Below are 72,089 nucleotides of genomic sequence, written 5' to 3' on the forward strand. Positions count from 1 at the left end.
ATACAAGAGAACCATGATCAGTTCAAAGAAGCTTGCTCACTTGGCCAAGAAGTGACAGAGGATGGTGGCTGCTGGTGACCGACAAACTTGAGGCACTAACGGGTGCTGCAGGACGGCTTCCATGGCAGATAAGGGCCACTGTGTGATCTATAGCGCCGATGGAACACGGTTCGAGGTCCCATTGGTGTATCTTCGCACGAGGGTATTCGTCGAGCTCCTAAGGATGTCTCAAGAGGAATTTGGCTTTACAAGCTATGGCAAAATCACATTGCCTTGTGATGCTTCTGCGATGGAGTATTTGATTTATCTGCTTAGAAGAGAGGCCTCGAAAGAGGTTGAGAGGGCATTCTTGAGCTCCATAGTGAGCCCTTGCCACAAAACATCAATGGGATTAAATCAGCAATTTTCTGTTTGTATCTAGAGGTGTATATTTTGGCCATTTAGATGTAAATTATCAGGATTACAGGAATCTAAACAAACATAGTAGTTTTCTGATCTTATTTAATCAGTTATCGACATTTTTCCCACGGGAAAGTCAACCTTTTGATTCTTCGCATCAGCATGTTTTGCTTGTCAGGCCTTGCGAAGGTTAATTGAACTGAATTCACATTTTCAAACATGTTTGCAAATGTTAAAAATAGACAACTATGGTTTTAAGCTAGAGCCATGTATGGGCATCATAAACACTAGTGAAAGATGAAAAATCTAAATGGGTGTAGAGCTCAGTCATATCATTTGCACAACTAAAGTTTGCATTGGTGTTTCTTTGTCCAGTTTGAGCTAAGAATATGGTCCAGTAGAACTGCTCTCTTTTCATGTAATATTATTGATTGATTATTAGCTAGTTAAAGTTGTATTGGTCCATATGGGTCACATACCCACATGAGATTGTACTAATCAAACATACCGTCTACTGAACACTTGACATGAACTTGTCAACCAAGTTGATTGGACCACTCAGGAAATTTAATCTGGTAATTCATCAACAATGTAGTATGAACAACCGTCCTATTATATATCTATATCTCAAGGCACAACTTGCATGTAGTCATCATGTGACATATGCCTCTAAGCTTAGACATGGAAACGGGTCAGTATGGCATCACATTGCAATATGCAGGCACCAAAATATTGCTATATTATGTCAAATAATTTCACTAAACTTGCATTCAGTCCTCATGAGTCATATGCCTCTTAGCTTAGGTACTAGAACAAGCAAGTATGGAGCACACTGTGATGTCCAAGCACCAACAATACTTCTACTATTGGATGGCCCCACGGAAATGAGAAATGTAATGAATGTCACATTGCTTGTCCTTGCAGCATTGCATGTTCCAAGCTCATGGCCATGTCCCTTGCTAGCTGCATTCTTCTTTTCCCCCTCACCTATAAATCCATAATAGTATCACATCAACTTCATCAGTTCATCACCTTCTCACAGCCCACTACAGAGAGCTGCCCACTAAGCGATACGAAGTTCTCTTTTCAGCGAAGAAGGAAGAAACAACCATGCTCAGTACCAAGAAATTTGCTCAAATGGCAAAGAAGTGGGAGAAAATGGCTCACCTCGGAAGGAAGAGGCTTGCCTTGATGGCAGCAAAACAAGACGATGAGTGCTGCCCGTCTGTGGCACCGGAGGGCCACTGCGTCATATACTCTGCAGATAGGAGGCGCTTCAAGGTTCCATTGGCGTACCTGGGCACGACCATTTTTGTCGAGCTCCTGAGGATGTCTCAGGAGGAGTTAGGCTTCGGAAGCGATGGAAGGATCACATTGCTTTGTGATGCTGCAGAGATGGAGTATGTCATGTGCTTGCTTAGAAGAAATGCATCGAAAGAGGTCGAGTGGGCTTTCCTGAGCTCTGTAGTGAGTCCTTGCCACCAAGGAAATGGCTTGGCTCGACCCATGGAACTTAGGCAGCAAGTTGCTGTTTCTAGCTTCTGAAGGTAGACATTGCCTTTTTGTCTACTTAGACATGATGTAAGTAATTTCATGTTGCAGATAGTAAATGGAACAAACATGTTTCGGTTTTTTGAATTGGTCTAGAGCGATCAAATTGAAACTGAACGGCTTGCTGGTCCAGTGCTTTATGAACTTTTGCAGATGAGGCCCTACTGTTATCTTATATGATGCATGTCCACCAGGAGTGAGGAGAGTAACACAGTATCATATCAAATCAGTCCTAGTGTTTTTGCAACATGGCATTCGGGTAACCCTGCATTACCGCTTAGCTCATGGTGGTGCAGTCAAATTGCTTGCTCCGCCTGAAAGATGGCCGCCGGCGCTTATGAGTCTCCGTTTCTCATGTGATGGATCTGTGAGTTGGTCGCGTCTCTCGGGTTGTCTGCTAGCTGGTGGTTGCCGATAGGATCGTGTGCGGCTTCCGTGTGGCAGCGCATTGCCCTTGAACACCTCCTCCACACACCACACTCAGGTGAAGAATCCCAGATCGAGAAGGCCCTATAATTGGTCATTGGTAGTAGCACGAGAAGGTTTAAAATTGACTTCCGGTGTCCAGAACTGCAGAGCACATACATGGATTTTAGGTTGAGGAAACTGCTTCTAGTATTATGCAGGGTTCAAATTTATTTGGTAATTGGTACCAGGCCAGACTTTTACCCTAGATGGAATTCTTATATTTTATGGATTTTTCGTGTTACATCAATTAAAATTGAGCACTTCTTTCTGAAATTACAATGCAGGTTCATTTCTCCTTAGTCAAATTGGAGAGAGGAGGCTGGAAGTTGCCCTACAATGCATGTAAGTTTTACCTATGAAAGCTATAATACCTTACAGTGTATGCTAGATTGGCACATATGCTTAATGGCCTGACTGCATACAACATTCTAAAGAGGTAAAGAAGGATATGTTGTGAACTGTGACTGCATTTTAATATGGGTTCCTTCTAGTCAGTGTTCTCTTAGGGCATCTGGCCTCCACACTGAACTGAAGGCTTTACACTAATCTAAACTCTTTGATATGCCGAATAGGTCAGAAACAGTGATTTATCCTTCTAAAATCTTGATTTATGTTTTCTTGTAAGAAAGAATCCTAATAGTATATAGCCAATATAGATCCTATAATTTGAATCTGTTTCGAAGTATCCCATCATATATTGATGACATCACTATCTCGACTTAGAGTTGGAACCTGTCAAGCCCACAGCAAAATGGTAGGTCAGGAAATATGGATTGAACAAAAGAATCACATGTCATGCCAGAAATTAAACTGGCTACAAAAAAAGATATTGCAGCAAGTTGCCTGAATTTAAAACTGATATGATTAGGAAGGAGTCAAGGAAGGGGAAATTCACACAGGCCACGGGCTCTGGTTCTTGGATGCCACGGCACATAGGGGACATGGCCAAATGGAGGGTTTGTGCTTGTGCAGGTGCATGATGCTAATACTCAAACCACTCCATGAGTAGGGACTACAGTACATCAGCAATCTTGCAAGAGTTGCATCGGCTCCGTCACATGCCGAACAGTCAGTCCCATCAAAATTTGTTCAAAATTAAAACAGTTGCCAACTTGCAAGAGTGGCATGCATGACAACACTCATGGCCTTGTCTCCTGGACATCACCCACATTGGCAGCTACACTTACCCCTTGCACTAGCTCTCTTCCTTTATCTATAAATCGCTAATCTTCCAAGCACACTGACATATGCAAAAACATAGCAATCTAAGCATCAGCATCACACCTTTGGTTGAAGTGCATTTTAGCCAAGAATACAAGAGAACCATGATCAGTTCGAAGAAGCTTGCTCACTTGGCCAAGAAGTGCCAGAGGATGGTGGCCGTTGGTGGCCGGCAAACTTCAGGCACTAACGGGTGCTGCAGCACGGCTTCTATGGCAGATAAGGGCCACTGTGTGATCTATAGCGCCAATGGAACACGGTTCGAGGTCCCATTGGTGTATCTCCACACGAGGGTATTCGTCGAGCTCCTAAGGATGTCTCAGGAGGAATTCGGCTTGCCTTGTGATGCTTCTGCGATGGAGTATTTGATTTATTTGCTTAGAAGAGAGGCCTGGGAAGAGGTTGAGAGGGCATTCTTGAGCTCCATAGTGAGCCCTTGCCACAAAACGTCAATGGGACTAAATCAGAAATTTGCTGTTTGTATTTAGAGGTGTATATCTTGGTCCATTTAGATGTAAATTATCATGATTAGAGGAATAAAAGCAAATGTAGTAGTTTTCTGATCTTATTTATTCAGTTATCGACATTTCCCCCATGGAAAAGTCAATCTTTCGTATCTTCATATCAGCATATTTTGCTTGTCGGGCTTTGCGAAGCTTCAGATGTCTACTTAACTGAACTGAATTCACATTTTCAAAAATGTTAGCGAATTTTAAAAACAGATGATTATGGTTTTAAGCTAGAGCCATGCATGGGAATAATGACAAACACTAGTGAAAGATGAAAAACCTAGATGGGCGTGGAGCTCAATCAGATCGTAATCGGCACAGCTAAAGTTTGCATTTGAAGTACCCATGCATAACTGGTATTGCTTTCTCCAGTTTGAGCTAATAATATGGTCGAATAGAACTGCTCTCTTTTCATTTAACACTGTTCATCATGAGCTAGTTACAGTCTTGTTGGTCCATATGGGTAACATACCCACATGAGATTGTCCTAATCAAACATACCGCCCACTGAAGACATGACATGAACCTGTCAAGCAAGTTGATTGGACCACTCAAGAAATTTAATCTGGTAGTTCATCAACAATGTATTATGGGTATGAAGTATGAACAACTCTTCGATTATATATCTATATATCAAGGCAAAGTCGTCATGTGACATGTGCCTCTCAGCTTAGACACGGAAACAGGTCAGTATGGCATTACATTGCGATATACAGGCATCAAAATATTGCTATATATCTATCAATTTCACTACACAACCTGCATTCAGTCCTCATGAGTCATATGCCTCTTAGCTTAGATACTAGAACAGGCAAGTATGGCAGCATGTTATGATGTCCAAGCATATACTGTTACTATTGGATGGCCCCAAAGAAACTTTATTAATATCGCATTTCTTGTCCATGCAGCATTCCATGTTCTGAGCTCATGGCATTGTCCCTTGCTAGCTGCATTCTTCTCTTTCCGCTCACCTATAAATCCATAATCCTAACACATGTGCTTCATCAGTTCATCGCCTCCTCACAACCTAAACACCACAGCTAGCTGCACACTACCTGATACAAAATTCTTTAACCTTTGAGCAAAGAAGGAAGAAGCAACCATGATCAGTACCAAGAAATTTGCTCAGATGGCAAGGAAGTGGGAGAGGATGGCTGACCTCAGGAGGAAGAGGCTTAATTTGGTGGCAGCAGATGAGTGCTGCACATCTGTGGCACCGAAGGGCCACTGCGTCATGTACTCTGCAGATGGAAGGCGGTTCAAGGTCCCATTGGCATACCTTCGCACGACCATCTTTGCCGAGCTCCTGAGGATGTCTCAGGAGGAGTTTGGCTTTGGAAGCGATGGAAGGATCACTTTGCCTTGTGATGCTGCAGAGATGGAGTATGTCATGTGCTTGCTCAGAAGAAATGCATCAGAAGAGGTCGAGAGGGCCTTCCTGAGCTCTGTAGTGAGTTCTTGCCACCAAGGAAATGGCTTGGCTCCACCCATGGAACTTAGTCAGCAAGTTGCTGTTTATAGCTTCTGAAGATAGGCTGGCTGCTTAGCCTTTTTGTTTACTTAGGCACGATGTAAATATTTTCATGTGGCAGATAGTAAATGGAACAAATATGTTTCAGTCTTTTCCATTGGTTTCTGATCTCAGCTTTCCCTGGATTAAGCGGTGGAGCTACTGAGCTCAACTTTTCATTACATGTCTCTCCTGGCTACCTTGTCAGATGTCTCTGAATTCTCGTCTTAAGGTGCTGTAAAATGCTGACATTTGAGCTGCCTGAGTATGTTGCTCTTATATCTGAGAAAATCTTGTGATGCTGAGTATCATACTGTGATGTGCTTCTACACGGGAATACAAGTAACACATGAAAAAATGACTTGTCCATTTCCTCTTTTGAAGCAGCTCCAGGGCTTTGGAATTGCGAGTCAGAGGAGGTAATTCTGTACAATTGGAGCTTTGCCACACCGCACCCTTAGCATCAGACGAGAACGCGGCAACATATTTGCATCTCAGGAACATGGGGCTTACAGGGCCGTTTCCCGCAACGTCTTGAGCTTTTTACTAGCCTAGATTTACTATTGCTCTGCAGGTTTGTTTAGGTTGTAAAAACAAATTATGTACTGTCATAAATGTTAATTTCATGAGAAGGTTTTCCAAATTATCCCCTCCTATAATAACTAAAAAGAAAAACGGTTCGTTCTCTGGCGACAGCCAAGGCGACCTGGCGGCGGCGGTGAGGACCTGAGGGGATGGGGGCGTCTCCGGCCACCGGGGGGCATCTTGCCTCTCGGATGGTGCGGATCGAGGGAGGCGATCTCGGCCCTGTCGAGTGGAGTTCTTTCCGTCAGTGTCGAGGGATATTCTTTGACTATCGGGAAATACAAGTAAGTGTATGGATTTGATGCGTGCGAAGGCAAGGGCATTCATGAGCAAGGATTCAATCCTTTTTTATGGAGATCGAGAGGTGAAGAGGGGCAGTGATGTGCCAGCGAAGCCGGAGATCTCGCCTCCCCGTTGTATTCTGGCGAGGAAGGATAACGGGAGGTAAGACCAGAGGAGTGATTTTTCCGTTACTGTTCTTCAAATTGGGGATGAATGTGCTGACTCAGAGCCAATTAAGGTAGATTTGAGGGCGAAATTTCAGGCGAAGGGCCATGAGCGTGAGTATTTCTACAGCCTGGGAGGAAGTGTATTCAATATCCATCTCTACTCAGCTGCTCGTTGATACGTCTCCGACGTATCGATAATTTCTTATGTTCCATGCCATATTATTGATGATACCTACATGTTTTATGCACACTTTATGTCATATTCGTGCATTTTATGGAACTAACCTATTAACAAGATGCCGAAGTGCCAGTTCCTGTTTTCTGCTGTTTTTGGTTTCAGAAATCCTAGTAACGAAATATTCTCGGAATTGGACGAAACGAAGACCCATGTTCCTATTTTCACCGGAAGCATCCAGAACACCCGGGAAGGACCAGAGGGGGGGCACTGGGCCCCCAGACCATAGGCCGGCGCGGCCCAGGCCCTGGTCGCGCCGCCATATGGTGTGGCCACCCCTTCGACCCTCCTGCGCCACCTCTTCGCCTATATAAAGCCTCCGTCGCGAAAACCCTGATGCGAAGAACCACGATAAGAAAAACCTTCCAGAGCCGCCGCCATCGCGAAGCCAAGATCCGGGGACAGGAGTCTCGTTCCGGCACCCTGCCGGAGCGGGGAAGTGCCCCGGAAGGCTTCTCCATCTCCACCGCTGCCATCTCCACCGCCATCTTCATCACCGCTGCTTGCTCCCATGAGGAGGGAGTAGTTCTCCATCGAGGCTCGGGGCTGTACCGGTAGCTATGTGGTTCATCTCTCTCCTATGTGCTTCAATACAATAATCACATGAGCTGCTTTGCATGATTGAGATTCATATGAGTTTTGTATCACCACTATTCTATGTGCTACTCTAGCAAAGTTATTAAAGTAGTTCTATTCCTCCTGCACGTGTGCAAAGGTGACAGTGTGTGCACCGTGTTAGTACTTGGTTTATGCTATGATCATGATCTCTTGTAGATTGCGAAGTTAACTATTGCTATGATAATATTGATGTGATCTATTCCTCCTACATATGCATGAAGGTGACGAGTGTGCATGCTATGTTAGTACTTGGTTTAGTCTTTTGATCTATCTTACACTAAAGGTTACTAAAATATGAGCATTATTGTGGAGCTTGTTAACTCCGGCATTGAGGGTTCTTGTAATCCTACGCAATGTGTTCATCATCCAACAAAAGTGTAGAGTATGCATTTATCTATTACGTTATGTGATCAATGTTGAGAGTGTCCACTAGTGAAAGTGTAATCCCTAGGCCTTGTTCCTAAATACTGCTATCGCTGCTTGTTTACTTGTTTTCTTGCGTTACTACTGCTGCGTTACTACTGCTTGTTTACTTGTCCTGGGCAAAGCACCGTTACGGTGCCGTTGCTACTACTTATTCATACCACCTGTATTTCACTATCTCTTCGCCGAACTAGTGCACCTATTAGGTGTGTTGGGGACACAAGAGACTTCTTGCTTTGTGGTTGCGGGGTTGCATGAGAGGGATATCTTTGACCTCTTCCTCCCCGAGATCGATAAACCTTGGGTGATCCACTTAAGGGAAACTTGCTGCTGTTCTACAAACCTCTCGCTCTTGGAGGCCCAACACTTGTCTACAAGAATAGAAGCTCCCGTAGACATCAAGCACTTTTCCGGCGCCGTTGCCGGGGAGGAAAGGTAAAAGGCTCTCATACACCGGTCCCGGGTAAAGTATTTTTCACGGCGCCGTTGTGTGTGTGCTCGAAGCTATTTCCTTTAGATCCTGCAATTGCATATTTTTGTTTCTTGTTTACACTAGTTTGGCATAATGGACAACAATGAGCTTCTTATTCTATTTCCTGATTTAAAACATGGATTGTTTGATGCGAAAATTAAAAAACCTATGAAATCTTATTTGCATGCTGGGTAGTAATATTAGTATGAACGCTTTGAACACCATTGTTGATAATAATATAGAAAGTTCTAAGCTTGGGGAAGCTGGTTTTCATGATCTTTTTAGTCCCCCAAGCATTGAGGAGAAAATTTTCTTTGATGATACTTTGCCTCCTATTTATGATGATTATAATGATAGTGGTCTTTTGGTGCCACTTACTGTGGAGAGTAAATTTTGTTGTGATTATACTATGCCTCCTACACTTTATGAGAATAATAATGATAGCTACTTTGTTGAATTTTCTCCCACTACAACTAATAAAATTGATTATGCCTATGTGGAGAGTAATAATTGTATGCATGAGACTCATGATAAGAATGCTTTATGTGATAGTTATATTGTTGAGTTTGCTCATGATGCTACTGAAAGTTATTATGAGAGAGGAAAATATGGTTGTAGAAATTTTCATGTTACTAAAACACCTCTCTATGTACTGAAATTTTTGAAGCTACACTTGTTTTATCTTCCTATGCTTGTTACTTTGCTCTTCATGAACTTGTTTATTTACAAGATTCCTATGCATAGGAAGCATGTTAGACTTAAATGTGTTTTGAATTTGCCTCTTGATTCTCTCTTTTGCTTCAAATACTATTTCTTGCGAGTGCATCATTAAAACTGCTGAGCCCATCTTAAAGGCTATAAAGAAAAGAACTTCTTGGGAGATAACCCATGTGTTATTTTGCTACAGTACTTTGTTTTATATTTGTGTCTTGGAAGTTGTTTACTACTGTAGCAACCTCTCCTTATCTTAGTTTTATGTTTTGTTGTGCCAAGTAAAGTCTTTGATAGTAAAGTGAATACTAGATTTGGATTACTGCGCAGTTCCAGATTTCTTTGCTGTCACGAATCTGGGTCTAATTCTCTGTAGGTAACTCAGAAAATTATGCCAATTTACGTGAGTGATCCTCAGATATGTACGCAACTTTCATTCAATTTGGGAATTTTCATTTGAGCAAGTCTGGTGCCCTTTTAAAATTCGTCTTTACGGACTGTTCTGTTTTGACAGATTCTGCCTTTTATTTCGCATTGCTTCTTTCGCTTTGTTGGGTGGATTTCTTTGTTCCATTACCTTCCAGTAGCTTTGAGCAATGTCCAGAAGTGTTAAGAATGATTGTGTCACCTCTGAACATGTGAGTTTTTGATTATGCACTAACCCTCTAATGAGTTTGTTTTGAGTTTGGTGTGGAGGAAGTTTTCAAGGGTCAAGAGAGGAGGATGATATACTATGATCAAGGAGAGTGAAAACTCTAAGCTTGGGGATGCCCGGTGGTTCACCCCTGCATATTCTAAGAAGACTCAAGCGTCTAAGCTTGGGGATGCCCAAGGCATCCCCTTCTTCATCGACAAATTATCGGGTTCCTTCTCTTGAAACTATATTTTTATTCGGCCACATCTTATGTACTTTACTTGGAGCGTCTGTGTGCTTTTGTTTTTGTTTTTGTTTGAATAAATGCTTGTGTGGGAGAGAGACACGCTCCGCTGGTTCATATGAACACATGTGTTCTTAGCTTTTAATTTTCATGGCGAAGTTTCTTCTTCGTTAATTTGTTATATGGTTGGAATTGGAAAATGATACATGTAGTAAATTACTATAATGTCTTGGATAATGTGATACTTGGCAATTGTTGTGCTCATGTTTAAGCTCTTGCATCATATGCTTTGCACCTATTAATGAAGAAATACATAGAGCTTGCTAAAATTTGGTTTGCATAATTGGTCTCTCTAAAGTCTAGATAATTTCTAGTATTGAGTTTTGAACAACAAGGAAGACGGTGTAGAGTCTTATAATGTTTACAATATGTCTTTTATGTGAGTTTTGCTGCACCGGTTCATCCTTGTGTTTGTTTCAAATAACCTTGCTAGCCTAAACCTTGTATCGAGAGGGAATACTTCTCCTGCATCCAAAATCCTTTAGCCAACTACTATGCCATTTGTGTCCACCATACCTACCTACTACATGGTATTTCTCCGCCATTCCAAAGTAAATTTCTTGAGTGCTACCTTTAAATAATTCAAAATTTATCACCTCTGATTTGTGTCAATGTTTTATAGCTCATGAGGAAGTATGTGGTGTTTTATCTTTCAATCTTGTCATTTACTTCTGACAGACTTTCACAATGGACTAGTGGCTTCATCCGCTTATCCAATAATTTTGCAAAAAGAGCTGGCAATGGGGTTCCCAGCCCGATTAATTAACTTGCATTAATAATTCTCTTCACATGTTTTGCTCCGATTCATCGGTAAGCAACTTAATTTTGCAAATAGACACTCCTTCATGGTATGTGATTGTTGGAAGGCACCCGAGGATTCGGTTAGCCATGGCTTGTGTAAGCAAAAGGTTGGGAGGAGTGTCATCCATAATTAAAGAAAAACTAAACTAAAGTACATGTGTAAACAAAAGAGAAGAGGGATGATCTACCTTGCTGGTAGAGATAACGTCCTTCATGGGAGCCGCTCTTGAAAGTCTGGTTGATGAGGTAGTTAGAGTGCCCACTACCATTCGTTGACAACAACAAACACCTCTCAAAACTTTACTTTTATGCTCTCTTTATGTTTTCAAAAACCAAAGCTCTAGCACAAATATAGCAATCGATGCTTTTCCTCTTTGAAGGACCTTTCTTTTACTTTTTATGTTGAGTCAGTTCACCTATCTCTCTCCACCTCAAGAAGCAAACACTTGTGTGAACTGTGCATTGATTCCTACATACTTGCATATTGCACTTGTTATATTACTCTATGTTGACAAACTATCATTGAGATATACATGTTACAAGTTGAAAGCAATTGCTGAAACTTTATCTTCCATTGTGTTGCTTCAATATCTTTACTTTAAATTATTGCTTTATGAGTTAACTCTTATGCAAGACTTATTGATGCCTGTCTTGAAAGTGCTATTCATGAAAAGTCATTGCTTTATGATTCAGTTGTTTACTCATGTCATTACCATTGTTTTGATCGTTGCATTCATTACATATGTTTACAATATGATCAAGTTTATGATGGCATGTCACTTCAGAAATTATCTTTGTTATCGTTTTACCTGCTCGGGACGAGCAGAACTAAGCTTGGGGATGCTTGATACGTCTCCGACGTATCGATAATTTCTTATGTTCCATGCCATATTATTGATGATACCTACATGTTTTATGCACACTTTATGTCATATTCGTGCATTTTACGGAACTAACCTATTAACAAGATGCCGAAGTGCCGGTTCCGTTTTCTGCTGTTTTTGGTTTCAGAAATCCTAGTAACGAAATATTCTCGGAATTGGACGAAACGAAGACCCGGGTTCCTATTTTCACCGGAAGCATCCAGAACACCGGGAAGGACCAGAGGGGGGGCACTGGGCCCCCAGACCATAGGCCGGCGCGGCCCAGGCCCTGGCCGCGCCGCCATATGGTGTGGCCACCCCTTCGACCCTCCTGCGCCACCTCTTCGCCTATATAAAGCCTCCGTCGCGAAAACCACGATGCGAAGAACCACGATACGGAAAACCTTCCGGAGCCGCCGCCATCGCGAAGCCAAGATCCGGGGGACAGGAGTCTCGTTCCGGCACCCTGCCGGAGCGGGGAAGTGCCCCGGAAGGCTTCTCCATCGACACCGCTGCCATCTCCACCGCCATCTTCATCACCGCTGCTGCTCCCATGAGGAGGGAGTAGTTCTCCATCGAGGCTCGGGGCTGTACCGGTAGCTATGTGGTTCATCTCTCTCCTATGTGCTTCAATACAATAATCACATGAGCTGCTTTGCATGATTGAGATTCATATGAGTTTTGTATCACCACTATTCTATGTGCTACTCTAGCAAAGTTATTAAAGTAGTTCTATTCCTCCTGCACGTGTGCAAAGGTGACGAGTGTGTGCACCGTGTTAGTACTTGGTTTATGCTATGATCATGATCTCTTGTAGATTGCGAAGTTAACTATTGCTATGATAATATTGATGTGATCTATTCCTCCTACATATGCATGAAGGTGACAGTGTGCATGCTATGTTAGTACTTGGTTTAGTCTTTTGATCTATCTTACACTAAAGGTTACTAAAATATGAGCATTATTGTGGAGCTTGTTAACTCCGGCATTGAGGGTTCTTGTAATCCTACGCAATGTGTTCATCATCCAACAAAAGTGTAGAGTATGCATTTATCTATTACGTTATGTGATCAATGTTGAGAGTGTCCACTAGTGAAAGTGTAATCCCTAGGCCTTGTTCCTAAATACTGCTATCGCTGCTTGTTTACTTGTTTTACTGCGTTACTACTGCTACCATATTACCACCATCAACTACACGCCTGACAAGCTATTTTCACGCACTGTTACTACTGCTCGCATTTATTCATACCACCCGTATTTCACTATCTCTTCGCCGAACTAGTGCACCTATTAGGTGTGTTGGGGACACAAGAGACTTCTTGCTTTGTGGTTGCAGGGTTGCATGAGAGGGATATCTTTGACCTCTTCCTCCCTGAGATCGATAAACCTTGGGTGATCCACTTAAGGGAAACTTGCTGCTGTTCTACAAACCTCTGCTCTTGGAGGCCCAACACTGTCTACAAGAATAGAAGCTCCCGTAGACATCACTCGTCTCTGCTTTGTTTCTTCTTTGCACAGTCCTATGGCTACCTCCAGCAAGGTGAACTTGGGAGAGAAGGGTGGAGCTGCGAGGGCGCTTGTGATTGCAGGTGCCCCGGCGACCACGGTGGAGCAGCAGTCCACAAGGAGAGAGGGCAAGGCAATCATGCCGGCTCCCTCTGAAGTGGAGACGGCTGTCATCGTCAACATGGAGGCAGCTTTCCGAGCTGTTGAGGGGTGGCTAGTGGTGGGCAGGCTGATTTCAGCTTACCGTGCCAACCCAAAGGTCATCATCGACGGGCTCAAGCCGGTGTGGCGTCTGCATGGTGAGGCTGAGGTGCAGCGCACCGCGAGCCACGACGACCAGTTCATCATCAAATTTCAAGCTGATGGTGATCGCCAATTCGTTTTGCGTGGCGGACCCTGGACGCACAAGGGTGACACTGTCCTATTCGTCGAGTTCGACGGGAAGGGCAAGGCTGCTGATGTGAAGCTGGATGCCATGCGTATCTGGGTTCAGATACGGGATCTCCCATACCCACTCATGAAGGTGGATATGGGTTGGCTGATAGGGGCAAACCTTGGCAAGGTACTCGCGGTGTCCAACCAAGATGGGGTCATCGTCGACGAGCATCTCCGTGTCTGGGTAGAGCACCCGGTGGATAAACCCATGATGAGATGGGTCAAAGTGCAACTAGAAGGAAGTGTTGAAGATATACGTTATTTTGTCAAATATGAGAAATTACCTTTCTTTTGCTTGTGTTGTGGAATCATAGGCCATACTTCGGAGAGGTTCTGCAGCTTGCCGAAAGAGATTCGTGTCGTGTCCTATTCGACCGACATCAGAGCTCCGCGCTACAAGCAAGAGAAAAGATATGGCAGCCCCTCATCATCGAGTTTGGGGCGGCCAAGTGGCTTCATCAAGCCCCAAGATGTACCAACGATCCAAGGTGATGTGGAGGATGATGCCGTGGAGGACGGCGCCCTCAAGGCTCCCGTGGAGGTGATTGAGGCCGTCTCCTCTGCGGTTATCAAGCTGGCGGTGTCGGGGGAGGCTCCTCCGACGATGGAGACGGCCCCTAGGGGGGCATCCCAACCCCTCGTGCTGGTGGCGCCAACGGGTTTGGATGGGGACCGCTCTCCCTCGACCAATCCAGCCAAGCTGGTACTTCATCATCAGCCGATCAACAATCAGAAGGAGACTGCAGACTTCACCAAGCCGCTGGTCAAGACGGAGCAGAGAGCTGCAGTAGATACACCTGAAGAAAAGCTGGCCATGAAGCGTTGGAGGAGGCTGTTCAGAGAGCAAGCTGCCGAACTCGACGATGTTCGGTACGGACGCGTCAAGCACTTCATTGCTGGAATCCCTGAACCACCGGCAACGGATGAGTCCGACGACAACAGTGACTTACCTGTGGCTGCTGATGTTGATGGGTCTGTGACCCAAGTGATGGGTACAGATAAATTAACTAACTTATCTTCAGGTGCAGATGCTAAGCTTGTGATCCAGTTTGAAGAAGTCACTGCTGCCAGTATGGGGAAAAGGAAAGCTGAGGATGTGAGTGAATCATGTAAACGTGTGTGTGCTGGTAGTGGGGGTGATGTGGGTGTGTGTGAGGGTTCTATTGTACATGTAATAGAGGAGGTGGGGGATGGAGTGGGTGAGCTTCAAGAGAGGGTGGACGAGTCTGGTGGAGTGGAAAAGGCTCAGGTGGAGGAAGAAAAGGAAGCAACCGGCCTTGGGGCTGCCGGGAAACTGACGGGCGCGGCTGTGGTCGCCCGTCAGGAGCCATGAAAATTCTCAGCTAGAACTGTCGGGGCTTAGGCCGGCCCGAGACAGTTCAAGAACTTATGAGGCTTATGCAGATCCACCGGCCGAAGATTTTATTTCTTTCTGAAACTAGGAAAAATAAAGTGTTTGTGGAGGGGCTTAGATGGAGGCTAGGACTTAAGCATGTGGTCACCTTTACTGAAAAAGGGAAAGGGGGTGGCTTAGCTTTGTTTTGGCATGAGAGTGTTGATGTCCAGCTGTTCAAGTTGGATCGTCGTCTGATTGATGTAATAGTGCATGATTTGCCAGTTGGAATAAATCGGCGATGTACCTTTGTGTATGGAGAACCTCGCACTCATGAGAGATATAATATGTGGAATTTGCTACGTATTAAACCTTTGCTACCTGGTCCTTGGTTGATGTTAGGGGACTTCAACGAGTGTATGTGGCAGCAGGAACATTTCTCGGCATCTCGCAGAGGTGATAAGCAAATGTCAGATTTTAGAAAGACTCTCTCTTTTTTGTGACTTATTTGATCTTGGCTTTAAAGGAAGGCCATGGCCCTTTGATAATAAACAAGAGGGTAGAAGAAATGTTAGAGTCCGGCTTGACCGGGCTGTGGCAAGCACTGACTGGTCCAATTTATTCCCTAATAATCAGGTAATGCACCTCACTTCATATCGCTGTGATCACTGTCCTATATTACTGTCTTTGGATAACTATGGTGCTGTGACCAGATCTAAACCTATGCGCAGGTATGAGGTGTTTTGGGAGCGAGAAGCGAGTCTGGGTCAGGAAATTGAGCAGGCACGGTCTATGCATAAGAAACCAAATTGTCTTGGTGAAGTTGCTAATAATCTGAGAGGTGTTATGGACTCTCTTCATGCGTGGAGTGGCAAAACTATTGGTTGCATTCCTAAGCAAATAGAAAGGAAAAGAGCTCTGCTTGAGAAGATTAGCATGAAAAATGATGACAGAAGTAGGAAACAAATTAAACAGATAAGCACTGAGATTGATGAACTTCTTGAAAAAGAGGAGATCCGCTGGAGACAATGGTCACATATTAATTGGTTGAGAGCTGGAGACAGAAATACTCAGTTTTTTCACAGGAAAGCTACTTGGAGCACACTTAGAGAGGATATCATTGCTGCAGTAAAGAATTTTTTTAAAGATGGAATTATGCCTGAGGGTATCAATGATACATCTATTGTTTTAATCCCAAAGATTAAGAACCCAGCCTCTTTGAAGGATTATAGACCAATAAGTCTATGTAATGTTTTATACAAAGTTGTTGCCAAATGTCTTGTGAACCGTATGAGACCTCTTCTACAGGATTTGATTTCCGAGACTCAGAGTGCGTTTATACCTGGACGTATGATAACTGATAATGCTATCATTGCTTTTGAATGTATTCATGCACTTCAAAAAGGATCAAACATTGCTGGTAAGTTTTGTGCTTACAAGCTTGATCTCATGAAAGCTTATGACCGTGTTGATTGGATCTTTCTAGAGAATGCGTTAAGGAAAATTGGTTTTGCTGATCAGTGGATACATTGGATTATGACATGTGTCAGGACTGTCAAGTTCTCAGTCAGGTTTAATGGGAAACTTCTGAAGAGCTTTATTCCATCTCGGGGTCTTCGCCAAGGAGATCCTTTATCGCCATATTTGTTTCTTTTTGTTGCGGAAGGTTTGGCATCTCTCTTGAAACAACAAATAAGCATTGGAAATATTCAGGAGTTACATACTTGCGGAAGAAGTCCGGGTATCTCTCATCTTCTTTTTGCCGATGATAGCCTCTTGTTTTTTAATGCTAATTTAGACCAAACTTTTAAAATTAATGAGGTGCTTCGTAATTATGAAAAAGGAACAGGCCAGCTACTTAGCCCAGCTAAGTGCTCTCTCATGTTAGGCCAGAAATGCTCAGATGAGGATGGTAAGGATGTGGCCTCTGTCTTGAATGTTCAAAATACGTCCTTTGAGGATAAATATCTTGGGCTTCCTGTCCCTGAGGGTAGAATGAAAGATGATAAGTTTCAACCTACAAAAGAGAAGCTAGGGAAAAAATGTTCTGATTGGTGTGAGAAGTATATGTCTGATGCGGCGAAAGAAGTCTTGATTAAATCGGTTGCTCAAGCCATTTCGACTTACGCCATGAGTGTTTTTAAGTTTTCCGCAGGTTTATGTGATGACTTATCCCAAATTATCAGAAACTTTTGGTGGGGAGATGAAGATGACAAAAAGAAGACTCACTGGACAAGTTGGGATAAAATGACCCAGCCAAAGTCTCATGGTGGCATGGGATTCAGAGATCTCCGATTATTTAATCAAGCTCTTTTGGCGAAGCAGGCCTGGCGTCTTATTGAAAAACCCCAGAGTCTGTGCGCGAGGTTATTAAAAGCCAAATATTTTCCTGCTGGTAATCTTATTGACACAGCTTTTATTCAAAATTCTTCTCCTTATTGGCAAGGAATCATACATGGGCTTGAGCTTTTAAAAAAAGGTGTTATATGGAGGGTTGTCTCGGGTTCAAAAATAAGGATTTGGCGTGACAATTGGCTGCCGAGAGGTAATATGAAAATATTTGGAAATGCCTCTGGTTCTAGGATGCGCTGGGTATCAGACCTTATTGATCCAGCTACTAGAACATGGAAGGAAGATATAGTGAGATCGATCTTTTATCAGCCTGACGCGGATGAGGTACTTCAAATCAGAATTCCTTCCCTGAATGGTGATGATTTCATTGCTTGGCATTATGAGAAAAATGGGATTTTTTCAGTTAAAAGTGCTTATAGACTCGCCCTTGAGCTTAAGGAAAAAAGGTGATGTACCTGGTATTAGCTCCAAACCGGCGGGGGAGAGAGCTATGTGGGATCTTATTTGGAAAGCGAATGTTCCACCGAAGGTGAGAATTTTTGGATGGAAGCTTGTAAATGATTCTCTTGGTGTTCAAGATCTAGGTGTCAGCGGCACATGGATAGTATTTCCACATGTCATATATGTGGAATGGAGCCTGAAACTAATCACCATGCTATGATTAACTGCTCTAAGGCGATTGCTTTAAGACACATGCTCTGTGAAGAGTGGAATCTTCCTGATGATTCATTCTTCAGGTCCTGATTGGGCTTTAATCCTCTTGAGTCAGGTCAGTGATCAGATGAGGTCAAAGTTGCTTTTCATGTGGTGGAGAACCTGGCATCTCAGAAATAACATGATTTTTGGGCGGTAAATGTAGCATTGAACAATCAGCTATTTTTCTTCAATCTTACCTCCATACTATGCAGGGTAGTAGGGAGATTGAGGTAACTGCAGATCCAAAAGGAAAGCAACCGATGTTGGTTCAGTTGAATGTGAATAGTGAGAAGCAAAGTAAGGCCCAAAACAATTGGCAAAACCTCCTGAAGGATGGGCTAAACTTAATTTTGACGCAGGTTTTAATGAACAGTCAAACTCTGGTTCTTGGGTGCAGTTCTTCGAAACAATAAGGGAGATGTTATCCTTTCTGCATGGGGAAAAATCAACCATTGTAAAAATGCTGAAATTGCTGAAGCTACTGCTGGTCTTCTTGCTCTTCAGTCTGTCCTTCCTAACTACTAACTACAGTGGCCCAATTCTTGTTGAAAACGATTGTGCTACTCTGGTGTGTCTGAAGTGAAGATGGTGGAGAAGAGCAAGTCTGCTATTGCTAATACTGTGGATGAGATCAAAAATCTTCTACGGTTGTTCCCAGATTTTGCTTTCTCAAAAGTTCACAGATCCTGCAATGAAGGTGCACATGTTCTGGCTAGAATTGGTCGTAGTGAGCTGGGTGGGCAAGTACTGATTGGATCGGTTCCTTCGTGTGTGATGGAATTTTCCGAGCGTGATTGTATTCATAACAATGTTATTTAATTAATATAAGCACAAGTTCAAAAATTTTTTTTGTCCTTTGCCTCTTGTGAAGCAGCTCCAACCAGGACTTTGGAATCGGCAATTCAGAGGTAATCTGGGAAGAGTACATAATCTGTTCCGTGCACTGCTGAGTTCTGCCATGCTACCTGATGATACAAAGTTCCTCTGGTTGGCACAAGCACCTTATCGGCGTCTTTTGGTTCGAACAATGACGTCCAATGCTTGATGGCCTTACAAGAGTTCCTGAATGATCATCCACAAGGTCAATCTCAATCTTGTATTGAATTCTGGGGATCTGGCGTGTTTACGCTTTGCATCTCGACAACCAGGGACTCCAGGGCCAGTTTCCCAAGGTCTTTTTTTTTGACGTGGAGTTTCCCAAGGTCTTGAGTTGTGCAACAGTCTGGCAGTCTGACCGGTAGTTTCGGGCTGATAGCTTCACCGTTTACCAAGGGCTCTGCGGTGCACCGCTACGGTATCGTGAGAAGAAACGAGGGCTCGGGCTTCACAAGATCAGCGATGCCATTGCCATGGGTGTCGCTGTCGGGTTCATGGTGGCCTTGTACTTCCTGCAGTTGTTGGTCCTCTGCGGTAGACTGCAACCTTACATGTTCCGGATATAATCCACTTATTTCCGCATTTTATGTCTCTAGTTCTCCAGACGGATGCCCAACGAGTCAACTGATCTAGATGAAGAACAGAAAAGTAAATGTTAGCTTAGAAAGAAAAGAAAGTGTCATGGCATTTCTCTAGTCTGGTACGCTACTTCTTGTACTGGTAATAATATCTATTCTATTCTATTATATACTAAAAGCAAAATAAGGATGTATAACAGAAGCGCCACGTTAATCCACATCATCTAAATTACTGTGACAGTTAGATCTAAAATTTACGATTAGGATTTAATAAGAAATTATTAGTTACGTAACATATGTAACGTGCCAGATTAGTCACGTGGCATAGACCATGTCTGGCACGATTCATGCGGAGAGGAGATATAACGTGCTTAACAGGTGGACTCTTATGCCCTTCCCTGAAAACGTGGAAGTAGGTGTGCACCAAAAATAATAAACGCCTATATATGCTATCTAACATGTATCGTACCTTTACAAACAAAACGTACCAGGCTTGAACATGGTGGTGGCAAGGTGAAAAGGTGATAGGATACAAACAATACGATTAGGATTTAATAAGAAATTATTAGTTACGTAACATATGTAACGTGCCAGATTAGTCACGTGGCATAGACCATGTCTGGCACGATTCATGCGGAGAGGAGATATAACGTGCTTAACAGGTGGACTCTTATGCCCTTCCCTGAAAACGTGGAAGTAGGTGTGCACCAAAAATAATAACCGCCTATATATGCTATCTAACATGTATCGTACCTTTACAAACAAAACGTACCAGGCTTGAACATGGTGGTGGCAAGGTGAAAAGGTGATAGGATACAAACAATTTGGCAAAAAAATAAGTTGAATCGCTTGCCTACAGATGAAACAAATTATATTAGCCATTAAATATGTTACCAAAGCAAAGATTTATTTAGGATATTAGTAGAACACAATTTTAACATGGCATGAGTCCTCTAATTTTTTTTTTGTAAAACACAGTACAAATACAAGCGCTCGCAAATACGCACATACACTTACCCTATGAACGCACTCACAATCTACCCCTATGAGCATTTCGGAGAGACTAGGTCTAAGAAACTTGATCATGCGGGTCTCAAGATTGAGATAGTCACCACATGCATCTCGCTATCGACAGAAACGTCGCCTCCCAGTGAAGATAATTCTACCTCTATACATCCAAGAAACTCTCATGTATTGGGTAGAACGTAGGAGGAGCAAACTCTATAACATAATTCCACCTCTATACACCCAAAAAACCCTCATGTATTGGGTAGAATGTAGGAGGAGCAAACTCTATAACTGATCGGTCATTAGAAGAACTCTAACATTTATTGACACGTACTGAAGCCACGTCTAAAATTAATAGGCGATGGAAAAAAATTCTAAAGAAAATATGTACGATCTGATTTTCTCTTAGACGCATGCCTGTCACGATATAGGCGTATTTATGTATGACATGATGGCGGTCTCACGGGAAAAAACATATGAGATGTTGTAATGTTCGATAAACATAAAGATATCACCGAATAGATTCCCTAAAAAATCACCGTATAATACAAAAATAAGTTTAGAAACTAGGAATAATCCAAAACTTGAAAACCAAATTTGTAGATGTTAAATTAACCTCACGTGTTTTGAAAATGCATATGAGACCTAAGTCATGAACGCTCAATGATGCTACGGACACCCTCCTGTTGCCTAAGCCCTCAGAATGTACAATCATGTATAAAAAATAGCGATTGATTAAGAAGTAAAGCCGTCCATGATATTGTAATCATGTTTCATCAAACGACAGATATAGCAATCATGCAAAATGAATGGATTGAGGAATAGGGTTAGCTTAGCATAGTTAAAGAAAGGTAAGCCTAATATTACATCTATTGTAAACAATTGGTATGCTATTGTTATTGATAAGTAAATATATTACTAAAACATGAAACTAACACTGATAAATTAGTGATAAAATGTATTACAGAATTTATTTAATAACCTAAATAATGGCCAAAGTTGTATATTGTAGATTATGCATGTCTAAAACATTATGTATTTCACAACATGAGAGGGTGTATTTTGACAAAAAAAATCAAGGAAACAAGAGGTATAAATGCAAACCTGTCAAATATGTAAAGCCGTGTCTTAATGTTGTGGCATTTCCCACAAGAGTATAAATTTTAAGTGCCGTCGTGTCCTTGAGAGTCACTTGAGGCTGGAATTTTTCTAACCTCCTTCTCCCCATTAGGCCTTATTTGGTACTAGAGTTCTTAAGGAGGTTTGAGGGGATTATCTCAACCAAACACCAAATCCCCAAATATCCCGAAAAACATGTTTGATACTGGAGTATTTGGTCGGTTTCATCTCCAAATTTCCCTTGAATTTTCTCCTTTAAACCCAACCTATGACCTCTCTTTCGTATTTTCTCTCGATCGTGGCACAATGAGAGGGGGCGAGTCCTTCCATCATAATGGCGGAGCCCATATCCTCCTAGCCTACAAAGTCCATACTCCTTCCAGGCTTCCATCCCTAAAGCGACTTATTACACCCTGTCAGCAAAACTCGGCCTCTCTCCATATCATTGTTCTCTCGTGAACCTATAATACTCTTTGTTATGGGATCTTCTGCTTCATCTCATCCTCTATCTACCCATCCATCCCAATCTTTCTAGGTTTTTTCTCTCTTGCTTTGGTTCATGATGCTGAGAGAAATATCCTATGTACCTCATATCTATGCTCTCCTTATAGCTCAAGTCAACATTTGATCTTGGTTTTCTATCGTGGAAATTATTTGGGTATGGATTAACCAAGACTACACCTCAATTAAGTCCATGTGGTGTAGGTTTAAAAAATTCTCTTTACGATCAAGGTCGTTCCAAGTAATTTTGGACCCTTAATCTAGATATAATTATACTAAACTCGTATACTTGTTTCGATCTTATATTTTATAATGCTACAATGTTAATGGGTATATATATAAATATTTTTTTTATTGCTTAATTAGCATTGTAACCACACAATACTTGGTAAACATTAATTATTATGGTCTTTGTTATACAGTGCGATGCATATAAACTGAATAATATACAAGTATTGTGTTAAATTGTATGGAAGATTTCATTTGACGCTAACATTCAAATAAATGTTACATTGTTTTTTTTTAATATTTGTGGCACAATGCACTTAAAAAGAACTTACAACATAATAGTGCAAAAAAAAGTAAAAAAGGAGATCCCACACCTCCCTGAATTACTTTTTTGGCAATGGATTGAATTATACAACATATATTTAGATCTGTGTGTGTGCATGTGTCTATGTGTTTGTGTGTTTTCTCAGGTTTATCAGTCTTTATATATTCTTCAAGTTTTCCAAAACATGTGGCCTAAGAAATATCTTTATAATGCTTTGTATTAGGATAAGGTAAATAAACTTATAGAAACTTCTGGAGTGTAAATTGAAAATATAGCATGATTTATTTTGGTCAATTGTGTTTTGCAAGTTATAGTGTGCTCATTAGTAAATTGGAAAGTGTTGGCATTCCGTAATTTTCATTGAAATAACATGGATACTACTTGTTACTAAAATATCATGGATTCTAATACCTTTGCATGCATAAATGATGTCTACGCACGCTTCTATTCTTGTAGATAGTGTTGTGCCTCCAAGTGCAGAGGTTTGTAGAACAGCAGCAAGTTTCCCTTAAGTGGATCACCCAAGGTTTATCGAACTCAGGGAGGTAGAGGTCAAAGTTATCCCACTCAAGTAACCTTGCAATTACGATACAAGAAGTCTCTTGTGTCCCCAACACACCCAATACACATGTCAGGTGTATAGGTGCACTAGTTCGGCTAAGAGATAGTGAAATACAAGTAATATGGATGATTGTAAGTGGTAATTGTAATCTGAAATAAAAATGGCAGCAAGTAAACATGTAGCAGAACTAGTTATAAATGGTGTTTCAATGATTAGAAACAAAGCCCAGGGCTCATACTTTCACTAGTGAATACTCTCAACAATGATATCATAATTGAATACATAAATATTATCTCTTCACTATATGCCACTCTGAACCACTCTCCGGTTGGATAACGAACACAAATTCACCGTGTATGGCTGCATAAGCACTCCTTAAAGTTCGCGTTTCCAATCTATGGATGCCCCACACTATCACTTTGAGCATACAAAGATAGTACTAACAAGACACCACAATTCATAAGTACTTATGTAAATTAAGCTTAAGAGACACACACGGTATGCACACTATCACCTTCACACCGTGGGACAAGATATCTCCGGAGATCACATAATAAAACCACTTGAGTAGCATAATAGTTGAAAAATAACATCTACTTATTTAACTAGATTACAAAGCTCATGATCACATAAAGATCACATCATGGGAGAGAGATATATACCACATAGCTACCGGTAAAGCCCTCAGCCCCGAGGGAGAACTACTCCCTCCTCATCATGGGAGTCAGCAATAGCGATGAAGATGGTGGTGGAGTCGATGGTGATGGATCTGTGGGCAATTCCCCGTCTCGACAAGGTGCCAGAACAGAGACTTCTTTCCCCCGAAACTTGTCTTCTGCGGCGGCGGAGCTACGAAACTTTTTTGGGAATATGACTCTGGTGTTTAGGGTTTTCGTGACGAAGACAATATATAGGCGGAAGGGCGAGTTCGGTGGGCGCCCGGGGGGCCACACCATACCTAGGTGCGGCCAGGGGTTGGGCCGCTCCTAGGGGTGGTGTGGCCACCTCCTGGCTCGGCTCCGTCTCTCCTGTGGACACTACTAGGAAAAGGCCTATTCGTAAGAAGGTTGTCAGTGGCACACCCCTTTTTTTGGTGCGCCACTGCTAGTTAGCAGTGGAGCACCAAAAGGTGGTGCTCCACTGGTTGGCAACTTAGCAGTGGCGCACCTGGTGAGCAGTGCGGCACCACTAAGTTTGACCATGGGTTTGACCCAGCCTTATACATAGCAATGGCGCCACTACTATTTGAGGTAGCAGTGGCACACTGATGACGCGTAAAGCACACGCCCGTTGGGAACCCCAAGAGGAAGGTGTGATGCGTACAGTAGCAAGTTTTCCCTCAGAAAGAAACCAAGGTTTATCGAACCAGTAGGAGCCAAGAAGCACGTTGAAGGTTGATGGTGGCGGAGTGTAGTGCGGCGCAACACCGGGGATTCCGGCGCCAACGTGGAACCCGCACAACACAATCACAGAACTTTGCCCCAAAGTAACGAGTGAGGTTGTCAATCTCACCGGCTTGCTCGTAAACAAAGGATTAGATGTATAGTGTGGATGATGATGATTGTTTGCGAAGAACGAGTAAAGAACAATTGCGATAGATTGTATTTCAGATGTAAAGAATAGGACCGGGGTCCACAGTTCACTAGTGGTGTCTCTCCCATAAGATAAACATACGTTGGGTGAACAAATTACAGTTGGGCAATTGACAAATAAAGAAGGCATAACAATGCACATACATATATCATGATGAGTACTATGAGATCTAATCAGGGCATTACGACAAAGTACATAGACCGCTATCCAGCATGCATCTATGCCTAAAAAGTCCACTTTCAGGTTATCATCCGAACCCCCTCCGGTATTAAGTTGTAAACAACAGACAATTGCATTAAGTATGGTGCGTAATGTAATCAACACAAATATCCTTAGACAAAGCATCGATGTTTTATCCCTAGTGGCAACAGCACATCCACAACCTTAGAACTTTCTGTCATCGTCCCGGATTTAATGGAGGCATGAACCCACTATCGAGCATAAATACTCCCTCTTGGAGTCACAAGTATCAACTTGGCCAGAGCCTCTACTAGCAACGGAGAGCATGCAAGAACATAAATAACATATATAATAGATTGATAATCAACTTGACATAGTATTCAATATTCATCGGATCCCAACAAACACAACATGAAGGATTACAAATAGATGATCTTGATCATGATAGGCAGCTCACAAGATCTAACATGATAGCACAATGAGGAGAAGACAACCATCTAGCTACTGCTATGGACCCATAGTCCAGGGGTGAACTACTCACACATCGATCCGGAGGCGATCATGGCGATGAAGAGACCTCCGGGAGATGATTCCCCTCTCCAGCAGGGTGCCGGAGGCAATCTCCTGAATCCCCCGAGATGGGATTGGCGGCGGCGGCGTCTCTGGAAGGTTTTCCGTATCGTGGCTCTCGGTACTGGGGTTTTCGCGACGAAGACTTTAAGTAGGCGGAAGGGCAGGTCAAGGGGCGTCACGAGGGGCCCACACACTAGGGCCGCGCGGCCAGCACCTAGGCCGTGCCGCCCTGTTGTGTGGCCACCTCGTGGCCCCACTTCGTTTCCTCTCCGGTCTTCTGGAAGCTTCGTGGAAAAATAGGCCCCTGGGCGTTAATTTCGTCCAATTCCGAGAATATTTCCTTACTAGGATTTCTGAAACCAAAAACAGCAGAAAACAAGAATCGGCTCTTCGGCATCTCGTTAATAGGTTAGTGCCGGAAAATGCATAATAATGACATATAATGTGTATAAAACATGTGAGTATCATCATAAAAGTAGCATGGAACATAAGAAATTATAGATACGTTTGGGACGTATCAAGCATCCCCAAGCTTAGTTCCTACTCGCCCTCGAGTAGGTAAACGATAACAAAGATAATTTTTGAAGTGACATGCTATCATAATATTGATCATACTATTGTAAAGCATATGAGATGAATGCAGGGATTCGAAGCAATGATGAAGATAATGAGTAAACAAATGAATCATATAGCAAAGACTTTTCATGAATAATACTTTCAAGACAAGCATCAATAAGACTTGCATAAGAGTTACTCATAAAGCAATAAATTCAAAGTAAAGGCATTGAAGCAACACAAAGGAAGATATAAGTTTCAGCGGTTGCTTTCAACTTTAACATATTTATCTCATGGATAATTGTCAACACAAAGTAATATAACAAGTGCAATAGGTAAACATGTAAGAATCAATGCACACAATTGGTTCAAGTGTTTGCTTCTAAGATAGAAAGAATAGGTGAACTGACTCAACAATAAAGTAGAAGAATGGCCCTTCGCAGAGGGAAGCATTGATTACTATATTTGTGCTAGAGCTTTTCATTTTGAAAACAAGAAACAATTTTGTCAACGGTAGTAATAAAGCATATGTGTTATGTATAAGATATCCTATAAGTTGCAAGCCTCATGCATAGTATACCAATAGTGCTCGCACCTTGTCCTAATTAGCTTGGATTAACACGGATTATCATTGCATAGCATATGTTTTAACCAAGTGTCACAAAGGGGTACCTCTATGCCGCCTCGTACAAAGGTCTAAGGAGAAAGCTCGCATTGGATTTCTCGCTTTTGATTATTCTCAACTTAGACATCCATACCGGGACAACATAGACAACAGATAATGGACTCCTCTTTAATGCATAAGCATTCAACAACAATTAATATTCTGATAAGAGATTGAGGATTAGTTGTCCACACTGAAACTTCCACCATGAATCATGGCTTTAGTTAGCGGCCCAATGTTCTTCTCTAATAGTATGCATACTCAAACCATTTGATCATGAAAACCGCCCTTACTTCAGACAAGACGAACATGCATAGCAACTCACATGATATTCAACAAAGGTAAAAGTTGATGGCGTCCCCAGAAACATGGTTACCGCTCAACAAGCAACTTATTAAGAAATAAGACACATAAGTACATATTCTTCACCGATGGCGTGTATTTCACACGTTCGTTGGGCAACCCCAAGAGGAAGGTATGATGCGCACAGCAGCAAGTTTTCCCTCGAGAAAGAAACCAAGGTTTATCGAACCAGGAGGAGCCAAGAAGCACGTTGAAGGTTGATGGCGGCGGGATGTAGTGCGGCGCAACACCGTAGATTCCGGCGCCAACGTGGAACCTGCACAACACAACCAAAGTACTTTGCCCCAACGAAACAAGTGAGGTTGTCAATCTCACCGGCTTGCTGTAACAAAGGATTAACCGTATTGTGTGGAAGATGATTGTTTGCAGAGAAAATAGTAAAACAAGTATTGCAGCAGATTTGTATTTCAGTATTAAAGAATGGACCGGGGTCCACAGTTCACTAGAGGTGTCTCTCCCATCTATACCTAATAATAAAGAGAGAAGCGTTTCCTCGGTTTGGTCCGTATAATCTAAGATTTCTGACAAAAAGTTTCGTCAACGCTTTTTTTTGGACCGTTTTACCCTCCCACCAATTTACATATAACGCACCAGTGCCACCATACCGATTCAGATTAGTCGCGAAAGCAGAGTCCAGACCTGGCCCAAATCGCACCTCTCGATGGCTTCCACAGCTGCCTCCTCATATAGCAGGGAACGAGCATCCCTCTCCTCCGATCTCTAAATCGCATCGAAAATCCTAGCAGCACGCGTCGATGATTACGACGCGATTCCCCATGCCTAGATCTTAGCCTCTAGATTCATCCAGGCGCCGCTCTCCGCGTCCTCCAAGACGAGCCCAGGGCGACCCACTATGCGGGCGGTGCCGGAGGAGCGAGATGTCGATCTGGATCCTCGACGAATCGCCCGCTGTTTCGCGATTTCTCGGTGCCGGACTCACAGAGGACAGTAGAGAAGCACATGAACGACGGCAGAGTCAACCATGGCGGCCGCCCAATCCCCTGCCACCACCGATCTACATCGAGCAGCGCTGCCTCCCTCATGCAACGGTACCCCACCCCCTCTCTCAAATCTAAGGCATGGAGTAGGGACGGAGCTTTTCCAGTCGATCCCCTTTGATGCAGACTGTGCGGCCGCCTGATTCATGTGGCAAGATGGCGGGCGTCAAGCACCTGGTTTGCGCAACCCTTGGGATCATCTTATAGCTAGCATTGCGTCCTCGGCAGATTATAATCGAGCAATCCATCAGATAGCTAGCCATAGCTTTGCATCCACCTGCAGGTATACGACTCAAAAGTAGTAATCCAGGAGCATAATCCTCAATCCATCAGCTAGCTAACAAGCCAGCTTTGTACAACGCATGTTCCTCTTTGCATCTATGCCAGTGAGCCGGGAGAGAAATCATTAAGTCGACCAAGTTGCTGCGGCGCTACGTCGGGGCACTCAATTTACTCCCAATAAAGCCAGATTACGAGTGGAACTGCAGCACCGACACAGTCGACCTGTCCCATGTCCTCTCGCGCAGATAGTCACTCTGACTGACCGCTCTAGCCAGCCATTGAGGACTAACATCAAGAAGAGGAAGGAAAGGCAGCCTGAACGAGCCAGGTGAGGATTGAGTTAGAGGAAATACCCGGTAGGATACTACACTGCTGCACCCATTGCAATTTGCAAGGCTGAGCCGCCACCAAGCAGGTTCAACGTGTCGATGAGGACCCTGCGCTGTTCGACATTGCAAGGCATACAGAGGACTTGGGGAAATTTGTTTACATGGACATGCTATGGAGATTGACAACAGTGTCACCAAGTGCGTAGCTAGCTATGCTTCGTTCCAGATAAGTGTGTACATGCATTTGATAAGCGACATCAATGCCTCTCAACTATATAAACTTTGGCGGAATCCCATGTCAACATGGACCTTATTTGACCTGAACTAGCTCAACACATCAGGGCTTGTACATTTTTTTAACTTTGGCGGAATCCCATGTCAACATGGACCTTATTTGACCTGAACTCGCTCAACACATCAGGGCTTGTACATTTTTTCCTCGGATGAGTGAGAGTGATAATCATGCTCTTAAAGTTTATGTTCCATGCAAGTCGTTGATTGATTAAGATATTTGTGAAGCAGTATACAAAGTTTATAGATGTGAAAAGGCTGATGATGAAACCAAAAAGCATTCATCTCGGGTTAGGAAGAATTCGCCTCAGGTTCGTATCCGGGCTTCACATTTATTTCGTTGCCTATGTTCTGCAGAATAGTTGACATCAATTTCTCAAGAGTTTTTTCGACTTTGACAGTACTGAATTTCCGCTAAAATGAAATCCGTACTGAATTTTGTCTAAGCTATTAATATCTGCTACTGTGGTTGCAATTTAATTTCTCCAAAGATAACTCTCCTGGTAGTTAATTTCAGAGAAAGGAGAGTCTCACTGGAGAAATAAGATATTTTTTGTTAATTAGAGATTAGAGATTTACTTTATGCAACCTTTCACTCCGCAGCCTTAATAGGCAACAAGCCTACTGAAGTGATTTTCTCTGCTTCTGAATTGCAGGATAAAGTCACATACTCGGCCACAGAAGGCAACAAGTTTGCAAACAACAAACAACTGAAAGAAGTGTCCTCAAATCCGGTGGCTATGTGTGTACGTATATAACAAGCCTAGACATCCAAGGAGATGATTCTACTGACTAAGATAAGACCAAAATTTTATGTGCACATACCAATCAGATAAGGTAGGAGCTGGAAAACATATACATGTTAGTAGTCGTTAAGCCTTTGGAGGCAATTGGTGTCTCAAGCCGATGCCACTCGGTAATCCGGCAAAAACTCACAAGCTCAAAGACAGCTAGATGTCACTTTCGTGCAACATTTTATTTCTATAGCTTCTATAAGTATATCATACTGAAGCAGTTAAATTCAAATTCAATAAATAAGCTCCTGAAGATGGCCTGCTAACAATCAGCTCCCCCAGTACTATCATATACACCATCTTCATCATAGCACCATCTTCATCTAACGTGGCACCTCAACCATGGCAGTGAAAACTTACTTTGCGCCGTTTACATCCATGACACATTTTTTCTCCAAGATGATCCCTCTAATGTAGTGTAATATGAGTTGCTTCTTTTTCTCTCCCGGTGCAACGCACGGGCAAGTTTCCTAGTAAGATAAAAGCATGTTGGGTGAACAAATTACAGTCGGGCAATTGACAAATAGAGAGGGCATAACAATGCACATACATGACATGATAAGTATAGTGAGATTTAATTGGGCATTACGACAAAGTACATAGACCGCCATCCAACTGCATCTATGCCTAAAAAGTCCACCTTCGAGGTTATCATCCGAACCCCTCCAGTATTAAGTTGCAAAGCAACAGACAATTGCATTAAGTATGGTGCGTAATGTAATCAATAACTACATCCTCGAACATAGCATCAATGTTTTATCCCTAGTGGCAACGAGCACAACACAACCTTAGAACTTTCCGTCACTCGTCCCGGTGTCAATGCGGGCATGAACCCACTATCGAGCATAAGTACTCCCTCTTGGAGTTAAAAGTAAAAACTTGGCCAGAGCCTCTACTAGAAACGGAGAGCATGCAAGATCATAAACAACACATGTATAATAACTTGATAATTAACATGACATAGTATTCTCTATCCATCGGATCCCGACAAACACAACATATAGAATTACGGATAGATGATCTTGATCATGTTAGGCAGCTCACAAGATCCGACAATGATAGCACAATGGGGAGAAGACAACCATCTAGCTACTGCTATGGACCCATAGTCCAAGGGTAGACTACTCACTCATCACACCGGAGGCGACCATGGCGGTGTAGAGTTCTCCGGGGGATGATTCCCCTCTCCGGCAGGGTGCCGGAGGCGATCTCCTGGATCCCCCGAGATGGGATCGGCGGCGACGGCGTCTCTGGAAGGTTTTCCGTATCGTGGCTCTCGGTACCGGGGGTTTCGTCACGGAGGCTATTTGTAGGCGGAAGGGTAGGTCAAGAGGCGGCACGGGGCCCCACACCACGGGGCCGCGCGGCCAAGGGGGGCCGCGCCGCCCTATAGTGTGGCCCCTCCGTGGCCCCTCTTCGTCTCTCCTTCGGACTTCGGAAGCTTCGTGGAAAAATAGGCCCCCGGGCTTTGATTTCGTCCAATTCCGAGAATATTTCCTTACTAGGATTTCTGAAACCAAAAACAGCAGAAAACAACAATCGGCACTTCGGCATCTTGTTAATAGGTTAGTTCCGAGAAAATGCACGAATATGACATAAAGTGTGCATAAAACATGTAGGTATCATCAATAATATGGCATAGAACATAAGAAATTATCGATACGTCGGAGACGTATCAAGCATCCCAAGCTTAGTTCTGCTCGTCCCGAGCGGGTAAAACGATAACAAAGATAATTTCTGAAGTGATATGCCATCATAACCTTGATCATACTATTTGTAAACATATGTAGTGGATGCAGCGATCAAAACAATGGTGATGACATGAGTAAACAGGTGAATCATATAGCAAAGACTTTTCATGAATAGTACTTCAAGACAAGTATTAATAAGTCTTGCATAAGAGTTAACTCATAAAGCAATAAATCAAAGTAAAGGTATTGAAGCAACACAAAGGAAGATTAAGTTTCAGCGGTTGCTTTCAACTTGTAACATGTATATCTCATGGATAATAGTCAACATAGAGTAATATAACAAGTACAATATGCAAGTATGTAAGAATCAATGCACAGTTCACACAAGTGTTTGCTTCTTGAGGTGGAGAGAGATAGGTGAACTGACTCAACATAAAAGTAAAGAGAATGGTCCTTCAAAGAGGAAAGCATCGATTGCTATATTTGTGCTAGAGCTTTTATTTTGAAAACATGAAACAATTTTGTCAACGGTAGTAATAAAGCATATGAGTTATGTACATTATATCTTACAAGTTGCAAGTCTCATGCATAGTATACTAATAGTGCCCGCACCTTGTCCTAATTAACTTGGACTACCGGATCTTTGCAATGCACATGTTTTGACCAAGTGTTACAATGGGGTACCTCCATGCCGCCTCGTACAAAGGTCTAAGGAGAAAGCTCGCATTTTGGATTTCTCGCTTTTGATTATTCTCAACTTAGACATCCATACCGGGACAACATGGACAACAGATAATGGACTCCTCTTTTATGCATAAGCATGTAGCAACAATTATTATTCTCATATGAGATTGAGGATATGTGTCCAAGCCGAAACTTCCACCATGAATCATGGCTTTAGTTAGCGGCCCAAAGTTCTTCTCTAACAACATGCATGCTCCAACCATGAAGGTGGTAGATCTCTCTTGCTTCGGACAAGACGGACATGCATAGCAACTCACATGATATCCAACAAGAAATAGTTGATGGCGTCCCCAGAAACATGGTTACCGCTCAACAAGCAACTTAATAAGAGATAAAGTGCATAAGTACATATTCAATACTACAACAGTTTTTAAGCTATTTGTCCCATGAGCTATATATTGCAAAGGTGAATGATGGAGTTTTAAAGGTAGCACTCAAGCAATTTACTTTGGAATGGCGGATAAATACCATGTAGTAGGTAGGTATGGTGGACACAAATGGCATAGTGGTTGGCTCAAGTATTTTGGATGCATGAGAAGTATTCCCTCTCGATACAAGGTTTAGGCTAGCAAGGCTATTTGAAACAAACACAAGGATGAACGGTACAGCAAAACTCACATAAAAGACATATGGTAAACATTATAAGACTCCATACCGTCTTCCTTGTTGTTCAAAACTCAATACTAGATGTTATCTAGACTCTAGAGAAACCAAATATGCAAACCAAATTAACAAGCTCTAAGTATTTCTTCATTAATGGGTGCAAAGTATATGATGCAAGAGCTTAAACATGAGCACAACAATTGCCAAGTATCAAATTATCCAAGACATTTTAGAGTTACTACATGTAGCATTTTCCAATTCCAACCATATAACAATTTAACGAAGAAGAAACTTCGCCATGAATACTATGAGTAGAACCTAAGGACATATTTGTCCATATGCAACAGCGGAGCGTGTCTCTCTCCCATAAAGTGAATGCTAGGATCCATTTTATTCAAACAAAACAAAACAAAAACAAACCGACGCTCCAAGCAAAGTACATAAGATGTGGCCGAATAAAAATATAGTTTCAGGGGAGGAACCTGATAATGTCGTCGATGAAGAAGGGGATGCCTTGGGCATCCCCAAGCTTAGACGCTTGAGTCTTCTTAATATATGCAGGGGTGAACCACCGGGCATCCCCAAGCTTAGAGCTTTCACTCTCCTTGATCATATTGCATCATACTCCTCTCTTGATCCTTGAAAACTTCCTCCACACCAAACTCGAAACAACTCATTAGAGGGTTAGTGCATAATAAAAATTCACATGTTCAGAGGTGACACAATCATTCTTAACACTTCTGGACATTGCATAAAGCTACTGGACATTAATGGATCAAAAAAATTCATTCAACATAGCAAAAGAGGCAATGCGAAATAAAAGACAGAATCTGTCAAAACAGAACAGTCCGTAAAGATGGATTTTGTTAGGCCACCAGACTTGCTCAAACGAAAATGCTCAAATTGAATGAAAGTTGCGTACATATCTGAGGATCACTCAAGTAAATTGGCATAATTTTCTGAGTTACCTACAGAGAATTAGACCCAGATTCGTTACAGCAAAGAAATCTGTTTCTGCGCAGTAATCCAAATCTAGTACTTACTTTTCTATCAAAGACTTTACTTGGCACAACAAAACATAAAACTAAGATAAGGAGAGGTTGCTACAGTAGTAAACAACTTCCAAGACACAAATATAAAACAAAGTACTGTAGGTAAAAACATGGGTTGTCTCCCATAAGCGCTTTTCTTTAACGCCTTTCAGCTAGGCGCAGAAAGTGTGTATCAAGTAACATCGAGAGATGAAGCATCAACATCATAATTTGTTCTAAAAATAGAATCATAAGGTAACTTCATTCTCTTTATAGGGAAGTGTTCCATACCTTTCTTGAGAGGAAATTGATATTTAATATTACCTTCCTTCATATCAATAGTAGCACCAACGGTTCGAAGAAAAGGTCTTCCCAATATAATGGGGCAAGATGCATTGCATTCAATATCCAAGACAACAAAATCAACGGGGACAAGGTTATTGTTAACCATAATATGAACATTATCAACTTTCCCCAAAGGTTTCTTTTTAGCATTATCAGCGAGATTAACATCCAAATAACAATTTTTCAATGGTGGCAAGTCAAGCATATCATAGACTTTTTAGGCATAACAGAAATACTTGCACCAAGATCACATAAAGCATTACAATCAAAATCTTTGATTCTCATTTTAATGATGGGCTCCCAACCATCCTCTAGCTTTCTAGGAATAGAAGTTTCAAGTTTTAGTTTCTCTTCTCTAGCTTTTATGAGAGCATTTGTAATATGTTTTGTGAAAGCCAAATTTATAGCGCTAGCATTGGGACTCTTAGCAAGTTTTTGTAAGAACTTTATAACTTCAGAGATGTGTCAATCATCAAAATCTAAATCATTACAATCTAAAGCAATGGGATTATCATCCCCAAGGTTGGAAAAAATTTCAGCAGTTTTATCACAAGCGAGTTTCAGCAGTTTTAGCGAGTTTCGAGTAATTTTGCGCGCTTTGCACTAGGAGTAGAAGCATGGCCAACACCAATTATTTTATCATGGATAGTAGGAGGTGCAGCAACATATGAATCATTAGCATTGCTAGTGGTGGTAATAGTCCAAACTTTAGCTACATTTTCTTTTTTAGCTAGTTTTTCATTTTCTTCTCTATCCCACCTAGCACACAGCTTCAGCCATTAATCTTATATTCTCATTAATTCTAACTTGGATGGCATTTGCTGTAGTAACAATTTTATTTTCAATATCCCTATTAGGCATAACTTTCGATTTCAAAAGATCAACATCGAGGCAAGACTATCAACTCTAGAAACAAGAATATCAATTTTATTGAGCTTTTCCTCAACAGTATTTGTTAAAGGCAGTTTGTGTACTAATAAATTCTTTAAGCATGGCTTCAAGTCCAGGGGTGTATTCCTATTATTGTTGTAAGAATTCCCATAAGAATTAGCATAACCGTTACCATTATTATAAGGATATGGCCTATAGTTATTACTAGAATTGTTCCGATAAGCATTGTTGTTGAAATTATTATTTTTAATGAAGTTTACATCAACATGTTCTTCTTGTGCAACCAATGACGCTAACGGAACATTATTATAATTAACATTAGGCCTACCATTTGCAAGCATAGACATAATAGCATCAATCTTATCACTCAAGGAAGAGGTTTCTTCGACGAATTTACCTTCTTACCTTGTGGAGCTCTTTCCGTGTGCCATTCGGAGTAATTAACCATCATATTATCAAGAAGCTTTGTTGCTTCACCAAGAGTGATGGACATAAAGGTACCTCCAGCAGCTGAATCCAATAAATTCCGCGAAGAAAAATTTAGTCCTGCATAGAAGGTTTGGATGATCATCCAAGTAGTCGATCCATGGGTTGGGCAGTTTTTAACCAGAGATTTCATTCTTTCCCAAGCTTGAGCAACATGTTCAGTATCTAATTGTTTAAAATTCATTATGCTACTTCTCAAAGATATAATTTTAGCAGGGGGATAATATCTACCAATAAAAGCATCCTTGCATTTAGTCCATGAATCAATACTATTCTTAGGCAGAGATAGCAACCAATCTTTAGCTCTTCCTCTTAATGAGAAAGGGAACAATTTTAATTTTATAATGTCACCATCTACATCTTTATACTTTTGCATTTCACATAGTTCAACAAAATTATTGAGATGGGCAGCAGCATCATCGGAACTCACACCGGAAAATTGCTCTCTCATGACAAGATTAAGTAAAGCAGGTTTAATTTCAAAGAATTCTTCTGTAGTAGCAGGTGGAGCAATAGGTGTGCATAAGAAATCATTATTATTTGTGCTAGTGAAGTCACACAACTTAGTATTTTCAGGGTTGGCCATTTTAGCAATAGTAAATAAAGCAAACTAGATAAAGTAAATGCAAGTAAACTAATTTTTTTGTGTTTTTGATATAGCAAACAAGACAGTAAATAAAGTAAAGCTAGCAACTAATTTTTTTGTGTTTTGATATGAGTGCAGCAAACAAAGTAGTAAATAAAATAAAGCAAGACAAAAACAAAGTAAAGAAATTGAGAAGTGGAGACTCCCCTTGCAGCGTGTCTTGATCTCCCCGGCAACGGCGCCAGAAAATATGCTTGATGGCGTGTATTTCACACGTTCGTTGGGCAACCCCAAGAGGAAGGTATGATGCGCACAGCAGCAAGTTTTCCCTCGGAAAGAAACCAAGGTTTATCGAACCAGGAGGAGCCAAGAAGCACGTTGAAGGTTGATGGCGGCGGGATGTAGTGCGGCGCAACACCGGAGATTCCGGCGCCAACGTGGAACCCGCACAACACAACCAAAGTACTTTGCCCCAACGAAACAGTGAGGTTGTCAATCTCACCGGCTTGCTGTAACAAAGGATTAACCGTATTGTGTGGAAGATGATTGTTTGCAGAGAAAATAGTAAAACAAGTATTGCAGCAGATTTGTATTTCAGTATTAAAGAATGGACCGGGGTCCACAGTTCACTAGAGGTGTCTCTCCCATAAGATAAAAGCATGTTGGGTGAACAAATTACGGTCGGGCAATTGACAAATAGAGAGGGCATAACAATGCACATACATGACATGATAAGTATAGTGAGATTTAATTGGGCATTACGACAAAGTACATAGACCGCCATCCAACTGCATCTATGCCTAAAAAGTCCACCTTCGAGGTTATCATCCGAACCCCTCCAAGTATTAAGTTGCAAAGCAACGGACAATTGCATTAAGTATGGTGCGTAATGTAATCAATAACTACATCCTCGAACATAGCATCAATGTTTTATCCCTAGTGGCAACAAGCACAACACAACCTTAGAACTTTCTGTCACTCGTCCCGGTGTCAATGCGAGCATGAACCCACTATCGAGCATAAGTACTCCCTCTTGGAGTTAAAAGTAAAAACTTGGCCGAGCCTCTACTAGAAACGGAGAGCATGCAAGATCATAAACAACACATGTATAATAACTTGATAATTAACATGACATAGTATTCTCTATCCATCGGATCCCGACAAACACAACATATAGAATTACGGATAGATGATCTTGATCATGTTAGGCAGCTCACAAGATCCGACAATGATAGCACAATGGGGAGAAGACAACCATCTAGCTACTGCTATGGACCCATAGTCCAGGGGTAGACTACTCACTCATCACACCGGAGGCGACCATGGCGGTGTAGAGTCCTCCGGGGATGATTCCCCTCTCCGGCGAGGTGCCGGAGGCGATCTCCTGGATCCCCCGAGATGGGATCGGCGGCGACGGAGTCTCCGGAAGGTTTTCCGTATCGTGGCTCTCGGTGCCGGGGGTTTCGTCACGGAGGCTATTTGTAGGCGGAAGGGTAGGTCAAGAGGCGGCACGGGGGCCCCACACCACGGGGCCGCGCGGCCGGGGGGGCCGCGCCGCCCTATAGTGTGGCCCCTCCGTGGCCCCTCTTCGTCTCTCCTTCGGACTTCGGAAGCTTCGTGGAAAAATAGGCCCCCGGGCTTTGATTTCGTCCAATTCCGAGAATATTTCCTTACTAGGATTTCGAAACCAAAAACAGCGAGAAAACAACAAGCGGCACTTCGGCATCTTGTTAATAGGTTAGTTCCAGAAAATGCACGAATATGACATAAAGTGTGCATAAAACATGTAGGTATCATCAATAATATGGCATAGAACATAAGAAATTATCGATACGTCGGAGACGTATCATTCACCACAATAGTTTTTAAGCTATTTGTCCCATGAGCTATATATTGCAAAGACAAAGAATAGAAATTTTAAAGGTAGCACTCAAGTAATTTACTTTGGAATGGCGGAGAAAGACCATGTGGTAGGTAGGTATGGTGGACACAAATGGCATGGTTATTGGCTCAAGGATTTGGATGCATGAGAAGAATTCCTCTCAATACAAGGCTAGGCTAGCAAGGTTGTTTGAAGCAAACTCAAGTATAAAAGGTGCAGCAAAGCTCACATATGAACATATTGTAACTATTATAAGACTTTACATTGTCTCCTTGTTGTTCAAACACCTCAACCAGAAAATATCTAGACTCTAGAGATCAATCATGCAAACCAAATTTTAACAAGCTCTATGTAGTTATTCATTAATGGGTACAATGTACATGATGCAAGAGCTTAAACAAGATCTATATGAGCACAACAATTGCCAAGTATCACATTATTCAAGACATAAAACCATTTACCACATGCGGCATTTTCCGTTTCCAACCATATAACAATGAATGAAATAGTCCAACTTTCACAATGAACATTAAAGATAAAGCTAAGAACATATGTGTTCATACGAAACAGCGGAGCGTGTCTCTCTCCCAAACAAAGAATGCTAGGATCCGATTTTATTCAAACAAAAACAAAAACAAAAACAAACATACGCTCCAAGTAAAGCACATAAGATGAGACGGAATAAAAATATAGTTTCACCAGAGGAACCTGATAAGTTGTCGATGAAGAAGGGATGCCTTGGGCATCCCCAAGCTTAGACGCTTGAGTATTCTTAAAATATGCAGGGATGAACCACGGGGCATCCCCAAGCTTTGACTTTTCACTCTTCTTGATCATATTGTATCATCCTCCTCTCTTGACCCTTGAAAACTTCCTCCACACCAAACTCAAAACAAACTCATTAGAGGGTTAGTGCATAATCAAAAATTTCACATGTTCAGAGGTGACATAATCATTCTTAACACTTCTGGACATTGCACAAAGCTACTGAAAGTTAATGGAACAAAGAAATCCATCAAACATAGCAAAACAGGCAATGCGAAATAAAAGACAGAATCTGTCAAAACGAACGAGTTCGTAAAGACGAATTTTAAAGAGGCACCAGACTTGCTCAGATGAAAATGCCCAAATTGAATGAAAGTTGCGTACATATCCGAGGATCACGCACGTAAATTGGCAGATTTTTTTAAATTTTCTACAGAGACTACTGCTCAAATTCGTGACGAGCAAGAAATCTGTTCTCGCGCGAGTAATCCAAATCTAGTATTGGCTTTACTATCAAAGACTTTACTTAGCACAACAATGCGATAAAATAAAGATAAGGAGAGGTTGCTACAGTAGTAACAACTTCCAAGACTCAAATATAAAATAAAGTGCAGAAGTAAAATAATGGGTTGTCTCCCATAAGCGCTTTTCTTTAACGCCTTTCAGCTAGGCGCGAAAGTGTGAATCAAGTATTATCAAGAGATGAAGCATCAACATCATAATTTGTTCTAATAATAGAATCATAAGGTAACTTCATTTTCTTTCTAGGGAAGTGTTCCATACCTTTCTTGAGAGGAAATTGATATTTAATATTACCTTCCTTCATATCAATGGTAGCACCAACAGTTCGAAGAAAAAGGTCTTCCCAATATAATGGGACAAGATGCATTGCATTCAATATCCAAGACAACAAAATCAACGGGGACAAGGTTATTGTTAACCATAATACGAACATTATCAATCCTCCCCAAAGGTTTCTTTATAGCATTATCAGCGAGATTAACATCCAAATAACAATTTTTCAATGGTGGCAAGTCAAGCATATCATAAATTTTCTTAGGCATAATAGAAATACTTGCACCAAGATCACATAAAGCATTACAATCAAAATTATTGAACCTAATCTTAATGATGGGCTCCCAACCATCTTCTAACTTCCTAGGAATAGAGGTTTCAAGTTTTAGTTTCTCTTCTCTAGCTTTTATGAGAGCATTTGTAATATGTTTTGTAAAGGCCAAATTAATAGCACTAGCATTAGGAATTTTAGCAAGTTTTTGTAAGAACTTTATAACTTCAGAGATGTGACAATCATCAAAATCTAAACCATTATGATCTACAGCAATGGGATCATTTTCCCCAATATTTTAAAAAAATTCAGCAGTTTTATCAGTTTCAGCAGTTTTAGCAGTTTCAGGTAATTTTGCACGCTTTGCACTAGGAGTAGAAACATTGCCAACACAAATTATTTTACCATTGATAGTAGGAGGTGTAGCAACATGTGAAGCATTATCATTACTAGTGGTGGTAATAGTCGAAACTTTAGCTACATTATTCTCTTTAGCAAGTTTTTCATTTTCTTCTCTTTCCCACCTAGCATGCAATTCAGCCATCAATCTAATATTCTCATTAATTCGAACTTGGATGGCATTTGCTGTAGTAACAATCTTATTATCAATGTCCTCAGGTTTAGCAGCCATTTTATTAATTAAGGAGGATTGTGACGCAGATATGTGTGAGATTCGGTTTTCAGCATTTGAAATTTTAGTTTGTAAACCCGAAATCTCCATATTCAAATTTTCAAGTTGATTTCCTATATTTTTCAACAAGGTAGATTGTTCATTCATAGTTTTAGTAAACAATTGATTTTGCTCATATTGTGCTTGCATAAAGCTCTTAGTGGATCTTTCAATTTCTAGCATCTTTTCCTCATTTCTACCATAAGAATTACCATAATCATTACCACTAGCAGGATATGGCCTATAGTTGTTACCAGAATTATTCCTATAAGCATTGTTGTTGAAATTATTACTTTTAATAAAATTCACATCAACATGTTCTTCTTGGGCAACCAATGAAGCTAAAGGAACATTATTAGGATCAACATTAGATCTACCATTCACAAGCATAGACATAATAGCATCAATCTTATCACTCAAGGAGGAGGTTTCTTCAACAGAATTTACCTTCTTACCTTGTGGAGCTCTTTCCGTGTGCCATTCAGAGTAATTTATCATCATATCATCAAGAAGCTTTGTTGCCGCCCCCAAAGTGATGGACATAAAGGTACCTCCAGCAGCTGAATCCAATAGGTTCCACGAAGGAAAATTTAGTCCTGCATAAAAGGTTTGGATGATCATCCAAGTAGTTAGTCCATGGGTAGGGCAATTCTTTACCAAAGATTTCATTCTCTCCCATGCTTGAGCAACATGTTCATTATCTAATTTCTTGAAATTCATTATGCTACTTCTCAAAGATATAATTTTAGCGGGAGGATAATATCTACCAATAAAAGCATCCTTACATTTAGTCCATGAATCAATACTATTTCTAGGCAGAGATAGCAACCAATCTTTAGCTCTTCCTCTTAAGGAGAAAGGAAACAATTTTAATTTTATAATATCACCATCTACATCCTTATACTTTTGCATTTCGCATAGTTCAACAAAATTATTAAGATGGGCAGCAGCATCATCAGAACTAACACCAGAAAATTGCTCTCTCATAACAAGATTTAGTAAAGCAGGTTTAATTTCAAAGAATTCTGCTGTGTAGTAGCAGGTGGAGCAATAGGTGTGCATAAGAAATCATTATTATTTGTGCTAGTGAAGTCACACAACTTAGTATTTTCAGGAGTACCCATTTTAGCAGTAGTAAACAAAGCAAACTAAATAAAGTAAATGCAAGTAACTAATTTTTTTGTGTTTTTGATATAGAGAACAAGACAGTAAATAAAGTAAAGCTAGCAACTAATTTTTTTGTGTTTTTCATATAAGAGCAAACAAAGCAGTAAATAAAATAAAGTAAAGCAAGACAAAAACAAAGTAAAGAGATTGGATGTGGGAGACTCCCCTTGCAGCGTGTCTTGATCTCCTCGACAACGGCGCCAGAAATTTAGCTTGATGACGCGTAAAGCACACGCCAGTTGGGAACCCCAAGAGGAAGGTGTGATGCGTACAGTAGCAAGTTTTCCCTCAGAAAGAAACCAAGGTTTATCGAACCAGTAGGAGCCAAGAAGCACGTTGAAGGTTGATGGTGGCGGAGTGTAGTGCGGCGCAACACCGGGGATTCCGGCGCCAACGTGGAACTTGCACAACACAATCACGAGAACTTTGCCCCAAAGTAACAGGTGAGGTTGTCAATCTCACCGAGCGTCTTGTAAACAAAGGATTAGATGTATAGTGTGGATGATGATGATTGTTTGCGAAGAACAGTAAAGAACAATTGCAGTAGATTGTATTTCAGATGTAAAGAATAGGACCGGGGTCCACAGTTCACTAGTGGTGTCTCTCCCATAAGATAAACATATGTTGGGTGAAGAAATTACAGTTGGGCAATTGACAAATAAAGAAGGCATAACAATGCACATACATATATCATGATGAGTACTATGAGATCTAATCAGGGTATTACGACAAAGTACATAGACCGCTATCCTGCATGCATCTATGCCTAAAAAGTCCACTTTCAGAGTTATCATCCGAACCCCTCCGGTATTAAGTTGTAAACAACGAGACAATTGCATTAAGTATGGTGCGTAATGTAATCAACACAAATATCCTTAGACAAAGCATCGATGTTTTATCCCTAGTGGCAACAGCACATCCACAACCTTAGAACTTTCTGTCACTTGTCCCAGATTTAATGGAGGCATGAACCCACTATCGAGCATAAATACTCCCTCTTGGAGTCACAAGTATCAACTTGGCCAGAGCCTCTACTAGCAACGGAGAGCATGCAAGAATATAAATAACATATATAATAGATTGATAATCAACTTGACATAGTATTCAATATTCATCGGATCCCAACAAACACAACATGAAGGATTACAAATAGATGATCTTGATCATGATAGGCAGCTCACAAGATCTAACATGATAGCACAATGAGGAGAAGACAACCATCTAGCTACTGCTATGGACCCATAGTCCAGGGGTGAACTACTCACACATCGATCCGGAGGCGATCATGGCGATGAAGAGACCTCCGGGAGATGATTCCCCTCTCCGGCGAGGGTGCCGGAGGCGATCTCTCGAATCCCCGAGATGGGATTGGCGGCGGCGGCGTCTCTGGAAGGTTTTCCGTATCGTGGCTCTCGGTACTGGGGTTTTCGCGACGAAGACTTTAAGTAGGCGGAAGGGCAGGTCAAGGGGCGTCACGAGGGGCCCACACACTAGGGCCGCGCGACCAGCACCTGGGCCGCGCCGCCCTGTTGTGTGGCCACCTCGTGGCCCCACTTCGTTTCCTCTCCGGTCTTCTGGAAGCTTCGTGGAAAAATAGGCCCCTGGGCGTTGATTTCGTCCAATTCCGAGAATATTTCCTTACTAGGATTTCTGAAACCAAAAACAGCAGAAAACAGCAAGCGGCACTTCGGCATCTCGTCAATAGGTTAGTGCCGGAAAATGCATAATAATGACATATAATGTATATAAAACATGTGAGTATCATCATAAAAGTAGCATGGAACATAAGAAATTATAGATACATTTGGGACGTATCACACACCTCTACATGGTGCGCCATTGCTATGTACATGGGGATGAGGGACATGTTTGGGCATCACTTAGTAGTGGTGCACCATGCTTGGTGCGCCACTGCTAAGAGGTGCCCAGACATTTCCACACCCCCCCCCCGCGCGTGGATCGCCTTTTGAGTTTAGGAAAAAATAAAAGAAGTAGATAGAAATTTCAAAAAATAAAATCCTTCGAGATGACCATATGTTATGCCATCTAGTTTTAACGAAAATTTAAAAACATGAATTTCGATATATTATGCAAAATGGCGTTATTTTTCGGTAAAACGAGATTTCTGGTTGCATACGACCTCCGATGAAAAACTTTTTTATATCAAAAAGTATCTATGCGAAATTTTCTACAAAAATTGGATTCGGAAAATTTAAAACAGAAACAGGACTTTTTTCAGGTTTTAGATTTCGGGCAAAAAAATCAAAAAAATAAAAAATTAGCAGTGGTGCACCCATGCCTTGGTGTGCCACTGCTAAGCTCCCCGCCCACGAATTTCAAAATGGGTTTCAAAATGGGAGGAGCCAGCCACTTAGCCCAACCTTCCTCCTCCTCCACACATTCTCCGGCTCTCCTTCTCCTCTCCTCCTCATACACTCCTCCTCTCCTCCTCCTCTCTTTTCATCCTTTTCTTCTACTTCCCCTTTCACTCCGGCGAACTCCTCCACTATGGCGACCTCCGGTGACCCTACTCTCCGATGACCCTCCGACGACCCTCCGGCATCCCTCCTCCTCTCCGGCGACCCTCTGGCCTCCATTACCTCTAGCCTTCATCCTCTTCTTCATCCTCTCCTACATCCTCCATCTCCTCACCTCTCCTACCTCTCTCATCCATCCTCACTGGCGGCTAGGCTAAGAAAAATGAGAATGAACATTGGACAAATAATTCTAGCAACAAAAACGAGAAAAAATAACGAGCCAAAAAAATTCGAAACAAAATGTGCTAGATCCAGACCCAGATCTAGAAATTTCAAATTTAGTAGTGGCACACCTTGTTTCTGTCCAGTGGCACACCTCAGACATTTAGCAGTGATGCACCACGAAGCTAGTAGTGGCGCACTACCTGGTGCGCCACTGCTAAGCCAGATAGCAATGGCACACCACTAGTGCGCCACTGCTAACTGTTAGCAGTGGCATGATAGTAGTGGCGCACTGTTAGGGTTTAGGGTTTAGGGTGCGCCACTGACAGCCAATAGTGGCGCGCCACTAATTAGTTGTTTACTAGTAGTGGGACTCCATCTTCGTTACAGTAAAATAGGAACTTCGGCTTTTGTTTCGTCCAGTTCCGAGAATATTTCATGTACAACTTTTTTTAAATACAAAAACAACAGAAAATAGGGAACTGACACTGTGGCATCTTGTTAATAGGTTAGTTCCAGAAAATGTATAAAAGTGTAAACGAAACGTATAGAAATTGGTGTAAAACAAGCATGGATCATCAAAAAATTATAGATACGTTTGCAACATATCAGCATCCCCAAGCATAACTCCTGCTCGTCCTCGAGTAGGTAAGTGATAACAAAAATAATTTTTGAGGTGACATGAAGCCAACACAATCTTGATCAAATTATTGTAAAAGCATTGTGAGCTGGGATCAATGCACTCTAAATATAGGCATGATAGATATAATTATAACAATAGAACTTAGCAACTATGTTACAACATGAGAAGTAACTCAAACAAAAGATCATGAATAATAGTGCATTGAAAGCAACTGTTTGTTTTTTAAGCATACAGAAAACATAGCAAATTGGCATTCAGCCAATTTTAAGTTCAAAGGGTGACTAGATATAAATAGTTTGAGAACAAGCAATAACATAATCATGAATCGATGAATAATAAAGTTTGGGACTATGCACATTATACTTAGAATGACAACTATGCTCTCTTAATTGGTGCATAAAGTAAGAAGATGAAGACTCAACATAAAACTAAAAGAAAGGCCCTTCGCAGAGGAAAGCAGGAATTACTCATGTGCTAGAGATTTTTATTTGAATAAATAGAGGTGTTGAAAATGTATTTTGAGAGGTATGTATGTCTATGTCAACGACTGGTATCAAATTGTTCATCATCCTTTCATATAGTGACTTCAAGAGCGGCTCCCATATAGTTCTCCCTTTGCACATCATTATTTACGATCTCTCCAGTACATAGTGTGTAGAGCTTGATTTGTTTATTTGTTTATTTTAGGTGGGTTGGGCACCCATTTTCCTTGCTCTTTTTGCAATATTAAGGACTAGCACATTATTAATACTATTCAAGGTGTGAGGTCATGAAAAGACAATAAAGCATTCAATACTTCCTCATGAGTTAAAACAGGAACACAAACCAGGTAATAGATTTGCATGGTTTAAAGGTAGCACACAAGCAATTCACTTTGGAGTGGCGGTGATATCCACATGGTGGACGCAATTGAAAACTTTGGGTTTTGGAAATTGGGACGTGCTGCCAACCACTTGGGACGTGCACTAACTGTACTTCTTGTAATAGCACATGTGTACCTCTTAGGAGGCTTGTAACAACTTCCCCTACCTTTTCAATGAAATGAAACGCAAAGATTCCTTTGCGTTTTCTCGAAAAGAAAAGTACCCGTGCATAACTGGTATTGCTTTCTCCAGTTTGAGCTAATAATATGGTCGAATAGAACTGCTCTCTTTTCATTTAACACTGTGCATCATGAGCTAGTTACACTCTTGTTGGTCCATGTGGGTAACATACCCACATGAGATTGTCCTAATCAAACATACCGCCCACTGAAGACATAACATGAACCTGTCAAGCAAGTTGATTGGACCACTCAAGAAATTTAATCTGGTAGTTCATCAACAATGTATTATGGGTATGAAGTATGAACAACTCTTCGATTATATATCTATATCTCAAGGCACAACTTTCATGTAGTCGTCATGTGACATGTGCCTCTCAGCTTAGACACGGAAACAAGTCAGTATGGCATTACATTGTGATATGCAGGCATCAAAATATTCATATATATCTATCAATTTCACTACACAACTTGCATTCAGTCCTCATGAGTCATATGCCTCTTAGCTTAGATACTAGAACAGGCAAGTATGGCAGCATGTTACGATGTCCAAGCATATACTGTTACTATTGGATGGCCCCATGCAGCATTCCATGTTCTGAGCTCATGGAATTGTCCCTTGCTAGCTGCATTCTTCTCTTTCCGCTCACCTATAAATCCATAATCCTAACACATGTGCTTCATCAGTTCATCGCCTCCTCACAACCTAAACACCACAGCTAGCTGCACACTACCTGATACAAAATTCTCTAACCTTTGAGCAAAGAAGGAAGAAGCAACCATGATCAGTACAAAGAAATTTGCTCAGATGGCAAAGAAGTGGGAGAGGATGGCTGATCTCAGGAGGAAGCGGCTTAATTTGGTGGCAGCGGACGATGAGTGCTACACATCTGTGGCACCGGAGGGCCACTGCATCATGTACTCTGCAGATGGAAGGCTGTTCAAGGTCCCACTAGCATACCTTGGCACGACCATCTTTGCTGAGCTCCTGAGGATGTCTCAGGAGGAGTTTGGCTTCGGAAGCGATGGAAGGATCACTTCGCTTTGTGATGCTGCAGAGACGGAGTATGTCATGTGCTTGATCAGAAGAAATGCATCAGAAGAGGTCGAGAGGGCCTTCCTGAGCTCTGTAGTGAGTTCTTGCCACCAAGGAAATGGCTTGGCTTCACCCATGGAACTTAGTCAGCAAGTTGTTGTTTGTAGCTTCTGAAGATAGACTGGCTGCTTAGTCTTTTGTTTACTTAGGCACGATGTAAATATTTTCATGTGGCAGAAAGTAAATGGAACAGGAACAAACATGTTTCAGTCTTTTCCAATAGTTTCTGATGTCTGCTTTCCATGGATTAAGTGGTGGAGCTACTGAGCTCAACATTTCATTACATGTCTCTCCTGGCTACCTTGTCAGATGTCTCTGAATTCTCATCTTAAGGTGCTGTAACATGCTAACATTTGAGCTGCACGAGTATGTTGCTCTTATATCTGGGAAAATCTTGTCATGCTGAGTATCAAACTGCGATGTGCTCCTTTACGGGAAAACAAGTAACACATGAAAAAATGACTTGTATATTTTCTCTTTTGAAGCAGCTCCAGGACTTTGGAATTGCGAGTCAGAGGAGGTAATTCTGTACAGTTGGAGTTGTGCCACTGCCACCCTAACACGGCAACAGTTTTGCATCTTGGGAACATGGGGCTTACAGGGCCGTTTTCTCCAAGGTCTTGAGTTTTCTACTAGCCTAGATTTACTATTGCTCTGCAAGTTTGCTTTAGGTTGAATGAAATTATGTGCTTTAAAAAATTACTTTTGTACAGTCGTAAATGTTAATTTCCTGAGAAGGTTTTCCAAATTATAACTTGTTATTTGCCTCATCTGAAGCAGCTCCAACCAGGGCTTCAGTATCGGCAATTCAGAAGTAAACTGGGAAGAGTACATTATTGTCCATGCACTGCTGAGTTCTGTCATGTTACCTGATGATACAAAGTTCCTCTGGTTGGTGCTGATTAGCACAGGCAGCTTATCGGCGTGTTTTGGTTCCAACAATGACGTCCAATGCTTGATGTCCTTACAAGAGTTGCTGAATGATCATCCACAAGGTCAATCTCAATCTGGTATGGAATTCTGGGCATCGCAGGGCTTATGTCTTTGCATCTCGACAACACGGGACTCCATGGCCAGCTTCCCAGGGTCTTCAGTTCTGCAACAGTCTGACGGGTCGTTTCCGGCTGCTAAGCTTCACCGTTAACCAAGGGCTCTTCGGTGCACCGTTACGGGATTGTGAGAAGAAACAAGGAGGGCTCGGATTGCACAAGATCAACGATGACATTGCCGCGGTCGGGTACATCGTGGCCTTGTAGTTCCTCTAGTTTTTGGTTATCTGTGGGAGGCTGCAGCCTTACATGTTGCAGATATGATTCATTACTTTTTCCGTGTTTTATGTCCCGTTCTGCGGATGGATGCATGGAAAACGAGTCGACTGAACCAACGTATGTTGTCCTTGAGTTTGAGAGAGAAAGTTACGTTCAGAAACAATGTTCCCTTGCAGAGTTGCAGTAAATTGGAAGGCTAGCATGTGCCTGTTTGCGGCACTGGGATGTGCATCTCCTTTTCCGTGCTTCCGTTTCCTATAACGGCTCGTATGTGATAATCTAGGTGAATTGAGAACAGACTGTCAGTCTGGTGGCAAGGCGTGCGGGAGCACACGCTGCCCACCCGGGTTCAGGGCCGGCCCTGACCCTTGGCAGGCTTGGGCGGTCGCCAAGGGCCCAGGCCTGGGGGGGCCCAAGATGGAGGCTTTATTTCTACACTATATGAGCTGATTTTTTTTTTTGGTCAGCAGGCCCATTGCCGAAGGAAATCAGGGACGTGAATACGTGAATCGTTCCGATCAGCGTGAATCGTACTTATGCTGCGTTCGGCTCGATACGTGAATCGTACCGATCAGCTACTCGCCGCCTTCCCGGTCGCCGTATCGATCAGCGCACAGCGCCTCGCCCAGTCCCCTCGCCAGTCGCCTCACCGTCGCCGATCTCTTCGACTCTTCCCAGTCGCCTGGCCGATCTCTTCCCGGCGTTCGCCTCGCCCGGCCCGTCCGACCTCTTTGTAAGTTCTTGACTGATTCCCGGCTAATTCTTTCTTCTAATCCAGAACTATTTTTAGGATTTTAATTTGATGTAAATTCATTCATCACTATAGGTGTTACAATGCCGCCAAAACAATTGTCTGGTGCTGCGAAAAAGAAGAAGAGAATTTGTTTCTCTAAACTGAAGCTGCTAAAAAATTGTTTAAGGTCAACTATGTTACAAGATAGATTGAATGACTTGGCTACATGTTGTATTGAGAAGGATATCTTGGAAAACATTGATCTTGAAACAATTATCAATGATTTTGCATCGAGGAATGCGCGGAGAAGCTTTTTGGAGAAGCATTGAAGCATAATTGTCGAAGTACTCATGGTAATTTGATCTTTATTTGAGGTAACGAAACTAGTACAAAATGCATTTTATATTTTGCTGCCATTTTATAATTATTTTTACTGTAATATGCGAACAAACTAAGAGTTTATATATATATATATATATATCTAGTTATACTACATATCGTTTTGAAAGGGCCCTTTTTCTTACGTCGCCCAAGGGCACCAAAATACATAGGGCCGGGGCTGCCCGGGTTCGAACCTTGGGTTCGGCGGGGTGCTCAGGAGTTTTCTTCTATAAAAATGCCAACGGGTGCTAGTGCCTGGGTTGGTCGCGTTTTTTTTTTTTTGATAATCTAGGTGAAACAACAGAAAAGTAAATATTAGCTTGTAGAAGGGATAAAAATAGTAGGTCAACACTTCATTCTTCCCGTCATGATGTCATGACATTTCTCTAGTTAAAACAACAGAAAGGCAAGTGATAGCTTCTGGCGTACTCCGTGATGATCACATGCAAACCCACCCGGGGCCCGAAATCAAGGAGAAGCAAACCAGTTGAAACACCCAGGAATAATAAAACGGAAACCTCCACGTGCAGTTGCTTCAGGTTGTGCGTGCCTTCAGGCTGGCAGGCTGCAGCGTCGAAAAAGTACCTTGTGACTTGTGAGCCATACAGACTGCGTCGAGTAGCACGAGAGGTACCTTTGAGCTGACCAAGATGGAGCGATGGACGCTCTTTGGGGTTCCATCACTCCAGTGACAGCTCGACTTGGTGAGGGGGATCAAGACTGGTCCTTGCGCTGCGCGTGGACTGTTGAGCGAGAGGGCCATCGCGAGATGGGTTCCGATGGCGAAACGCTATGCACGCGAGGGCGCCGTGGCCAGGCGCAGGCATGGGATACAGATCGACTTGCCGTCGTTGCCGACGTGGGTGGAGATTGCTCGTGTATGTTGCAGTTGCGTTCCAAGGTGGCTCTACTGTTGCTTTCGATATGTCAGTGTATAACAAGGGCTTCAATATCTCCAGCCGTAACCACCGGGAAAAGGGCACTTGTGGCATTTGATGGATAGTGGATACAGAGTACGGAGTACTTTTCTTTTTTGCGGGGGATACTGAGTACATTATAAGCATACCATCAGCAACAACATCATTTCTCACTAAAGTCCCCGTGTCCATCAAAGGAGTTTCAGCATCCTCCTTGAGTACCTTGACCTTCCATCGCAATTTTCTAAAGCTCATTCCACTACCGTATATGTAAAGCCGTGTCTTAATTAATATTGTGGCATTTCCACAAGAGTATAAATTTTAGGTGCCATCGCGTCCTTGAGACTTGAGGTCGGAACTTTTCTAACCCCCTCTCCGAATTAGGCCTTGTTTGGTAGTGTGTTTTTAAGGGATTTTGAGGGGATTATCCCGGCAAACATGAAATCCCCAAATATCCGGAAAAGCATGTTTGAAGAGTTTTTGGCCAATTTCATCTGAAATTTCCCTTGCATTTTCTCCCTAAACCCCAACCCATGACCTCTCTTTTGCATTTTCTCTCGATTATGGCACAATGAGAGGGGCTGAATCCTTCCATCCTAATGGCGGAGCCCATCTCCTCCTAGGCTACGAAGTTTCTGCTCCTTCCACCCCGAAGGCGACTTGTTACACCCTATCGGCCTCTCTCCACATCCCTCTTCTCTTGTGAACCTAGAATACTCTTCGGTTTGTGATCTTGTGCTCCATATCATCCACTATCTACCCATCCAGCCCAATCTTTCTAGGTCTTTGCCCTCTTGATTTGGTCATTGTCATGAGATAAATCTTTGGTGTACCTCATCTCTATGCTCCCCTTTGGTAAATCGTTGAGACTGCAGCTCAAGTCAACATTTGATCTTGGTTTTCTATCATAGAACTGATTTGGGTGTAGATTAACCAAAACTACACCTCAATTAAGTTCATGTTCTGTAGGTTAACATCTTCTCTTTCCAATCAGGGTTGTTCCAAGTAATATTTGACCCTTAAGCTAGATATAATTATACTAAACTCGTATACTTTTTTCGATCTTATGTTTTATCATGCTACAATGTTAATTGGTATATTTTTATTATTATTACTTAATTATCATCGTTAACCACACAATACTTGGTAAACATTAATTATTATGTTCTTAGTTATATAGTGCGATGTATATAAACTGAATACTATACAAGTGCATGTGTCTATGTGTTTGTGTGTTTTCTCAGGTTTATCAGTCTATATATTATTCAAGTTTTCCAAAACATGTGGCCTAACAAATATCTTTATAGTTCTTTGTATTAGGATTAGGTAAAGAAACTTATAGAAACTTCTCGAGTGTAAATTGAAAATATGGCATGATTTTTTTTGTCACTTGTGTTTAGCAAGTTATAGTGTGTTCATTAGTAAATTGGCAACGGGTTGTCATTCCGTAATTGTCATTGAAATAACATGGATTATACTTGTCAACAAAATAATGTGTTTTAATACCTTTGCATACATATAATTTTATTATTTCATTTCCTCACGGCAATGTGATCAATAGAACTAGAACGATACGTCGCGCGTTGCAGCGGGTATCTCTATAAAAAAAATCTAATAAAACACATAAAACCTGGTTTACAGAATATGCAATATTTAGTTGACCATAATAGCTAAGACACTAAATTTAATAAGTATGAAATGGATAAGTATTTGAAAATTTCAAGATTGTTATATTTCAGAGGTGTACGTGATTGCTTTATATAAGGTGAAATCAACCGACTGTAGAACCAAATGATATGGATGGCTTGCATGAAAAATGCATGCACATTGCGGCATTACGTTTTTAAAAATATCATGTATGGTTACGTATATAAGAGCTCATAATTAACATTGAGTTTAATTCGCAAAGAGTTTATTTGATTACCAAAACTATTTGGTGTTCAAGTTACACATGACTTAACTATGCAATGATATAGCATGAGGGTGCGATAATATCAATCGAGCGGCAAATAAAAAGAATGACATTGCTAGTTTAATGGTTAAAAATAGATAATCTAAATATCTTGCATGTAGAAATAGATAATAAATGGACAAATGATTGGCTAAGAAAGTAGGTGATATGGATAGCTTGCATGTTGAGATAGACAAATATTAATTGCACTTAGTGGGATTTTGTTTTATAAGAAGTATAGATATGTGTTACTTCTCTCCTACCTATCCATACCTTCTCTTCACCCACTCTCTACGCAAAAGCCTCAACAGGCATCAAACAAGAGCTAGGCCACAAGCGATAAATCAAGAGCTCGACTACAAGATGACGATACTGATACATTTTGATCTAATCACACATTTGGTGTTTGTTTGATGAGGATCCGAGTTTCCGCATTTAGGGATATCTTGATTTCACACATTTGAGGATTACTTGATGTCACACAATGTACATCATTTACGTCGCCCGCACATACACTTTCCTCAACACAGTTTTTACTTGCGCCTTTTAAGCTTAGCCTTACAACAACCGATACCTTTTGGGTGTGCGTCTCGATATCTAAAAGCGTCAGGTAATGAGAGTGTGGCTTATGCAAAAAAAAAAAATATATATCACCCCTATTGTCCCGGGCCTAAAATCACACAAGAGGTAGGATAAGCACGCACAAACAAGAAGGTCACAAAATGCTCAAATTCACATTTCAACTTAATGGTAAATGCACAAAGTGCTGTAACAATAAAGCAAAAGAAATGGTGTTTCTTGTTATGAAAAGGGGTAATGGCAGTCTCAAATATCCTTTTCGGCGTTTTCGCTTGAATTTATCACAAATACAAGCTGATAACAGCACATCTGGTAGTAGTAGCTTTCGTACTTGGTTCCGGCGACCATTTCCCCGGCAGCGACGGTTACCACTCCCAACGGCATTTTAAAAACACGCGCCAAAAAGGCTCCATCCCATTCCCATTCCCATCCCGTTCTGCCCGCGCTAGCTATAACTTCCTTCGTCGTCTCCGAGAAACGAGGCCTTCCATCCACCATTCCCTCCCGTCTTCTCATCTCCTCTCCTCTCTCCTTGTCCTATTCTCATCTCCTCATTCTTCCCTGCCTACCACCATCACCGCGAAAGCTCTCCATCTCCGCGGGGCTCTCCGGCGCACCCTCTCGTGCCTCGGGGACCCCGATCGATCATACCCGCCCCCCGGATGCCCACGGTTGTAATTCGTACCTGAACAAAGGTCGCAGCAGCTAGATTTCTTGATTTGGACAAGATCGAAGTCAAGTTAATGGAGAACGGCATGAGGGTGGCGCTGCAGCGGCAGGTGTCGTCGGGGTCGCTGAAGCATGGCCCGGCGGGGGAGCTCCGGCGGCAGTCATCGATGGAATCCTCGCCCCGCACGGGCCGCGCCGCGAGCCGGTTCCTGTTCGGGCGGCAGTCGTCCATGGACCCGAACCGGCGTCGCGGGCGCAGCCAGAGCCCCGTCAGCGCCGTGGCCGCGGACCCGCAGGAGCTCACCGTGCCGGACAACCTCGACGCCACCATGCAGCTGCTCTTCCTCGCGTGCCACGGCGACGCGAGCGGCGTCGAGGCGCTGCTCCGCGGCGGCGTCGACGTCAACAGCATCAACCTCGACGGCCGCACCGCGCTGCACATCGCCGCCTGCGAGGGCCAACGCGACGTCGTCGACGTCCTGCTCGACTGGCAGGCCAACATCGACGCGCGCGACCGCTGGGGCAGCACGGTCAGTGATCAAAATTCCCCTCGAATGTTGACACGTCGTCAGATGATCGATCTTCTCATTTGGTTTCTCTGACCATATATATAGGCTGTGGCCGATGCCAAGTGTTACGGCCACATGGACATCTACGATATTCTGAAATCTCATGGTGCAAAGATCCCGGTATCTTTCCACCACTTTAACTGTCTCTGATTTAAATGATAACTCGTACTTCATGCATGTGTTGTTCCTCTGATCTCGTATAATCTGCAGAGAAACAGGAGGACGCCGATGATGGCGTCGACCCCCGGGGAGATACCAGAGTACGAGCTGAACCCCGGCGAGCTCCAGTTCCGGAAAGGGGATGAAGTGCTCAAGGTACAATCTATTTCCTTTCCATTTTCGGTTCGAGAACAGAATGAAAATGGGAAATCGAATAAGAGGGACTGATTGTACACGCATCAAACAGGGCACGTACCAAGTTGCGAAATGGAACGGCACCAAGGTTTCCGTTAAAATAGTCGACAGAGAGAGCTACGGCGATCAAGAAGCCGTGTGAGATGAACACCTCAATGCTCAATGCTTCAGTCCAAAGTGAACAACCAGCTTATCTGACAAGAACAAATCCTGTTTATTTTCATCTGTTATTACAGAAACTCTTTCAGGCATGAGCTGACAGTATTCGAGAAGGTGCGGCACCCCAACGTGGTTCAGTTCATGGGAGCCGTCACACAGAACATACCTATGATGATTGTCTCCGAATACCATCCAAATGTAATAGACCATGCTGTCAAAACTGAAATGTGACTAAGACATCATCTAGCTCACATACCTGTATCCTTAGATGACTAAGTCAGAAAGTTATTCTTAACACAGGGTGATTTAGCAGCCTACATTCAGAGGAAAGGAAGGCTACATGGTCAAAAGGTGCTAAGATATGCCCTTGATATTGCCAGGTATATCTAGCTCCTGATCCCAACAGAAGATTTTTCTACCTCTGAAAATTGAAACACGCGTCATATTTTTTCATCTGAAAAACGATATGCTTCCATGTCATCGGTGCTAATGATTTTTTTGTCGCCCCCGCTATCTCGTGATGTTCAGGGGCATGGCTTATCTGCATCAGTGCAAGCCAGACCCCATCATCCACTGCGACCTAAAGCCAAAGTAAGATGAGGAAATGAAGCAACTTATTGTTCTCTGTTTTCCTCTCTGCATTCTCTTGGAATGATAAATGTACTTGCGTATTCGGAAGCAAACCATTTCATGGTTGTGCCCTACTTTACTATTTGAATCTTGGTAAGGTGCCAGAAATATCTTCCTGGATAATGGAGGCCTAATGAAGGTCGGGGGATTCGGGCTGACGAGGCTGTCCAAGATGGCTCCTGACAAGGTGAAACTGATGAATCACGAGGCCCTTGTTGACACCTTCAGTAAGTCCACTCAGTAGCATCGAAATGAGAAATGTTCAGATTATGCTTTCAAACTTAATTGTACACCTCTGTAATTTAGGCTACTACACTGCTCCTGAGCTGTACAGAAACCAAGTGTTCGACATGAGCGTCGACGCATATGCATTCGGCTTCATTCTTTACGAGGTCAGTATAGCTTTTTTGTTTAAACCGTTTATCTCCTTCGTTTGTAGTACTGTCGACAAAGCACAGTATGTTATCTGGGTTTCAACTCAAACATTTCGTGGTGTAATATAATCGTCAGATGGTGGAAGGATTACCCAATATGGATTCGACCCACGTAACTCGGTACGAGGGAATCCGGCCATCCCTGAAGAACAGGCTCAAGGGATATCCTTCAGACTTCAAAGCGTGAGTTCCGAATATGAGAACAGAAGGTCCGTAGACGATAAACTAGCACTACAGTGAACTGACCGCGCTTCTTCTTCCTCTGCTATGTGCAGGCTGATTGAGGAGTGCTGGGAGACACATACGATGGCGCGGCCGACGTTCTCGGAGATCATCATCCGGCTGGACAAGATTTACGAACACTGCGCCAAGCAAGGGTCCTGGAAGGAGTCTCTGAAGATCTGGTCCGTATCCCGGCGACTTAACCGTTTCAGACTCAAAATCAAAAGAAAAGAAAGAGTCCACAGCTACTGAGCTGTGAACACTTACTGAACGGTACTACTATCCAGAAATGAATGATCACTGAAAGTTTTCTTCTCTGCATTTGTCCGACAGGAAATGATACGGGACCTCTCTGTGTACGTACGTAGGAGAACATGCCGCTTCTAGCTGAGGAGCGTCTGCTATGGGTTCTGATAGAGCTGGAGCCTGGAGGATCGCCATATCCTTATCCACGTGGCATGTCGAGTACATACTGTAATTATATAAACAATGTCTGAGTTAAATTGGATGAGAGAGAGAGAGAGACAACACGTATACGTTATTATTTTTGCTGCTGCATTATTGTTAAACAGAGCCTGAACACAATAATGATCATCTAGGATATCCTGATGATATGTTTATGCTGTCACCGCCTTAAGATGTATGACTTCTTGATAAAATGACTAGCGTGATTAGTGGCAACCTACATATAGTTGGGTTGTTTGAGAATTTTTCGCAATTCACTGAACTTTAAAACGATCACTCACAAATCGTTCCCACCTTATCAAAATGGGGAGAATACCAGCCTGAAAATAAGAAAGGTTAATGTAGTAATAATAACGTTTACTTTTTTATTCTTGAAAAGGGACAGCCTCGGCCTCTGCATCAATCGATGTGTATAGCCTTTCTTATTTCACTATTAATAAATGATAACATTATACATATGACATTGGTTGAACTTGAAGCTAGTATGTTGGACAACATGGAAGTGCGCACATAACCTCATACTACGTTATTTGTTGTGTAATCTCAATACTTTTAAACATTCCAATTCTTCAAGAAAATTACTTCATGATATTTGTATATGTACAAAAATATACAAAAAGATTTCTCCACGTGTGTAACTGAAACAAATGCCACACATAAACAAGTAAGAATTTTATGTTTGTTTTGGATTTTTTTATTAAATTCCTGCAACCCTTTTCATACTCATAGCGTTGATGTGGGGATTTTTTTGACAGAACCTAACGGTTAAGAGGTACACACCATTTTACAACAATCATTTCAACTTATGATCTTGTATCTTAGTCGGTTTGCCATAGGATTCCCAATGGCACTATCAAATTGAGCTGAAAATTTGACTCACATGAGAATTAGAGTAGGAAATTAAAAAGGATCGGCGGAACACCACCGAGCCCTAATCCCTCCTTTTCCAGTGCTTGGTGAAGCCTTGTGCCACGCTCAAAGATAAATCATTTAACTAAAACTTGGAGTGAAACATCAAGTATGTTTCCTCAAATGGATTTTTTTGTAGAACAATAGACTTTACCTTCTCATTAATATACTTCAAAAATCTTCTAGATTATTCAGAAAATAAGTTGCTCCATTTGAAATTTGAAATATTGTAAACATGAGTTAGCAAAGTCGTTTGTGCATGTTGATAAATACGCAGCGTATACTTGAGAAGCTTCCTGAAATGTTGGTAAATTGCAAGATAGAAGGTATATCTCATAAAGGTGTATAATAAAATAGATACCATGCTTCATGGCCAATAAACAAATAGTTGTAGCTAGATATTTACAAATCAAGTTTTCCAAGGTTAAGTTGGGACCGTCTATCTAGAGGCAAAATGTTGTATAAGAGAAATGTGGAGAATACATATTTCTAGTTAATGAAATGTTTGGATGGCTGCCTCTACCCCTCCCCTCCTCCTCCCTCCCCCATAAACCAACCAATGAACTAACTAGACAGGTAGTACCAAGTATGGGGGTTTAGGAGTGACTATTACAATGTCATAAGTAGGGATATTGTTGTAAGAACAATTTTTCTTGTACTAATTTTCGATGTGTTGAACAAAGAAAGGGAGTTATGCTCTTTGCGTCAATGTGGTTTCTTAAAACGAACCAACAACCACACCAACAAAGCAAATAAATGGGGCTCTTGAACACAACTAGACAATTTAGTACAAGAACAAAACCATAAAATAACATAATAATCTCACATATTGGTCCAGCTAATTCAACTATGGATAAAAAGAAAGATTCATGAAGCCACCAAACTAAAATGATTTAACAAATTGTTGACTGCCAAAACCCACCGGCGGGCAGCGGCCTTGTCAACACCGTAGAGCCGGGAAGAGCCTAGAGCTGCGGCTGGCTGAGACCCCTCCGAGCGACGGCCCGCAATGCTCTTCTGGTCACACGCGGCGATGCGAAGTGCAAGGGCGTGCCACCTGACCTATACCTGGCCAGGAAGGTGATGGGGATGCCTCGCTTAGTTTCTGCAGGGCATACATGTAAACGTTAAATACGAGCCTCGATCGGCTCTCGGGTTATCCTGTGAATCGGCTCAAAGAGCCGATCCACCCATGATTCGTACGGGGTGCACGAATACTTGGTGGTCCTGCTTGATCAAGATAAAGCTAATTAGATCTACGACGATTTAGGGTTTTCACCGCATAATCGGATCATCCTACTCCGAGGTTGGGCCTCGCGGCCACGCACGGTGCTCGTAAGCCGATCCTAAACAAGGCCTAAAAACCAACATGAAGTTGATCCTCGGAACATCCTGTTTAGGACTTGCGAACGCCACCCTACGTGCCACTGGATCCTCCCCCCCTTTGTAAGGCCTAACTATTGCAGATATTAAACTAATCCTTGTAGAACAAGGAGCAATCGTAACGGATCAGATCTACTAAATAATGATCAAGCGGGGTGCCGCCCCCACACCTGAGATAGGCGTGAGGGCGGCTAGATATGCAAGGGTTGCACTACGTAAGCATGCTTAAACGAAGAACAATGCTAACCCTAGCACATCTAATGATAACTACGTTGCTCGCCATCAAAAGCGCTTCGATACGAGCAACGCATGAACAACGTGGGGCTTGTGCTGCCTAGATCGCAAGATGCGATCTAGGCAGCATGTCGCTTACCTGATAGAAACCCTCGAGACGAAGGAGTTGGCGATGCGCCGAGATTGGTTTGTTTGGGGTTGAACGTGAGTTGTTGTTTATTCCATAAACCCTAGGTACATATTTATAGTCCAGCGGACTTTCTAATGTGGGCGTGCACCAAACCGTGCACGAGTAAGATTCTACTCTCTAAACTAAGATACGATCTAATATGTTACAGATACACGGGCAATTAAGCCCAACTTGGTATAACAGGCCGATTCACGTAATCCTCCATGTATATTTCTTTAAGCCCATCCTGATCGCGGCCCACCTTCTGATTTGACCAAAATCTGGTGATAACACAAATAAAGGGAAATATTTTAGAATATTATGTGTTTAACATGTATAGTTAGAAAACATATCGCAAAAGAGGTCCTCATTAAATTAATTGCACAAGCTATACCTGTTTATGTGATGAACTTTAAATTGCCCATGGCTCTGTGTGATGAATTAACAAAGATGAGCAGAGAATGGATGAAGAAAAGACGCACAAAGTTGCCAGGGATATCATGCTATGATCCAAGAGCTATGGTGTTGTAGGATTCCGTGACATGAGACTTTTTAACCAAGCCCTACTAGCTCGCCAAGCATGGTGCTTGCTGCAATATCCCAACTCACTTTGCGCACAGATACTGTAGGCTAAGTGTTACCCCAATAGTTTTTTACTCGATACAGTGTTTTCAGCGAACAAATCAAATACACAAGCTTTCGACCGGGTGTTGAGTGGTAACAAATGGACTTCATGGTTACAATTGTGTCGCAAACTGATGATGGTAAACTTGAATGAAGAAAATAATCGTTTTGTCTGGGGTCTCACACCTAATGGTTTATTTACGGTGAAGTCTATGTATGAGAACCTTTTGAGTGACCATACCCCTTTTTTGAGAAAGTATCTCTGAAAGGTTAAAATTCCTCTCAAGATAAAGATATTCATGTGGTTTCTGGGTAATAAGATTCTATTAACTAAAGATAATCTAGCCAAACGACACTGGAATTGGTGCACGAAATGTGTTTTTTATGGAGACGAGGAAACTATTCAACATCTTTTGTTTGAGTGTTCTTTAGCTAAGCTTTTTTGGCGTACAGTTAATTTCACGTATGATCTTCCACCTCCAATCAATACTACTAATATGTTTGGTAATCGATTGAATGGAGTAGATAGACAATCTAAGGTTTTTATCCGGATTGAGATTTTTGCTTTATGTTGGTCCATATGGAGGGTCAGAAATGATATTATCTTTAACAAAAAACAATCTTTTCATTTCTTGCAGGTTATCCATATGGTGTCACATTGGGTTCATCTTTGGGACCTCCTTTCGCCGGAGGGACAGCGGGGTGCCATGGTTTCTGGATGCATACGGCTCCAGATGGTCGCTCAGGATATCCGGTGTCAGGCTGGCTGGCGTCATACTAGGAGACTACATTGATGTGTACTCAGAGCATTTTGTGTTTTTTTCGCTGGTTGATTTTTGTATCAATTCTTGGTGAGGCTTCAGTTGTAAAACAATACTGAACTCGAACCTTTTTAATAAATGATCGTGTGCATCATCGTGTATATCCCCATTTCAAAAAAAAAAATCAAATACACAAGCAGGGTGTAATATGGCGTGTTGGTAATGGGACAAAAAATATGGCAATGCTCAGTACCACCTAAGATTAATATGCTTGCCTGGAGGGTCTGTCAGTATGCTATAGCAACACAACTGAGTACGTAGAGATGTAGAATGGCAACATTAGAGGCGTGTTTGGTAGCCTGGATAGACCTTGGCTCGCATCAGCTCAACAAATTTCGATCCGTTTGGATGCCGGCAGCCCACTGCGTTCTTGCATGAACCGAATTTTAAAGCACCCCCAGGATAGACCCTGGAGGAACGCCTGGAATGGCAGTTTCTCCAGGGGCAGGCCCGTTGCGGCCAGAAGCCTGCACGCGTGGAGAAGGGAGGTGGAAACGCCGCGTCCCTTCGGGAACACGCGCCATAATTACCGTCACCGCCCCTCTCCTTCCTCTCACTCGCGATCGCACTCTCACCTCCCCCAGACTGTCACATCACCCGGCGGTTCCCCTCCCGCCGACCAATCCGCCGCACCGCCGCACGAAGGAGCACCTATACCGGGGAGGAGACATCGGGGAGCAGCACCGTGACATCGGCCGCAACCTGCTCCGCAGTCTTCATCGGCATTGATGACGCGTAAAGCACACGCCCATTGGGAACTCCAAGTGGAAGGTGTGATGCGTATAGCAGCAAGTTTCCCTCAGTAAGAAACCAAGGTTTATCGAACCAGTAGGAGTCAAGAAGCACGTTGAAGGTTGATGGCGGAGGAGTGTAGTGCGGCGCAACACCAGGGATTCCGGCGCCAACGTGGAACCTGCACAACACAATCACAGAACTTTGTCCCAACGTAACAGTGAGGTTGTCAATCTCACCGGCTTGGTGTAAACAAAGGATTAGATGTATAGTGTGGATGATGGTTGTTTGCGAAGAACAGTAAAGAACAATTGCAGCATATTGTATTTTAGATGTAAAGAATAGGACCGGGGTCCACAGTTCACTAGTGGTGTCTCTCCCATAAGATAGCAGATGTTGGGTGAACAAATTACAGTTGGGCAATTGACAAATAAAGAAGGCATAACAATGCACATACATATATCATGATGAGTACTATGAGATTTAATCGGGGCATTACAACAAAGTACATAGACCGCTATCCGGCATGCATCTATGCCTAAAAAGTCCACCTTCGAGGTTACCATCCGAACCCCCTCCGGTATTAAGTTGTAAACAACGAGACAATTGCATTAAGTATGGTGCGTAATGTAATCAACACAAATATCCTTAGACAAAGCATCGATGTTTTATCCCTAGTGGCAACAGCACATCCACAACCTTAGAACTTTTACATCCTTGTCCCGGATTTAATGGAGGCATGAACCCACTATCGAGCATAAATACTCCCTCTTGGAGTCACAAGTGTCAACTTGGCCGAGCCTCTACTAGCAACGGAGAGCATGCAAGAACATAAATAACATATATGATAGATTTATAATCAACTTGACATAGTATTCAATATTCATCGGATCCCAACAAACACAACATGTAGGATTACAAATAGATGATCTTGATCATGATAGGCAGCTCACAAGATCTAACATGATAGCACAATGAGGAGAAGACAACCATCTAACTACTGCTATGGACCCATAGTCCGGGGGTGAACTACTCACACATCGATCCGGAGGCAATCATGGCGATGAAGAGACCTCCGGGAGATGATTCCCCTCTCCGGTAGGGTGCCGGAGGCGATCTCACGAATCCCCGAGATGGGATTGGCGGCGGCGTCTCTGGAAGGTTTTCCGTATCGTGGCTCTCGGTACTGGGGGTTTCGCGACGAAGGCTTTAAGTAGGCGGAAGGGCAGGTCAGGAGGCGCCACGGGGGACCCACACAACAGGGCCGCGCGGCCAGGGCCCAGGCCGCGCCGCCTTGTTGTGTCGTCGCCCCGTGGCCCCACTTCGTTTCCTCTCCGGTCTTCTGGAAGCTTCGTGCAAAAATAGGACCGTGGGCGTTGATTTCGTCCAATTCCGAGAATATTTCCTTACTAGGATTTACTGAAACCAAAAACAGCGAGAAAACAACAACTGGCTCTTCGGCATCTCGTCAATAGGTTAGTGCCGAAAAATGCATAATAATGACATATAATGTGTATAAAACATGTGAGTATCATCAATAAAGTAGCATGGAACATAAGAAATTATAGATACGTTTGGGACGTATCAGCATCTCAAGGTCGCCCGCGACCTCGAGCTCGTCCTCGACCGGAACAATGGCGGTAACGACCTCTCCTTGTCACCTTGGTACTCGTTGTGCCAGAACATGCCAATCTCGGTCATTTGCAACGACATGCACATTAAATCTGCTAGGGTTTCCATTAGGATAGCGTTCGGATTGATGTTTGCAAGGTGTTCGTCCCCATTTATTGTTGTTCTTGTCAAGTTCTTGCTTTTCACGGTGTGGATTTGCTTAGATTTGTTACACTAATATCGAATTGCGGTAGATCCTTCCTCGATCGGACTGTGGATTGCTAAAACTGTCAGATCTTACTGTGCATACAAAGAGGGGAAGAGTTTTTTGTGCTGGGGTTTAGCATGTTCAGATAGTTGTGCGAGTAGGACGATGATTATAACCGGGTATCATAGTATGAGGAGATGATTGATCAGAACCTATGGCATGACTGAACATCACCATGCCATTGGTTCTGATCAAACATCTCCACCATATATTCTCATTGTATGAGGCCTATGCTACCTTGCTTTGCATGTTTGTACTTCTTCAGTTGTGCAATGGTCAATGATTTAACTATGGCACAACGAAGGCAGGATGCTGCCCTCAAACTTAGTCGTGTATGTCATATTTATTGCACACTGGACTTAGTTTGCGGACAGTCCCTTTGCCTGCAGTGTGATCCAATTTATGAGGCCTCATTTTGTTTGTCTAGTGCATTGGCTAATGATTCAACTATGGCATAATGGAAGGCAGGGTGCTGCCTGATACGTCCCAAACGTATCTATAATTTCTTATGTTCCATGCTACTTTTATGATGATACTCACATGTTTTATACACATTATATGTCATTATTATGCATTTTCTGGCACTAACCTATTGACGAGATGCCAAAGAGCCAGTTGCTGTTTTCAGCTGTTTTTTGTTTCAGAAATCCTAGTAAGGAAATATTCTCGGAATTGGACGAAATCAACGCCCAGGGTCCTATTTTTACACGAAGCTTCCAGAAGACCGAAGGAGTCACGAAGTGGGGCCACGGGGCGACGACACGCCAGGGCGGCGCGGCCTGGGCCCTGGCCGCGCGGCCCTGTTGTGTGGGTCCTCCGTGATGCCTCCTGACCTGCCCTTCAGCCTAATTAAAGCCTTCGTCGCGAAACCCCCAGTACCGAGAGCCACGATACGGAAAACCTTCCAGAGACGCCGCCGCCAATCCCATCTCGGGGGATTCGGGAGATCGCCTCCGGCACCCTGCCGGAGAGGGGAATCATCTCCCGGAGGTCTCTTCATCGCCATGATCGCCTCCGGATCGATGTGTGAGTAGTCCACCCCTGGACTATGGGTCCATAGCAGTAGCTAGATGGTTGTCTTCTCCTCATTTGCTATCATGTTAGATCTTGTGAGCTGCCTATCATGATCAAGATCATCTATTTGTAATTCTACATGTTGTGTTTGTTGGGATCCGATGAATATTGAATACTATGTCAAGTTGATTATCAATCTATCATATATGTTATTTATGTTCTTGCATGCTCTCCGTTGCTAGTAGAGGCTCCGGCCAAGTTGATACTTGTGACTCCAAGAGGGGTATTTATGCTCGATAGTGGGTTCATGCCTCCATTAAATGCAGGACGATGTGACGGAAAGTTCTAAGGTTGTGGATGTGCTGTTGCCACTAGGGATAAAACATCGATGCTTTGTCTAAGGATATTTGTGTTGATTACATTACGCACCATACTTAATGCAATTGTCTGTTGTTTACAACTTAATACTGGAAGGGGTTCGGATGATAACCTGAAAGTGGACTTTTTAGGCATAGATGCATGCTGGATAGCGGTCTATGTACTTTGTCGTAATGCCCTAATTAAATCTCATAGTAATCATCATGATATATGTATGCGCATTGTTATGCCTTCTTTATTTGTCAATTGCCCAACTGTAATTTGTTCACCCAACATCTGCTTATCTTATGGGAGAGACACCACTAGTGAACTGTGGACCCCGGTCCAATTCTTTACATCTGAAATACAATCTACTGCAATTGTTCTTTACTGTTCTTTGCAAACAATCATCATCTTTCACACAATACATCTAATCCTTTGTTTACAGCAAGCCGGTGAGATTGACAACCTCACTGTTACGTTGGGGTAAAGTTCTGTGATTGTGTTGTTGATGGCGTGTATTTCACACGTTCGTTGGGCAACCCCAAGAGGAAGGTATGATGCGCACAGCAGCAAGTTTTCCCTCAGAAAGAAACCAAGGTTTATCGAACCAGGAGGAGCCAAGAAGCACGTTGAAGGTTGATGGCGGCGGGATGTAGTGCGGCGCAACACCAGAGATTCCGGCGCCAACGTGGAACCTGCACAACACAACCAAAATACTTTGCCCCAACGAAACAGTGAGGTTGTCAATCTCACCGGCTTGCTGTAACAAAGGATTAACCGTATTGTGTGGAAGATGATTGTTTGCAGAGAAAATAGTAAAAACAAGTATTGCAGCAGATTTGTATTTCAGTATTAAAGAATGGACCGGGGTCCACGGTTCACTAGAGGTGTCTCTCCCATAAGATAAAAGCATGTTGGGTGAACAAATTACAGTCGGGCAATTGACAAATAGAGAGGGCATAACAATGCACATACATGACATGATAAGTATAGTGAGATTTAATTGGGCATTACGACAAAGTACATAGACCGCCACCAACTGCATCTATGCCTAAAAAGTCCACCTTCAGGTTATCATCCGAACCCCCTCCAGTATTAAGTTGCAAAGCAACGGAACAATTGCATTAAGTATGGTGCGTAATGTAATCAATAACTACATCCTTGAACATAGCATCAATGTTTTATCCCTAGTGGCAACAGCACAACACAACCTTAGAACTTTCTCATCATCTGTCCCGGTGTCAATGCGGGCATGAACCCACTATCGAGCATAAGTACTCTCTCTTGGAGTTAAAAGTAAAAACTTGGCCGAGCCTCTACTAGAAACGGAGAGCATGCAAGATCATAAACAACACATGTATAATAACTTGATAATTAACATGACATAGTATTCTCTATCCATCGGATCCCGACAAACACAACATATAGAATTACGGATAGATGATCTTGATCATGTTAGGCAGCTCACAAGATCCAACAATGATAGCACAATGGGGAGAAGACAACCATCTAGCTACTGCTATGGACCCATAGTCCAGGGGTAGACTACTCACTCATCACTCCGGAGGCGACCATGGCGGTGTAGAGTCCTCCGGGAGATGATTCCCCTCTCCGGCAGGGTGCGGAGAGCGATCTCTGGATCCCCGAGATGGGATCGGCGGCGACGGCGGCTGCGGAAGGTTTTCCGTATCGTGGCTCTCGGTGCCGGGGGTTTCGTCACGGAGGCTATTTGTAGGCGGAAGGGTAGGTCAAGAGGCGGCACGGGGGCCCCACACTACGGGGCCGCGCGGCCAAGGGGGGCCGCGCCGCCTATGGTGTGGCCCCTCCGTGGCCCCTCTTCGTCTCTCCTTCGGACTTACGGAAGCTTCGTGAGAAAATAGGCCCCCGGGCTTTAATTTCGTCCAATTCCGAGAATATTTCGTTACTAGGATTTACGAAACCAAAAACGGCGAGAAAACGCAAGCTGGCACTTCGGCATCTTGTTAATAGGTTAGTTCCAGAAAATGCACGAATATGACATAAAGTGTGCATAAAACATGTAGGTATCATCAATAATATGGCATAGAACATAAGAAATTATCGATACGTCGGAGACGTATCAAGCATCCCCAAGCTTAGTTCTGCTCGACAAAGATAATTTCTGAAGTGATATGCCATCATAACCTTGATCATACTATTTGTAAACATATGTAGTGGATGCAGCGATCATAACAATGGTGATGACATGAGTAAACAAGTGAATCATAAAGCAAAGACTTTTCATGAATAGTACTTCAAGACAAGTATTAATAAGTCTTGCATAAGAGTTAACTCATAAAGCAATAAATCAAAGTAAAGGTATTGAAGCAACACAAAGGAAGATTAAGTTTCAGCGGTTGCTTTCAACTTGTAACATGTATATCTCATGGATAATAGTCAACATAGAGTAATATAACAAGTACAATATGCAAATATGTAAGAATCAATGCACAGTTCACACAAGTGTTTGCTTCTTGAGGTGGAGAGAAATAGGTGAACTGACTCAACATAAAAGTAAAGAGAATGGTCCTTCAAAGAGGAAAGCATCGATTGCTATATTTGTGCTAGAGCTTTTATTTTGAAAACATGAAACAATTTTGTCAACGGTAGTAATAAAGCATATGAGTTATGTACATTATATCTTACAAGTTGCAAGTCTCATGCATAGTATACTAATAGTGCCCGCACCTTGTCCTAATTAACTTGGACTACCGGATCTTTGCAATGCACATGTTTTGACCAAGTGTCACAATGGGGTACCTCCATGCCGCCTGTACAAAGGTCTAAGGAGAAAGCTCGCATTTTGGATTTCTCGCTTTTGATTATTCTCAACTTAGACATCCATACCGGGACAATATGGACAACAGATAATGGACTCCTCTTTTATGCATAAGCATGTGGCAACAATTATTATTCTCATATGAGATTGAGGATATGTGTCCAAGACTGAAACTTCCACCATGAATCATGGCTTTAGTTAGCGGCCCAAAGTTCTTCTCTAACAACATGCATGCTCCAACCATGAAGGTGGTAGATCTCTCTTGCTTCGAGACAAGACGGACATGCATAGCAACTCACATGATATCCAACAAGGAATAGTTGATGGCGCCCCAGAAACATGGTTATCGCTCAACAAGCAACTTAATAAGAGATAAAGTGCATAAGTACATATTCAATACCACAATAGTTTTTTAAGCTATTTGTCCCATGAGCTATATATTGCAAAGGTGAATGATGGAGTTTTAAAGGTAGCACTCAAGCAATTTACTTTGGAATGGCGGATAAATACCATGTAGTAGGTAGGTATGGTGGACACAAATGGCATAGTGGTTGGCTCAAGTATTTTGGATGCATGAGAAGTATTCCCTCTCGATACAAGGTTTAGGCTAGCAAGGCTATTTGAAACAAACACAAGGATGAACGGTACAGCAAAACTCACATAAAAGACATATGGTAAACATTATAAGACTCCATACCGTCTTCCTTGTTGTTCAAAACTCAATACTAGATGTTATCTAGACTCTAGAGAAACCAAATATGCAAACCAAATTAACAAGCTCTAAGTATTTCTTCATTAATGGGTGCAAAGTATATGATGCAAGAGCTTAAACATGAGCACAACAATTGCCAAGTATCAAATTATCCAAGACATTTTAGAGTTACTACATGTAGCATTTTCCAATTCCAACCATATAACAATTTAACGAAGGAGAAACTTCGTCATGAACACTATGAGTAGAACCTAAGGACATATTTGTCCATATGCAACAGCGGAGCGTGTCTCTCTCCCATAAAGTGAATGCTAGGATCCATTTTATTCAAACAAAACAAAAACAAAAACAAACCGACGCTCCAAGCAAAGTACATAAGATGTGGCCGAATAAAAATATAGTTTCGGGGGAGGAACTCGATAATGTTGTCGATGAAGAAGGGGATGCCTTGGGCATCCCCAAGCTTAGACGCTTGAGTCTTCTTAATATATGCGGGGGTGAACCACCGGGGCATCCCCAAGCTTAGAGCTTTCACTCTCCTTAATCATATTGCATCATACTCCTCTCTTGATCCTTGAAAACTTCCTCCACACCAAACTCGAAACAACTTATTAGAGGGTCAGTGCATAATAAAAATTCACATGTTCAGAGGTGACACAATCATTCTTAACACTTCTGGACATTGCATAAAGCTACTGGACATTAATGGATCAAAGAAATTCATCCAACATAGCAAAAGAGGCAATGCGAAATAAAAGACAGAATCTGTCAAAACAGAACAGTCCGTAAAGATGGATTTTATTAGGCCACCAGACTTGCTCAAACGAAAATGCTCAAATTGAATGAAAGTTGCGTACATATCTGAGGATCACTCACGTAAATTGGCATAATTTTCTGAGTTATCTACAGAGAATTAGACCCAGATTCGTGACAGCAAAGAAATCTGTTTCTGCGCAGTAATCCAAATCTAGTACTTACTTTTCTATCAAAGACTTTACTTGGCACAACAAAACATAAAACTAAGATAAGGAGAGGTTGCTACAGTAGTAAACAACTTCCAAGACACAAAATAAAAACAAAATACTGTAGGTAAAAACATGGGTTGTCTCCCATAAGCGCTTTTCTTTAACGCCTTTCAGCTAGGCGCAGAAAGTGTGTATCAAGTAGCATCGAGAGATGAAGCATCAACATCATTACCAGCGGTGTTGGGAGTTTTGTAAATTTTAGGCCTATAGTAATTCTTTGGTTTAGTCACCTTAGAGACATACATGAATTTTTGATCCTTACCCACATAAGCTTTCTCATTAAATTTAAGAGAAGAAAAAGTTGAACCCAATTTTCCCATAGCCTTTTCAAGTTTACCAATTCTATGGGTTTGATTATCATGGATAGCACAAGTTTCTAGAGTAGCAATTCTTTCATTAATTCCTCCTAGGATTTTATCAAGTTTATCGAGTATTATCAAGTAATATTTCCAATTTAGTTTCAACGCTACAATTTTTCTCTATGGTTTCCAATTTTTTCATAACATCCTCAAGGGAGGTTTCACTTTTAGTTTCATTAACAGGTGGTGTTCCAAATAAACTCTCAATAATGCAACTAGCTTCTAAAGCGGGAGCACCTAGGAAGTTACCTCCCGCGAGACAATCAAGAACATATCTATTCCAGCTAGAGATACCAACATAAAAATTCCTGAGTAGGATAGTGGTGGAGTGTTTCTTAGTGCACCTATTATGGGCATCACTAATTCTATACCAAGCATCTTTTAAACATTCTCCCCCTTGTTGTTTAAATGAACGAACTTCAACTTCGGGATTACTCATTTTAACGATAGCAGATAAGGCAAACTAGATAAAGTAAATGCAAGTACACTAATTTTTTTGTGTTTTTGATATAGCAAACAAGATAGCAAATAAAGTAAAACTAGCAACTAATTTTTTTTTGTGTTTTGATATAAGTGCAGCAAACAAAGTAGTAAATAAAATAAAGCAAGACAAAAACAAAGTAAAGAGATTGAGAAGTGGAGACTCCCCTTGTAGCGTGTCTTGATCTCCCCGGCAACGGCGCCAGAAAAAGAGCTTGATGGCGTGTATTTCACACGTTCGTTGGGCAACTCCAAGAGGAAGGTATGATGCGCACAGCAGCAAGTTTTCCCTCAGAAAGAAACCAAGGTTTATCGAACCGGGAGGAGCCAAGAAGCACGTTGAAGGTTGATGGCGGCGGGATGTAGTGCGGCGCAACACCGGAGATTCCGGCGCCAACGTGGAACCTGCACAACACAACCAAAATACTTTGCCCCAACGAAACAGGTGAGGTTGTCAATCTCACCGGCTTGCTGTAACAAAGGATTAACCGTATTGTGTGGAAGATGATTGTTTGCGAGAGAAAATAGTAAAAACAAGTATTGCGGCAGATTTGTATTTCGAGTATTAAAGAATGGACCGGGGTCCACGAGTTCACTAGAGGTGTCTCTCCCATAAGATAAAAGCATGTTGGGTGAACAAATTACGGTCGGGCAATTGACAAATAGAGAGGGCATAACAATGCACATACATGACATGATAAGTATAGTGAGATTTAATTGGGCATTACGACAAAGTACATAGACCGCCATCCAACTGCATCTATGCCTAAAAAGTCCACCTTCGAGGTTATCATCCGAACCCCTCCGGTATTAAGTTGCAAAGCAACGAGACAATTGCATTAAGTATGGTGCGTAATGTAATCAATAACTACATCCTTGAACATAGCATCAATGTTTTATCCCTAGTGGCAACGACACAACACAACCTTAGAACTTTACATCATCTGTCCCGGTGTCAATGCGGGCATGAACCCACTATCGAGCATAAGTACTCCCTCTTGGAGTTAAAAGTAAAAACTTGGCCAGAGCCTCTACTAGAAACGGAGAGCATGCAAGATCATAAACAACACATGTATAATAACTTGATAATTAACATGACATAGTATTCTCTATCCATCGGATCCCGACAAACACAACATATAGAATTACGGATAGATGATCTTGATCATGTTAGGCAGCTCACAAGATCCAACAATGATAGCACAATGGGGAGAAGACAACCATCTAGCTACTGCTATGGACCCATAGTCCAGGGGTAGACTACTCACTCATCACTCCGGAGGCGACCATGGCGGTGTAGAGTCCTCCGGGAGATGATTCCCCTCTCCGGCAGGGTGCCGGAGGCGATCTCCTGGATCCCCCGAGATGGGATCGGCGGCGACGGCGGCTCTGGAAGGTTTTCCGTATCGTGGCTCTCGGTACTGGGGGTTTCGTCACGAAGGCTATTTGTAGGCGGAAGGGTAGGTCAAGAGGCGGCACGGGGGCCCCACACTACAGGGCCGCGCGGCCAAGGGGGGGGCCGCGCCGCCTATGGTGTGGCCCCTCCGTGGCCCCTCTTCGTCTCTCCTTCGGACTTCCGGAAGCTTCGTGAGAAAATAGGCCCCTGGGCTTTAATTTCGTCCAATTCCGAGAATATTTCGTTACTAGGATTTCTGAAACCAAAAACAGCGAGAAAACGACAGCGGCACTTCGGCATCTTGTTAATAGGTTAGTTCCCAGAAAATGCACGAATATGACATAAAGTGTGCATAAAACATGTAGGTATCATCAATAATATGGCATAGAACATAAGAAATTATCGATACGTCGGAGACGTATCAGTTGTGCAGGTTCCACGTTGGCGCCGGAATCCCTGGTGTTGCGCCGCACTACACTTCGCCACCATCAACCTTCAACGTGCTTCTTGACTCCTACTGGTTCGATAAACCTTGGTTTCTTACTGAGGAAAAACTTGCCGCT

At 42.4% G+C, this 72,089-nt stretch overlaps 4 protein-coding genes, 1 long non-coding RNA gene and 1 pseudogene across 8 annotated transcripts in view; all 6 read left to right on the top strand.

Moving 5' to 3' along the window:
* Positions 1–5,798, top strand: part of LOC124667010 (auxin-responsive protein SAUR36-like) — a 6,979-nt gene extending 1,181 nt beyond the window's left edge. For 2 of the 3 annotated variants that reach the window (XM_047204344.1, XM_047204345.1), the window contains exons 2-3: positions 2,703–2,760; positions 5,236–5,798. In XM_047204344.1, coding sequence (XP_047060300.1) covers positions 2,755–2,760; positions 5,236–5,676 — 447 coding nt within the window. In that variant the 5' untranslated portion in view covers positions 2,703–2,754 and the 3' untranslated portion in view covers positions 5,677–5,798. Of the gene's footprint in view, positions 1–2,702; positions 2,761–5,156 lie in introns of all 3 variants that reach the window. The other variant, XM_047204346.1, reaches the window with a different exon arrangement.
* Positions 14–421, top strand: LOC124662698 (annotated as a pseudogene).
* On the top strand, positions 1,510–1,979 carry LOC124667012 (auxin-responsive protein SAUR36-like). Its single transcript, XM_047204347.1, has one exon. The coding sequence runs from the start codon at positions 1,510–1,512 to the stop codon at positions 1,942–1,944; it is 435 nt and encodes a 144-aa protein (XP_047060303.1). The 3' UTR covers positions 1,945–1,979.
* Positions 5,799–46,986: 41,188 nt separating the features above from the next.
* Positions 46,987–47,415, top strand: LOC124662030 (auxin-responsive protein SAUR36-like). The gene has a single exon (XM_047199915.1). The coding sequence runs from the start codon at positions 46,987–46,989 to the stop codon at positions 47,413–47,415; it is 429 nt and encodes a 142-aa protein (XP_047055871.1).
* Positions 47,416–49,211: 1,796 nt separating this feature from the next.
* LOC124667041 lies at positions 49,212–49,432 on the top strand. The gene is made up of 2 exons (XR_006991138.1): positions 49,212–49,302; positions 49,396–49,432. It is a non-coding gene; the product is annotated as an uncharacterized LOC124667041 (long non-coding RNA).
* A 4,197-nt stretch (positions 49,433–53,629) lies between these two features.
* LOC124668414 (integrin-linked protein kinase 1-like) lies at positions 53,630–56,787 on the top strand. 2 transcript variants are annotated; one of them, XM_047205559.1, is made up of 12 exons: positions 53,630–54,329; positions 54,414–54,488; positions 54,579–54,683; positions 54,775–54,860; positions 54,959–55,079; positions 55,182–55,261; positions 55,410–55,472; positions 55,617–55,738; positions 55,818–55,903; positions 56,022–56,128; positions 56,221–56,349; positions 56,501–56,787. In XM_047205559.1, the coding sequence occupies exons 1-12, from the start codon at positions 53,874–53,876 to the stop codon at positions 56,505–56,507; spliced, it is 1,437 nt and encodes a 478-aa protein (XP_047061515.1). In that variant the 5' UTR covers positions 53,630–53,873; the 3' UTR covers positions 56,508–56,787. The 2 variants fall into 2 exon arrangements, with proteins under 2 accessions (XP_047061515.1, XP_047061513.1); XM_047205557.1 differs by having other exon boundaries at positions 56,221–56,787.
* Positions 56,788–72,089: the final 15,302 nt, after the last annotated feature.

This window comes from Lolium rigidum, chromosome 6 (genome assembly GCF_022539505.1).
Source record: "Lolium rigidum isolate FL_2022 chromosome 6, APGP_CSIRO_Lrig_0.1, whole genome shotgun sequence".
Lineage (NCBI taxonomy): Eukaryota > Viridiplantae > Streptophyta > Magnoliopsida > Poales > Poaceae > Lolium > Lolium rigidum.

Excerpts from the sequence above, each read along its gene's own strand:
- LOC124667012 (XM_047204347.1), top strand. The coding sequence starts at position 1,510 with ATGCTCAGTACCAAGAAATTTGCTCAAATGGCAAAGAAGTGGGAGAAA.
- LOC124668414 (XM_047205557.1), top strand. The coding sequence starts at position 53,874 with ATGGAGAACGGCATGAGGGTGGCGCTGCAGCGGCAGGTGTCGTCGGGG. Across the intron at positions 54,489-54,578 it reads CTCATGGTGCAAAGATCCCG|AGAAACAGGAGGACGCCGAT; the intron begins GTATCTTTCCAC and ends TATAATCTGCAG. Across the intron at positions 55,080-55,181 it reads TCTCCGAATACCATCCAAAT|GGTGATTTAGCAGCCTACAT; the intron begins GTAATAGACCAT and ends TTCTTAACACAG.
- LOC124662030 (XM_047199915.1), top strand. The coding sequence starts at position 46,987 with ATGATCAGTACAAAGAAATTTGCTCAGATGGCAAAGAAGTGGGAGAGG.